The sequence below is a fragment of the Anomaloglossus baeobatrachus genome, chromosome 4 (assembly GCF_048569485.1).
Source record: "Anomaloglossus baeobatrachus isolate aAnoBae1 chromosome 4, aAnoBae1.hap1, whole genome shotgun sequence".
In the NCBI taxonomy this organism is placed as follows: domain Eukaryota; kingdom Metazoa; phylum Chordata; class Amphibia; order Anura; family Aromobatidae; genus Anomaloglossus; species Anomaloglossus baeobatrachus.
Genome location: NC_134356.1, coordinates 146,182,774 through 146,254,862, shown reverse-complemented (window position 1 = coordinate 146,254,862; position 72,089 = coordinate 146,182,774).

Here is a 72,089-nt window from a genome sequence, read left to right as displayed (position 1 = left end):
CTGATCAAAATAATTAAACCATTAAAGATGGTCGTGTAGGAGTTTAAAAACAAAAAAATAAAAAAGTATAACTGTTTAAATGCATCATTTTCACAGTTTTAAATAGTATTCCCATTTTACTATAAACCATTAGGAATTAAATTTAGTATTCATTATCATAGAATGTTAGAGTTGGAAGGGACCTCCACTGTCATCGTGTCCAATCCCTGCTCAATGCAGGATTCACTAAACCATACTCAAACAGATGTCTGTCCAGACTCTGTTTGAAGACTTCCATTGAAGGAGAATTCACCACCTCTCGTGACAGCCTGTTCCACTCATTGATCACCCTCATTGTCAAAAAGTTTTTTCTAATATCTAATCTGTATCTTCTCCCTTTCAGTTTTATTCCACTGCTTCTCTTGTTTCCATGTGCAAATGAAATAAGGATTATCCCTCTGCACTGACATCACTTCAGATATTTGTACACAGCTATTAAATCTCCCCTTAGATTTCCTTTTTGCAAATTAAACGTTCCCAGATCCTTTAACCATCTAGAGTAGGATATAGTTTGCTCACCAATTTGCTCACCATCCTAGTAGCTTTACTCTGAAATTGCTCCAGTTTTTCTGTTGTCTTTTTTACATTGGGGTAACCAGAATTGGGCACAGTAGAGGTCTGAACAAAGAGTAGTAGAGGAGAATTACTTCAAGTGATCTAGACTCTATGCTTCACTTAATACAGAACTGTATTTCCTTTTTTGCTGTTGCATTACACCTTTGACTAATGCGCAGTCTGTGATCTATTAAAAAACCTAAGTCTTTTTCACAGGTACTGTTATTTAGTTCTATTCCTCCCATTTTGTAGATGTTGTTTTGTTTTTGTTGCCCAGATGTAGAATTTTGCATTCTCTCCCTGTTAAATACCATTCTATTAGTCACTGCTCATTGTTACAGATTATCTAGATTCATCTGAATCCTTTCTTTGTCTTCTCTTAGATATCCCTCATAGCTTTGCATCGTCTGCAAAATCGATTAGTTTACCTACCCTTATCTAAATCATTTATAAAAATGTTGAACAACACTGGAGCCAAAGTTGAGCCATGTGGAACCCCACTTTAAACACTCTTCCAATTGGATGTACAATCATTCATTACCAATCTTTAAATACAATTACTGAACAAATTATGAATCCACCTAATTGTCGCCTTTTCAATCCCACACTTGGTCATTTTTCAAAAAGGATAGTATGAGATACTTTATCAAATGCCTTGCTGAAATAGCGATATACTATATCTATCGCATTTACCTGGTCCACCCAGGTAGTAATTCCAGAATAGAAGGAAATTAGATTAGTCTGGCATGACTTGTTTGCTATAAACCCATGCTGGCTCTGGTTAATTACTGTAGTCTTATCAAAGTACTTACATACTGTCATGCAATGTTTGGTTAGAAACTCATTGGGTGCCATGGCTGCATCAAGTTCTGTTCACACTGCAGAGTCTGACAAGAAACCTGATGTCTCCTAGTTGTTCAGCCAGAGTTGGACGTTGGCTGTTTCATGTGCACTGTTCCTCAGTCATGCAGGAATTAATTCCTGCTGACCTGGGGAACTCTGCTACGAGTTCAGGTTGCTAATTACCAATCTCGGCCATCTCCTTCCTATATAACATCCCGTAACCTTATAGTCAGTGCCGATAGTAATTCAGCTTTACTGCAGCAAATACCGTCCCATTGTAGTGATCCAAAGCCTGTTGATCTGTTGTTTGTTTCTGTGTTGTGTGGAAATATTCCTGTTGTTAGTTTATTTTCTGCCTGTGTTTTATTTCCCCCTGGGTTCGTATTGTCTCTCCCCTGTGTCTGATTGCAGTGTGCATGTGTTTTGTTTTTTCTCCTTTCTGTTGTATTTGTGGGGTTTGCTTCTCCAGTCCTGGCCTTCTCCTGGGATGGGGGAGAAGGGTGTGTTAATTCAGGGTTCAGACAGGAGATAGGGTCATGCTGGCCGTCCAGCACATGGTACCTAGTCTGAGGGCCAGTTTAGAGGTCCTTGCTCCAGTTTCCTCTACACTACCGTGATATTATAATCGGCCCATTCCTATTTGGCCCATAGATTTGGCCACCGACCTTGTGAAGCAGCTGCAGGTTTAGACACTCCAGTTTGTGGAGCTGAGAGGGGCGGTTCAGCTACAAGACTAGTCACCTCCTGCGGTGCAGACCGGGATGGTGTACGGTGCTCCAGAACCCAAACTGCCTCTTCTGGTGTGTTTTACGAGGTTTCATAGTCCTTTTGTCTCCTTTTGTGAGGCGTGTAAGCTGCACTTCTGACTGGACCTTTTCTTTGTCCTATGATTCCTCCGTGTTCGGTTCTGTGGACATTTTCTTTTCTGTGCTTGGCCTCATTTATGACAACGTTGACAAGCTGTCATTGGCCAAGGCCAAGATCCATTCACTGAAAGAAGGGAATTGACTGGCGGAGGATTACTGAGCTGAATTCCAGAACTGGTTGCTTTACATGCAGTGGAATGACCCTGCTCTTAAGAGCCAGTTTTTTCAGGGCACTTCAGAGAGGGTAAAAAAGGCCTTAGTGATGTATGAGACCCCTCAGTCTCAAGAGTCAGTGACGGCAATAGCAATCCGTATAGATCAACGATTCTGACAGAGGTCTCACGATACAACATCTATCTGGTAGGGGGCAGCAGCCCCAGAGGTGTCTCTAGACACCTCGGTCGAGCCTGTGCAGCTCGGAGGGTTGTCTCTGGTTTATAGAAAGTCCTGTACTCACAAGTCTGGTAGGGCATGTTTCTTTCATGGTAAAAAAGAGTATGTCATCAAGTAATGTCCCTTGGTACCTAAGAAAAAAGTCGGCCAGGGGAAAACTGTAGGGCTTCGGGGGTTTGGGGGATTCCTACCTGAACCGACGCATCTCCTCCCTGATGGTCACTGAGTGTTTTTTTTTTTTTTAATTGCCAAGGTAAAGTTTGGCGGTCATAAGGTCGCCAATAACGCCTTTCTGGAAATAGTGAAGTAATGAGCACTTTGATTGCTCCTCTGGGCTAAGGTGGGCTTTGCACGCTGCGACATCGGTAACAATGTGTTACCGACGCTGCAGCGATAGACCCCGCCCCATCGCAGGTGCGATATCATGGTGATAGCTGGCGTAGCGAACATTATCGCTACGGCAGCTTCACATGCACGTCGCTCTGGCCGGCGAACCGCCTCCTTCCTAAGGGGGCGGGTCGTGCGGCGTCATAGCGACGTCACACGGCAGGCGTCCAATAGAAGCGGAGGGGCGGAGATGAGCGGGACGTAAACATCCCGCCCACCGCCTTCCTTCCGCATAGCCGGCATGAGACGCGGTGACGCAGGTAGGAGATGTTCCTCGCTCCTGCGGCTTCTCACACAGCGATGTGTGCTGCCGCAGGAACGAGGAACAATATCGTACCTGTCACTGCTGCCAAATAATGGAAATGTCGAACCCTATACCGATGATACGATAACGACGCTTTTGCGCTTGTTAATCGTATAAAAAAGGATTTACACACTACGATATCGACTGCGACGCCAAATGTGCGTCACTTTCAATTTGACACCACCGATATCGCACCTGCGATGTCGTAGTGTGCAAAGCTCGCCTAAGTGTATATGTGCTACCCAATCCTATACAGATTGTAGCCATTAGCTTGTTGCCTCTACCCCAGGAGTTCTTCAAAGAGTTTGTCCACGATTTGGAACCTTGCGTTGGGGTCTTCCATAATGAGCGGGTCACCTGCCAAGTGTTCAAAGGCCTACCAACACCACTTGTGTTGGGGTTCCCATGGCTTACCTTACACCACCCTGTAATGGACTGGAAGACTCAAGATATAGTACTGTGGATCTCATACTGTTGGGCTTAATGTATGGGTGATGGTGTTTCTGCAGTTACCCCTAGAGTTTTGTCTGAGTTCAAGGACATGTTCTCAGAGAAGGGTTGTCAGGAGTTATCACCGCACAGACCATACAATTGTTCCCTTAGGTTGAAGCCAGGGATTAGGTTGCCCAAATGCAGAATGTACAATTTGTCCGGTCCAGAGAGACTTGCGCTCAAGGAATATGTTTCTAAGAGCTTAGCCAATGGTCACATTAGGCCTTTGTCCTTCTCGGACGCGGCTGGGTTTTTCTTTGTCAAAAAGAAAGATGCTGGATTATGACCGTGTTTGTATTTCCGGGAGCTGAACAACTTACGGTTCGTGATCCATATTATTATTATTATTATTATTTATTATTATAGCGCCATTTATTCCATGGCGCTTTACAAGTGAAAGAGGGAACAAGGACAACAATCATTAACAGTACAAAACAGACTGGTAAAGGAGGAGAGAGGACCCTGCCCATGAGGGCTCACAGTCTACAGGGAATGTGTGATGGTACAATAGGTGAGGACAGAGCTGGTTGCACAGTGGTGTACTGGACTGAGGGTTATTGTAGGTTGTAGGCTTGTTGGAAGAAAGGGGTCTTGAGGTTCCTCTAAACCTTTCTTGAAGTAGGTGAGAGTCTGATATGCTGAGGTAGAGCGTTCCAGAGTATAGGAGAGACACGGGAGAAATCTTGTACGCGATTGTTGGAAGAGGGGATAAGAGAGGAGTAGAGAAGGAGATCTTGTGAGGATCTGAGGTTGCGTGCAGGTAGCTACCGGGAGACTAGGTCACAGATGTAAGGAGGAGGCAGGTTGTGGATGGCTTTGTATGTCATGGTTATTGTTTTGAACTGGAGTCGTTGGGCGATGGAAAGCCAGTGAAGGGATTGGCAGAGTGGCGAGGATGGGGAATAGCGAGGGGAGAGGTGGATTAAGCGGGCCGCAGAGTTTAGGATAGATTGAAGGGGTGCAAGAGTGTTGTAAGGAAGGCCAGAGAGCACAAGGTTGCAGTAGTCGAGGCGGGAGATGATGAGGGCATGCACTAATGTTTTTGCTGATCCTTGGTTAAGGAAAGCACGGATCCGGGAGATATTTTTGAGTTGTAGTCTGCATGAGGTGAAGAGGGCTTGGATGTGTGGCTTGAAGGATATTATTATTATTTATTATTATAGCGCCATTTATTCCATGGCGCTTTACAAGTGAAAGAGGGTATACGTACAACAATCATTAACAGTACAAAACAGACTGGTGTAGGAGGAGAGAGGACCCTGCCTGCGAGGGCTCACAGTCTATAGGGAATGGGGGATGGAACGATAGGTGAGGACAGAGCTGGTTGCGCAGTGGTGTACTGGACTGAGGGCTATTGTAGGTTGTAGGCTTGTTGGAAGAGGTGGGTCTTAAGGTTTCTCTTGAAGCTTTCCACGGTAGGGGAGAGTCTGATATGCTGAGGTAGAGCGTTGCAGAGTATGGGCGAGGCACGGGAGAAATCTTGTACGCGATTGTGGGAAGAGGAGATAAGCGAGGAGTAGAGAAGGAGATCTTGTGAGGATCTGAGGTTGCGTGTAGGTAGGTACCAGGAGACTAAGTCACAGATGTAAGGAGGAGATAGGTTGTGGATGGCTTTGTATGTCATGGTTAATGTTTTGAACTGGAGTCATTGGGCGTTGGGAAGCCAGTGAAGGGATTGGCAGAGTGGCGAGGATGGGGAATAGCGAGGGGAGAGGTGGATTAAGCGGACCACAGAGTTTAGGATAGATTGGAGGGGTGCAGGAGTGTTGGAAGGGAGGCCAGAGAGCAGGAGGTTGCAGTAGTCGAGGCGGGAGAGGATGAGGGCACGCACTAATGTTTTTGCTGATTCTTGGTTAAGGAAAGCACAGATCCGGGAGAAATTTTTGAGTTGTAGTCTGCATGAGGTGAAGAGGGCTTGGATGTGTGGCTTGAAGGATAGAGCAGAGTTGAGGGTTACTCAAAGGCAACGAGCTTGTGAGACTGGGGAGAGTGAGCAACCATCAAGTTTGATGGAAAGGCTTGTTGGAGGAGATGAGTGAGGAGGAGGAAAGACAATGAACTCTGTTTTGTCCATGTTAAGCTTTAGGAATCGCGCAGAGAAGAAGGATGAAATAGCAGACAGACATTGTGGGATTCTGGTTAGTAGAGAGGTAATGTCAGGTCCAGAGAGGTAGATCTGTGTGTCATCGGCATAGAGATGATACTCAAAGCCATGGGACTCTATGAGCTGTCCCAGGCCGATGGTGTAGATGGAGAACAGCAGGGGTCCAAGAACTGAGCCTTGGGGGACACCGACAGATAGGGGGCGAGATGAGGAAGTGGTGTGAGAATGGGAGACGCTGAAAGTTTTGTCGGTTAGGTATGAGGAGATCCAAGATAGGGCCAAGTCTGTGATGCCCAGAGATGAGAGAATCTGTAGTAGGAGGGAATAGTCTACTGTGTCGAAGACAGAGGACAGGTCCAGGAGGAGGAGGATAGAGTAGTGTCGCTTGGCTTTGGCGGTTAGTAGATCATTGGTGAAAAGTATACAAGGCACTCCAAAGATGATTTGAAGAAAAATTTATTCATGTGCGTAACAAAAACGTTTTCGGTCCTATGTGGACCTTCCTCAGTAGCACATGTGTGAGGGAACACGCTGTGTGGGCTGTCAGACGCGAAATCCACCACTGTATGGGGGCAGCCCCCATACAGCGGTGGATTCCACGTCTTCAAATCATCTTGGGAGTGCCTTGTATACTTCTCACTGTTTGGCTTTGGAACCTGAAGTGCACCCCAGTATCTCCTTGATGCATATATAGGAAGTGCCATTCTCTTCTTGCTATAGTAGATCACTGGTGACTTTGGTTAGGGAAGTTTCAGTAGAGTGATGTGGTCGGAAGACAGATTGTAGCTGGTCAAAGAGGGAGCAGGAGGAGAGGTATGAGGACAGTTCAAGATGGACATGCTGTTCCAGTAGTTTTGAGGCATACGGGAGAAGGGACATATCCCATGTCTCTTATTCTTGACCTTTTTAACTAGATTTCTGATGGTAAGGGGTTCTCTAAGCTTCACCTCAGGTGGTGTATAACCTGATCAGGGGCCATGAGGGGGATGATTAGAAAATGGTGCTAAATACACCAGAGGGTCAATATGGAAATATGGTAATTCCTTTGGGCCTAACCAACGTGCCTCCTGTATTCCAACACTTTATTAATGATGTGATTGCTCACCTTTTTTGGTAGCTTTGTGGTGATTTACCTAGATGACATCCTCATTTATTTCCAAGATCTTAGGTCACACGATTAACACATTAAACAAGTGTTACAATTACTTAGGGCAAACAAGCTTTGCGGCAAGCCATAGAAGTATGTATTTCCGGTTCAGGAGTTACCTTTGCGAAGGTACATCATTTCCATGTCTGGGTTCAGTATGGATCCCTTCAAGGTGCAGGCAGTTTTAAATTGTTACCATACTGAAAACCTTAAAGTGCTACAGCGGTTCTTAGGTTTTGCAGACTTTTACAGAAAATTTATGAGGAATTTTTCTGCCATAGCCAGACCTCTGACCGATATAATGAATAAAGTGATAGACTTCTCTGACTGGTCTGTAAGTGCTTTATACACTTTGAAGCATTTAAAAGAGTGTTTTATGTCAGATCCGGTGGTTATATAGCCTTATATGTCTTTTCCTTTTAGGTTGGAGGTGTTGGTTAAGTTTCACCCATGTGCCTTCTTTTCCAGTAAGTTGTCGCCTGCCGGATACAATTATGACATTGGTAAAATGGAATTGCATGCCATCAAGTTGACATTTAAGGAATGGTGACACTTCCTGGAGGGGGCCACCCACCTGGTTGCTGTTATCAGTGACCATAATAATCTGTTGTATCTTGAGACTGCTGAGCATCTTTCTCCGAGACAAGCTCGGTGGTCCTTGTTCTTTAACAGGTTCCCTTTTTTCATCACCAATGCCCTGGATCAAAGAACACTAAGACGGGTGCCTTGTCTAGGTGTTTTCCTGGGGTATAACCTCAGGAAGAACCTGTACCCTTCTTGCTAAAAGGGGTGGTTGTGTCAGCACTCAGTACTGAGGTGGAGTCTGAGATTGCTGAGGCCCAGGATGAGACAACATCGGATTTTCCAGCAAACAAGTAATTTGTTCACCTGAATCTTGGCCTTAAGGTTTTGAGGGAGCAGAACAATTTGGTTCTGACTGATCACCTTGGGGTGAAGGGTACATTAGATCTCTTATTGTGTTGCTTTTGGTGGCCCAAGATCTGAAAGGATATGGTTGCTTTCGTGTTTGCATGTACTGTCTGTGTGTGATCCAAACTATCGCATGCTCATCCTTCTAGGTGTTTGCTACCTCTAGCAAACCCTGGATGGATATATCTATGGATTTCATCACAGATCTACTCCCCTCGGTTGGCATCACAGTTGTTTTTTTGGTGGTTGATAGGTTCTCTAAAATGACCTACTTTGTTGCCTTACCATCTCTGCCGAATGCTAAAACATTAGCCCAGATTTTTATACGAGAGATTGTCAGATTCAATGGAGTCCCTTCTGACATTCTATCTGATACGGGTACTTAGTTCATTGCGAACTTTTGGATAGCATTCTGCTCTTGGTTGAGGATCAAATTGTTTCATTTGTTGGCTTTCCATCCGCAGTCCAATGGCCAGACAGAGCGCAAAGAGCAAAATCTAGAACGATATTTGCGCTGTTTTGTGTCCGACAAACAGGAGAAGTGGTCGGCGTTCCTTCCTCTGGTTGAATTTGCTATTAACAACCACTGTCATGAGTCCTCAGTTTTGTACATTGCATATGGGTAATTCCTCCAGAGTGCTGGAGGAGGACCAGGCAGGGTCTATATTGTCATCTACTTGGAAGGATGTTCAGCGGCATTTGCATAGCATGGTCTCTAGATATAAACGTGTGGCTGACTGTGGACTTGTGCCTGGTCCAGAGATTACGTTGCTAACTAATTACCAATCTCAGTCATCTCCTTCCTACAAAAGAACCTTATATTCAGTGCCAATAATAGTTCAGCTTGGCTGCAGTACATACTGTTTGCATTGTAGTGATCCAGAGCCTGGTGATCTGTTGTTTGCTTCTGTGTTGTGTGAAAATATTCCTGTTGTTAGTCTATTTGCTCCCTGTGTTTTATTTCCTCTTGGGTTTGTATTGTCTCTGTCCTGTGTCTGATTGCAGTGTGCATGAGTATTGTTTTTTTCTCTGTTTGTGGTATTTGGGGGGTTTGCTTCTATGGCCCCGGTAGGGGAGAGGAAGTATTAGTTCAAGGTTCAGACAGGAATTAGGGTCACACTGGCGGTCCATACCTGGCTACAATCAAGCCTATATCTGGGATAAGGGGCAGCGCAGGGTCCCTAGTCTGAGGTTAGAAAGAGAAAAAACTTTCAGCTCACCCGAGTAGATGCATTCCATGATTTTGTGGAGTGCCCGCGGTACACCGGACAGGCAAGTCTGGACTCAGAAGCCAAAGGAAGGAGGGGGGAGGACCCAGCACCAATTCCAGTTAGATAAAATCCAAAAAACTTTATTAAGTCATATTAAAAGTTATTAAAATTATATCCAAATAGATAGAATTTTAATCATCCTTATACAGAGAGTCCTTATATAGAGTCCATTTGTTATATTGTGAATATATACATTGGGGTTTTCTATTCTATTTTTTGACTAATCACATATACAAAAAACCTCATGTTCATGTTCATGTTTTTTTTTATATATATATGTATATATATATATATATACATATATATATATATATATATATATATATACAGTACAGACCAAAAGTTTGGACACACCTTCTCATCTCTAGAACAACTGTTAAGAGGAGACTTTGTGCAGCAGGCCTTCATGGTAAAATAGCTGATAGGAAACCACTGCTAAGGACAGGCAACAAGCAGAAGAGACTTGTTTTGGCTAAAGAACACAAGGAATGGACATCAGACCAGTGGAAATCTGTGCTTTGGTCTGATGAGTCCAAATTTGAGATCTTTGGATCCAACCACCGTGTCTTTGTAGAAAAGGTGAACGGATGGACTGTACATGGCTGGTTCCCACCGGGAAGCATGGAGGAGGAGGTGTGATGGTGCGGAGGTGCTTTGCTGGTGACACTGTTGAGGATTAATTCAATATTGAAGGCATACAGAACCAACATGCCTACCACTGCATCTTGCAGTGGCGTGCTATTTCATCCGGTTTGCGTTTAGTTGGACCATCATTTATTTTTCAACAAGACAATGACCCCAAACACACCTCCAGGCTGTGAAAGGGCTATTTGACTAAAAAGGAGAGTGATGGGGTGCTACGCCAGATGACCTGGTCTCCACAGTAACCAGACCTGAACCCAATCGAGATGGTTTGGGGTGAGATGGACTGCAGCGTGAAGGCAAGAGGGCCAAAAAGTGCTAAGCATCTCTGGGAAGACTGTTGGAAAACCATTTTGGGTGACTATCTCTTGAAGCTCATCAAGAGAATGCCAAGAGTGTGCAAAGTAGTAATGAAAGCAAAAGGTGGCTACTTTGAAGAACCTAGAATATAAGACATATTTTCAGTTGTTTCACACTTTCTTAAGTATTTCATTCCACATGTTTTAATTTAAAGGTTTGATGCCTTCAATGTGAATCTACAATTTTCAGAGTTATGGAAATTAAGAAAACTCATTGAATGAGGAGGTGTGTCCAAACTTTTGGTCTGTATATATATATATATATATATATATACATTTATATATATATATTATATATATTATTATATTATATTATATAGTATATAATATTATATTATTATTATATAAATAATTATTTATTATATATATATATATTATGTATATATATTATATATATATATTATATTTATTTTATTATATATATTTATATATATATACATATTTGGTCTGTATATATATATCTTGCATGCAGACCCCTTCATTTTAACACCCATATAACATTTGAGGATTTTTTTTCGATTTGGCCTCACAGCTGTATTCCCTTTTGATTGCAGTCTGACACGCTGCATCCCCCTCTAATTTGCATGTTCTGCACACACCCTTTCCTCCTTACCGGCTTGCAAATCTTCAGTACTATATATGTTCGGTTCTGTGAACGTATTATTACTTATGATTAAGGACTGTGTTTTTATTTCTTGAGTCCGAAACACACCAAGTATCCATTCTTTGGCGTTATCATGGAACTTTTTGTACCTTTATAACTTTTAATATGACTTAATAAAGTTTTTTGGATTTCATCTTACTTGAATCGGTGCTGGGTCCTCCCCCCTCCTTCCTTTGGCTCCCTAGTCTGAATGCCAGTTTAGAGGCCCCTGTTCCACTAACCCTTACACTCCTGTGACACATACATGCTATTTAATAATTTGTTCAAAGATCTTTATTGGTATAGAAGCAGGGCATACTGGCCTGTAATTTCTTGGATCCATCTTCTTTCCTCTTTTGAAGATCAGACATTTGCTCTTCTCCAATTTTCTGTGACTTTTCCTGTTTTCCAGGAAATTTTAAAGATTCTGGCCACTGATTCTGAAATTTCCTCTGCTATCTCTTTCCGTACCTTATGATGTTATTCATCGGGACCAGGAGACTTAAATTCATTTAAATTAGCTAAGTGTTAGCTAACCATTTCTCTGTTTATGGATAGTGTGGATTCATTTATTCCTTCGATAGATCAGTGAAGATCGGTTGATGTTACATTTTCTTTCTTAGAGGACACAGATGCAAAATAAAAATTTAAAAGTTTGGCCTTCTCAACATCATTTTTGACCACTTTACCCTTTTCATCCTGTAAAAATCCTATAGCATCTTTGACTTTTCGTTTGCATTTGACATATCCCCCCAAAATCTTTTTTATTGCTTTTAGTCTCACTTGCAAGTCTCACTGCATTACTGGCTTTAGCTCTTCTAACACTCGCCCTGCAGTCCCTGCAGAGAGCATTATATTCTTCTTTGGATATGCCCCCCTCTTTCTATTTGATATGCATTTATGCATTTCTTTTTTCCTTTTTGTTTAAGTTTTGTGTTCATCCATCTTGATCTCTTTAAATGCTTCCGAATCTTCCTTCTTTTACTGATTGTTAATGGTTGTGCAATGGTAATTGCATTTAGCAAAATCTCCCACCCTTCTTGGACATTTCTGTCCTTTAGAACAGAGGTCCCCAACTCCAGTCCTCAAGGTACTAAGATCATTTATTCTTTTTTATGTATTTTCTTCAGCAATAGTTTCTTGTTTGGCCTTCGCCCATAAAGCTCTGCTTGGTTTAGTGTGTGGCATACGGTACCTATTGAAACCATTACCCAAGACTGTTCAAGGTTGGTCTTCAGGTCTTCAGATATTTGACGGGGTGTTTTTTGTCCACCATTTGCCCCAACATTGAAAGACTTCTCGTCAATTTTCCTCTTTCCCCCACGTCTAGGGAGGTTCTTGATGGTTCCATGCTTGGCAAACTTCTTAATAACATTGAGCACTGTTGAAACTGGGAAAGCAAGGTCTTTTGAAAAGGCCTAATACTAGAGTTGAGCAATGTTCGATGTTTGAGGTTCGCCAATTTCATGTTCGAGTGATTTTGGGGGGTGTTCGAGCTCGAACGCAAGCTTTTTGCTAAAAGCTCGTCAGTTCGAGTTAGGTTCGAAAATGGTTCGATCAACAAAAACGTGGCTTTTCACAGTAAGGCTATGTGCACACGTTTCTATCTGCATGCGTCCTGCGTCCCCAGCACAATCCCTCTCTCTTTCCTACTCACCGATCACGGGCGCCTCACTGTATGGCTGTCAGAAATCTGCGGCGTCTTTTCCTCTTTATAAAATGGCTGCCGCTTCATTATTCAATCAGGTATTCTGTGCTTTCCCCGACCACAGGCGCCCATGATTGGTAGCAGTCAGACATGCCCCCACGATGAGTGACAGCTGTCTCACTGCAACCAATCACAGCCGCCGGTGGGCAGGTCGATATCGTGCAGTAAAATAAATAAATAATTAAAAAAAAATGCGGTTCCCACATATTTGATACCAGCCAGGATAAAGCCACACAGCTGGAGGCTGGTATTGTCAGGATGGAGAGCACCACATTATGGGGAGCCCACCACCCTAACAATATCACCCTGCAGCCGCCCGGAATTGCCGCATCCATTAGATGCGACAGTCCTGGGACTCCACCCAGCTCAAAACGAATTGCCCTGGTGCGGTGGCAATCGGGGTAATAATGAGTTTAATCATGCCAGGTGTCTCCCCGAGATACCTTCCATGATTAAACTGTAAGTGAAAGTAAATAAACACACACAACGAAAAATCCTTTATTTGGAATAAAAGACAAAAAAACATCCTTTTTCACCATTTTATTAAAATCCCCAAATACCCATCCAGATCCGACATAATCTACACGACACTGTCAGCTCTGCAAGCTCTGCTACATGAAGATGACAGGGAGCGTTCTGTGTACTCTCCACGTAGCACATGAAGAGAATTGCGCTGTAATCTGAGACTTCAGTCTGTAATGCAGAAGTCAAGATTACCAAATCTGCCCATGTTTTTCATTAGACCCAGTAGCTCAATGGTTAGAGCGCTCGACTCAGAAACATTGGTTCACGAGTTCTAGCCCCCCAGCTGTCCTGGTAAAATATTTCATTTATTTTTAATTTTAAAATAGATTTATTTATTTATAATTCTAATTTAATTTAATTATGCACTGAGGGGAGGAGCCGGACATCAGCTGTGAGCCACACCTCTAAAATCGCAGCAGTTCAAGGAATGAGGCTGCATTGCTCTAGCTCTTTCTCTCAGTCAGTCAGTCTCAGTCAGTCAGTCAGTCTCAGTCAGTCAGTCAGTCTCAGTCAGTCAGTCAGTCTCAGTCAGTCAGTTAGTCAGTCTCAGTCAGTCTCAGTCAGTGAGTCAGTCTCAGTCAGTCGTCAGTCAATCTCAGTCAGTCAGTCTCAGTCAGTCAGTCAGTCAGTCTCAGTCAGTCACTCACTCAGTCTCAGTCAGTCAGTCAGTCAGTTAGTCTCAGTCAGTCAGTCTCAGTCAGTCACTCAGTCTCAGTCACTCAGTCTCAGTCACTCAGTCTCAGTCACTCAGTCTCAGTCAGGCTCAGTCAGTGAGTCAGTCTCAGTCAGTCAGTCAGTCAATCTCAGTCAGTCAGTCTCAGTCAGTCAGTCAGTCAGTCAGTCTCAGTCAGTCACTCACTCAGTCTCAGTCAGTCAGTCAGTCAGTTAGTCTCAGTCAGTCAGTCTCAGTCAGTCAGTCTCAGTCAGTCACTCAGTCTCAGTCAGTCAGTCTCAGTCAGTCAGTCTCAGTCAGAAGGTCTCAGTCAGTTAGTCACTCTCAGTCAGTCAGTCAGTCTCAGTCAGTCACTCTTAGTCAGTCAGTCAGTCTCAGTCAGTCAGTCAGTCTCAGTCAGTCAGTCTCAGTCAGTCAGTCTCTCTCTTTCTCTCTCCTCTCTCTTCTCTCTCTCTCCTCTTCTCTCCTCTTCTCTCCTCTTCGCTCCCCTCTCTCTTCTCTCTCTCTTCTCACTCTTCTCTCTCTTCTTTCTCGCTCTCTTCTCTTCTCTCTCTCTCTTCTCTCTCTCTTCTCTCCTCTCTACTTCTCTCTCTCTTCTCTCTCTCCTCTCTCTCTTCTCTCCTCTTCTCTCTCTTCTCTCTCTCTCTCCCTCTCTCTCTTCCATTTCTCTCTCTATTCTCTCTCTTTTCTCTCTCTTTTTTCTCTCTCTCTTTCTATCTCTTTTCTCTCTCTCTCTCTTCTTTCTCTCTCTCTCTCAGACCTGGCGATGATCAGCTGATGCGGTCACCTGACGGAATCAGCTGGCACTATAAGTCGAGCGGTGAGGCCGGCTTTTTACCGCCCGGCCGGCTAAACTGTCAGCTGATGTTGTCGGACAGGAGTCTGCACAGAAGTGAGTAGTTTTTTTTTGTTTTTTTTTGCACTGACGCATCATCTGATTATATAAAAGCCGTTTATACAATCAGATGCTGTGTCATGTGATTCAGGCCCTTGAACCTGACACATCATCTGATCGCTTTGCCTTCCAGCAAACCGATCAGATGATATTGGATCCAGATTGGACGGCGTGAGACCCTTGACCCAGGATTACTGCGGAGGGGGGGTTCTTTATTTCAATAAAGATGGAGTCACTAATTGTGTTGTGTTTTATTTCTAATAAAAATATTTTCTGTTAGTTGTGTTTTTTTTATCTGTACTAGAAGTTCATGGGAGCCATGTCTAATATTGATGTGACACCATGAATTTCGGGCTTAGGACGAGTTGATAATATACAGCTAGCCCTAACCCCATTCTTACCCAGCGAGCCACCTGTCACCAGGGCAGCTGAAAGAGATGGATACAGCACCAGAAGATGGCGCTTCTATGAAAGTGCCCTTTTCAGGGGTGGCTGCAGACTGCATATCGCAGCAGGGGTGCCCAGAAAGCTTAGGCACCCTGAGCTGCGGATTCCAATCCCCAGCTGCCTAGTTGTACCTGGCTGGACTTAAAAATTGGGCGAAGCCCACGTCATTTTATTTTTTAAATTATTTAATGAAATTCATGAAATAATTAAAAAAAAAAAAGGGCTTCCATATATTTTTTGTTCCCATCTGGGTACAAATAGGCAGCTGGGGGTTGGGGGCAGCCCGTAGCTGCCTGCTGTACCTGGCTAGCATACAAAAACATGGTGAAGTCCATGTAATTTTTTGGGGGGGGCAAAAACTCCTGCATACAGTCCTGGATGGAGTATGCTGAGCCTTGTAGTTCTGTAGCTGATATCTGTCTGTATGGAGGAGAGCAGACAGAAGCTGCAGAACTACAAGGCTCAGCATGCTCCATTCACTAGTGTATGCAGGAGAGCAGACAGCAGCTGCAGAACTAGAAGACTCAGCATACTCCATCCAGGACTGTATGCAGGAGTTTTTTGCCCACCAAAATAATGACATGGGCTTCGCCATATTTTTGTATGCTAGCCAGGTACAGCAGGCAGGTATGGCTGTCCCCAACCCCCAGCTGCCTATTTGTACCCGGCTAGGAACAAAAAATATAGGTAAGACCTTTTTTTAATTATTTCATAAATTTCATGAAATAATTAAAAAAAAAATCGACATGAGCTTTGCCACATTTTTGTGTCTAGCCAGGTACAACTAGGCAGCTGGGGATTGGAATTTTCAGCACAGGTTAGCCCGGGCTTTCTGGGCCCCTCTGCTGCGAGTTGCAGTCCGCAGCCGCCCCAGAAAATGGCGCTTTCATAGAAGCGCCATTATCTGGCACTGTATCCAACTCTTACAGCTGCCCTGGTGACGGGTGGCTTGCTGGGTAATAATGAGTTAATACTAGCTGTGTTTTACCAGCTAGTATTAAGTCAGAGATTCTTAATGTCAGGCAAGCTTGACCCGGCCATTAAGAATCTCCAATAAAGGTTAAAAAAAAAAGACACCACACAGAGAAAAAATACTTTAATTGAAATAAATACACAGACACATTAGAGACTCCATGTTTATTAATCCCTCTCATCCCTCCACGATCCATGGTTTTCTGTCGTCTTTCTCCTTCAACCCATGCAGCTCTGCTACATCAGACAGCGCTGCATGGAAGGAAGGACGCTGCTGCTCCCCGTGCACTGCAGTCTATTCACTCAGTCAGTGAGCAGAGGCTGCAGGCTGTAAGCGGTGACGTCACCTCTGACAGGTGGGTTGCTATAGCAATGGTGATCTCCGTTATTGACTGGCTGTGGCAGCCGGTAAATAACGGAATGGGGAAGCAAAACGGGGAGTCGACCATGTGCCAGAGCATTTAGCCGGTATACAGAGATGCTGCAACGATGACCGCGTACCGGAGAGTGCAATGACAGGACCTAGCATGACGTCATAGCCATGTCACCAGTCTGTAGCCAATGAGATAATAGACACGTGACTGGTCACATGCTTTTTTTGACGTCACAGAAGGTCCTATCATCAGTGCTGGTTACCGGGAGGACGCAGCAATTATCGGAAGGAAAAGCGTTGGGAAACAGAGTGCAGTACGCATCGCGGGGACGTGTAAGTGTAATGGCAATGTTTATTAACTGTATGTGTACATTTATGTGTTTTTATGTGTTTGTGTTTGCGTCCCATTGTTTTCAATAGGGTTCGATAAATTCGTCGAACGGTTCGCCGAACCTAACTCGAATGCGGCCTCCGTTCGACGAACCGAACCGCAATTGAGCCTTTAGAGGCTGGCTCATCTCTACCTAATACCCTTTGGAAGTGTTATCTTTGCTAATAATAACTCTTCTGATGTCCTCAGACAGCTCCTTTTTCTTCACCGTTGTTACAAAGGAACAGGGCCTACCATGTGATTTTTTTTTAAAACACTGAATTCATCATTCATTGACTAATTCATGTTACATGGGCACGGAAATTGTGTTTCCATACTAATTTAATGGAAAAGGGGTGCCAATACCAGTGTCACAGGAAGCTTTAAGTTATTAAATTTTTCCTCCCATTGCTTTTTGTTTTAAATTGTTGTTTATCATTTGCTGTTTTGTAGTTAACATGAGTACATACAAAAAAATCTGTTCCACTTGACTCATTTTTTTCAGGAGATATTCCACATTAAGTACTAAAAGTTCATGGATGCCAATAACAATGAGCAGGACTGTACCCAGTTGTTCACGTGTAGAATCCTGTTCAATCTCCATGGTCCATGTCCATTCACTGGTAAGATGGATGAGAAGACAACCTGTGTTACCAGTTCCTTCCCTTTCCAGCCTAGGTCTTAAAAGTCTCTGCATTTAGTTTTCAGGTTTTTTCTTGCTGTGTCATTTGTGCCTACATATATTAGTAGTGATAGGGGGCACTGAAGAGCATTGTTTACCTATCAGACACATCTTTGAATTGGGCACCTGGAAGACAGCACAGTTCTCATGAGGAGATGTCCAGTCAGCAGATAGCGGCTTCTGTGCCTCTCAGTACAGAATCCCCCATGACCACTACTCCCCTTTTCTTCTACTCCACAGCACTTCTTTTTCTCTCTGTTCAAAAGCATTTAACCCGACTTCTTCCTTACATTTAACCCGACTTCTTCTTTCTTGGAGCACTTAACTTGACTTCTTCCTCCTTGAAGCATTTAACTCGACTTCTTCCTTGGATACTTATGTGTGTGGCGCCCCAGGACCTGGTCGCCACAACAGCATTGCCCTTCCAAAGGGTTAATGCTGAGCCTGGAGGTAATTGGGAGATCTATTGGCCAGTAAGTGTAACACCCAACGCAGTTCTCCCTCCGGCCAGCAGGGGGAGCTCTGAACCTGGAACTTCAGGGAGCATTCCTTAAATCTGGCTGGAGGGAGGAAGTAGTGTTAGTCTGTAGACAGGAGTGAAAGAGGACAGACGGAGAGTAGTGCTGCCTTGTAGAACTGGGGCCTAGAGCTGGGATAGCTTGGCCCAGTAAAGCAAGGGGTGCAGAGAGGCACAGCAGAGACTCAGACATCGGAGTCTGTAGTTGCCAGGGTATAAAATCCATCCCTGGTAGCTGAATCCGGAGGGCAGGAGAGCTGCAAGCCCCTGGCCCAGAAGTAATCTGAAGGTACAGCTGCATTCCAAGGGCCCGGTGTGGACTCCAGCAGAGGAGCACCAGAGAGGGCCTGCACAGTCTACCACACAGAAAAAGGGACGAACCACCAGTCCCAGCAGCAAGAGGGCAATTGCGAACCCAAAGTGCAGTGTCCTAAAACAGCAAAGAAAGATTAGGGAGTAGGCCTCATACTCAACTGGCCAAAGATCACCCCAGGCACTTCCAGGCCGGCCAGACCATCTTTACCCTCTGTGACGGTCTCCCTGGACTAAACTTCTGCCGAGTAAAAGAGGAGAAGGTAAAGAGACTACTGTTTGTGCCTGTTTCTTTCATTGCTTGTCGGCCCTGCACCGTGTTAGTCACACAACACCATAGACTTCCACAAGCACCAACTGTGTCCCGGGGCACCGCTCCACCTGTGGGGAGCAGTACCACCATTGCTGCCACTTCATCACCCCGGAGGCCTTACACAGCAGCGGCGGCTTAATAGCCGCATACCACAGGTGGCGTCACGAATACAAACTTTAAGTCATCAGCCACATATTCTACTGACACCCACCAGGGCCACGGAGCCGGGCCCAGCCACCACTGACTACCACTGGACTAGTCCGGCCCGGCACCGGGTGTCCCATAGCCCTGGGGTGGGCGAGTCAACTTTTGGCGTCACGAACAGGATTTCGTGCCCGGTCACACCGGGTACTGTGCGCCTGCAGGAATTGTGCTTAAAAGACTGTGTACTGTCTGCAAACCGCCGCCGCCATTAGCCTCGCCGAGCGCAGGAAGAAGGGGGGCGTGCCTGACAAAGAGCGCGAAGGGAGCGCGCCATCAGAGCAGAGCGCTGTTAACCCCGCGCGACCCGGAAGGAAATTTGAAAAGTGAACAGAGCCTGGTAAGGTTCACTAAGGGGGAGGAAGATGTCCGACTCAGAGGGAGAGCAGGTGGCTGCCATAGCCCGAGACGCCGCAGCACCAGCCGAAGCAATCCCAGTCGCCGTCGCCCCAGCCCCCGCTGCAGCGCCGGTAATGCCGATCACAATGCCGTACATCCCGGGAGCAGAACGGCTACCGCAGTAGTCCGGGGAGTCCCATACCTTGAGCGACTTCAGGGAAAGCCTGCACAGCTTGTTCCGGGTGTATCCTCTGACTGAGAGCCAGAAGGTGGGCATATTAATGGGACAGCTAGCCGGCGCAGCCCAGCGTGAAGTGAAGTCCTGGCCTGATACAGATAAAGGGACAGTAACCCAGATATTGGCCAAGCTAAAGAGTACTTTTGACACCCGCACCGCAGCAGAGATAAAGATGAGATTCTTTGGGTGCAAGCAACGGGCCACAGACAGCATCAGGGACTATGCCTTAAACTTGCAGGAGGCCCTGAAAGCAGTTAAACAGGTGGACCCAGAGAATGTACGTGAAGAACACAAACTCCTAACTGAGCAGTTCATAGAGGGGCTCCTGTCAGATGCCCACAGGACACAGCTGCGTATCATGGTCCTGCAGAACCCTGCTCTGGACTTTGCAAAGTTTAAGGACCAGGCCATCCGGGTACTGAGAGAATCTACACCGAATGACCCAGTATCCCTCCGGCCTCTTGCTATCACGTACCCCGGGGTGGTGCCTGCAACACGAGCCGCTGCAGGGGCTGAGGCGCAGTCCCTGGATAAGGACCCCACTGCAGAGCTCAGACAGCAGGTCCAGGAGCTGACCAAGACTGTAGCTGCCCTGGCCAAGACCGTGCAGTCTCTACAAGTGACCCCATCGCCTGCAAGACTCGAGTTGGCCTCCAGCCCAGATGACGTCCCCTGGATGCGACAGAGGAGGATCCCGCCGACCCGAGGCAGAGACACAGACCGGTATGATTCAACGGGACAACCGATCTGCCGCCGCTGCAGCCAGGCGGGCCACATTGCACGACGCTGTCCTTTAAATGGGCTGAGCCTGGGGCCAGGAGCCAACCCCCAGGTGTGAGGAAGCCCGGCTCAACCCCCAGCCGCAGCAAGTATGTGGGAGGACACCCGGTCCTTCCTATTGTGCTGGACGGGATCCCTTTGAATGCCCTCCTGGATACGGGGTCCCAGGTAACAACCATCCCCTACAAACTGTACAAAAGATATTGGGCTGATTCAGACATTGACCATGGCCCAGATGATGATTTAACAATTGTGGCCAGTAATGGTCAGCCCTTACCCCAAATTGGGTACAAAGAAGTAACCATTAAAGTGGGGCGGGTAGAATTGCCATGTCAGGGGATGATAATTGTAGATATAGATCGCAAAGAATCTGAACCACTGCTAACCATTGGTACAAATGTGATAGAAAATTGTATTGCCGAAGTGATAATTTTGTTGCAACAGGCATCTGAAACCGCCAGCTCCGGGCAGCAGCGTGCCCTACAGAGGGAGATCAGAGCCCTGATGAGGAGGCAGCAGGTAGAGCTGGCCGGAGGAGAAATTGGCAGTGTGAGGGTAAGTGACCCCCTCCCCATTGCAATACCCCCAAGAAGTGAAATGTTGATATGGTGTCGGGCAGCAATAGGCCTCAAGGGTCAGGATTACCATGCCTTGGTAGAACCGGTGTATTCAGACAGTAGGCCGGGAGTCCTGGTAGCCAGAGGGGTAGCAGACGTCCGCAAGGGGAGAGTGCCCGTCCGTGTCCTGAATTGTGGGGAGGAGGAGGCCAAATTGCCCCGGTACGCCACTGTAGCAAAACTGTACACTGTCAGCAACAATACCATCAAAGCAGTGGAACCCTTGATCCCGTCCGACCAGGCGGAAGACAATGGCTCCAAGGGGCAGCTGGAAGACTGGTGCCAAAAATTACATGTGGGCACCGACTCCACCCCTTCACACCAAAAGCATGTGGTTTACCGGGTGGTACAGTAGTACGAGCGGGTCTTCAGCAAACACCCCCTAGATTTTGGGCAGGTGAAAGGGGTTAAACATCAAATCCCCACGGGTGATCATCATCCCATTAAAGAGAGATACCGCCCTGTGCCCCCCGCACAGTATCAGCGTGCCAAAGAAATGTTGCGGGAAATGAAGGAGGCTGGGGTTATCAGAGATAGTTGTAGTACCTGGGCAGCTCCCCTAGTGCTCGTAAAGAAAAAAGATGGTACAATGAGAATGTGCGTAGATTACAGGCAAATTAACCGCATTATACATAAAGATGCTTATCCACTGCCCAGAATAGAGGAGTCACTAACAGCCTTAAAGTCAGCTAACTATTTCTCCACCTTGGATCTCACCAGTGGGTATTGGCAGGTTCCCGTGGCAGAGGCGGACAAGGAGAAGACTGCATTCACGACACCAATGGGCCTCTGTGAGTTCAACTGTATGCCATTCGGGCTCTGCAACGCTCCAGGGACATTCCAAAGGCTGATGGAGTGCTGCTTGGGCCACCACAACTTTGAAACCGTGCTGTTGTACCTGGATGACGTCATAGTCTACTCCAAGACTTATGAAGACCACCTGAGGCACTTAGCAGAGGTGTTTGAGTCCTTGTCGAAATATGGCCTGAAGATAAAGCCGTCCAAATGTCACTTCTTGAAGCCAAAGGTACAGTACCTGGGTCATGTGGTCAGCGCGGAAGGTGTGGCACCTGATCCAGAGAAAGTCGCCGTAATCAAGGACTGGCCAAGACCCACCACGGTAAAGGAGGTGCGGCAGTTCCTTGGGCTGGTGGGCTACTACCGAAGGTTCATTGATGGTTTCACCAAGATAGCAGCGCCCCTTCAAGATCTCCTGGTGGGCCAGCCAAAGCAGGCTAAGAAGCAGAGCCCTCCATTTGAATGGAGCAGCCAACTAGAAACATCCTTTGTCCGGCTGAAAGGGGCTCTCACGGGAGAAGAGAATCTGGCCTACCCTGACTACAGCCAGCCGTTTGTACTGTATACAGACGCCAGCAACGTGGGACTGGGAGCAGTTCTGTCCCAGGTCCAGGGAGGTAGAGAGAGGGTGATAGCGTATGCCAGTAGGAAGCTACGGCCCACAGAAAGGAATCCAGAAAACTATAGTTCCTTCAAGCTGGAGTTCCTCGCTATTGTTTGGGCAGTGACTGAACGCTTCAAGCACTATCTGGCATCGGCTAAGTTCACCATCTTCACGGACAACAATCCGTTGACACACCTGGCAACAGCCAAGTTAGGTGCGTTGGAACAGCGATGGATGGCCCGGCTGTCTAACTTTGACTTTACCATCAAGTATCGGGCTGGCAAGAAGAATAGCAATGCTGATGCGCTGTCCAGAATGCCTCACTTACCCGAGTCTGGAGAAGACCTGGATGAACTCGAAGAGATAGAGTTACCGGCTTTCCATCACCAAGGTGTGTCCCAGTGTGAGCATGCTGTAGGAGTGAAGCGCTCGAGCCAGCACGAAGTCTCGGTCAACCCATTACTCCACCATAACTGGGAAGAGACGCTGAACGGTGACCCGGCCGTGCGATTGGTCAAAGAAAAGCTAGCACAAGCTGAGACTCATCTTGGCCCAGATGCTCCAGAAGAAGCCCAGCAGTTGTGGAAGGAGAGGGGACGGCTGTTCACCTATCAAGGCAAGCTCTGTAAGAGATATGTCAACTGGCGAACGAATGAACTCGTCTGGCAGATAGTGGTTCCGCAGAGGGATGCTCCAATGGTCCTAGCAGCTTATCATGATAATGCAGGACACTTCGGGTGGAAGAAGTTTGAGACCCTACTCCGTGATCGGTTCTACTGGGTGCACATGAGAAAGACAGTCGAGAAGTGGTGCCGAGACTGTGGTCCGTGTAACCTGAGGCGGAAAGATGATGCTAGCCAGAGGTCTCCCCTACAGCCAATTGTCACGAAGCAGCCCCTAGAGTTGGTGGCTCTGGACCACGTGAAGTTAACACCAAGCCGGTCAGGTTATGTGTACGCCCTCACCATTGTGGACCATTACTCTCGTTTCCTGGTAGTAGTGCCCGTGAAGGACCAGACAGCCAGAACAGCAGCAAGAGCATTTCAGGCCTACTTTTGTCGACCTCACGGTTACCCTGAAAGGGTACTGACTGATCAGGGTCCTGCATTCGAGGCAGAAGTGTTCCAAGAGTTCTGTAACCTGTACGGTTGTAAGAAAATCAGAACCACACCGTACCACCCCCAAACCAATGGATTGTGCGAGAAGATGAACCATGTGGTTATTGACATGCTCAAGACTCTACCTTTGGAAGAAAGAAACCAATGGCCAGAAAAGTTACCAGATCTGGTAGACTTGTACAACCATATCCCGGTAAATTCGACCAACTGCAGCCCTGCTTACCTGATGTGAGCCAGACCTGGCAAGTTACCTGTAGACTTTGAGATGGGGACTGTGTCACCTGAGGTGGTTCAGGAAATGGAAGATTGGGATACAGAGCGGCAGCAGCGGTACCGTAAGGTCCAGGAATGCGTAGAGAGGGCCCTGTCTCAAGCAAGAACGAGACAAGAGCAGCATTACAATCAAACAGCCCCAGCAACTCCCTTAGCACCTGGAGAACAAGTCCTCAAGAAGAAGCGGAGGACGCATAAATTGGATGATCAGTGGGAAAACGAGCCCTACACCATTATCCCCTCCAACTTTGACAACAGTAAGGTATGCCTCATAAGCAAGGATGTAGGCAAGACCTATCAAGCAGTCTTTCGAGACCGCCTGAAAGCGTGCCCTGAATGGTGCAAAATCCAAAGAGAAATGGAAGAAGTACAAGGAAGTCCCCAAAGTCAAGAGAAAGAGGGGGAGATGATCCAAACAATCCTTGGAAAATTCCCCAAAACTTGGACCCGAATAAACAATGCCATAGTGGTACCAGTTTTGACGTTTCCGCAGTTGGTCGAGCCAGAAACAGAAGAGGTTCCGGATCCACCTAAAGAACCGTCCGCTCCAACACGAGATGACACGCCAGCAGTGGAACAGGAGGATCAACCCCCTGTCAGTGGTGAACCTGTCATACCCTTGGCGACTCTTAGACCACATAGGCAATCATCACGCTTACCTATCGGGGTTAGGCCTACCTGTAGTGCTGAAGTAGAAGACACACCAAGTAGTCAGGGGCAAACACCAGAGCTACGCAGGTCTCAACGCAGCACTCGGGGACAACCCCCTCCAAGGTATAGAGAGTCAACTGTATAAGGGAAAAAGAAAGAGTACTTATTAGAATGTAAATAGTTATGCGAAATGTCTGTAATGTTGTGTACAAAATGTTTTTCCTTTTCTTGATTGTGAAAATGGACCATTGGGCCACTGGACTATGGGTGGTCAACACCTAAATTGTTCATAGTTAGCACCAGTGTGCTCAACACACCTGAAGAAAAACCCGCCCGGCGTGCATAGAGTGGGGTCATCAATGTTCTGACGCACGCCCAGAGCCTAAGTTGGGGGTTTGATCGCGGCGGGTCCCCCAGGGAGCAGTGTAATGGACACCCGGCAGGGAGCCACACTGGACTCTTATAGTAATGCTTAAGTTTGTAACGTTCAAGTAATGCGCCTCCCATAATGGGATGAAATGTTCTAACATGTCATGTTTGTTTCTACAGTCCGGGAGTACTGAATTTAACTAAGGGGGAGTGTGGCGCCCCAGGACCTGGTCGCCACAACAGCATTGCCCTTTCAAAGGGTTAATGCTGAGCCTGGAGGTAATTGGGAGATCTATTGGCCAGTAAGTGTAACACCCAACGCAGTTCTCCCTCCAGCCAGCAGGGGGAGCTCTGAACCTGGAACTTCAGGGAGCATTCCTTAAATCTGGCTGGAGGGAGACAGTAGTGTTAGTCTGTAGACAGGAGTGAAAGAGGACAGACGGAGAGTAGTGCTGCCTTGTAGAACTGGGGCCTAGAGCTGGGATAGCTTGGCCCAGTGAAGCAAGGGGTGCAGAGAGGCACAGCAGAGACTCAGACATCAGAGTCTGTAGTTGCCAGGGTATAAAATCCATCCCTGGTAGCTGAATCCGGAGGGCAGGAGAGCTGCAAGCCCTTGGCCCAGAAGTAATCTGAAGGTACAGCTGCATTCCAAGGGCCCGGTGTGGACTCCAGCAGAGGAGCACCAGAGAGGGCCTGCGCAGTCTACCACACAGAAAAAGGGACGAACCACCAGTCCCAGCAGCAAGAGGGCAATTGCGAACCCAAAGTGCAGTGTCCTAAAACAGCAAAGAAAGATTAGGGAGTAGGCCTCATACTCAACTGGCCAAAGATCACCCCAGGCACTTCAAGGCCGGCCGGACCATCTTTACCCTCTGTGACGGTCTCCCTGGACTAAACTTCTGCCGAGTAAAAGAGGAGAAGGTAAAGAAACTACTGTTTGTGCCTGTTTCTTTCATTGCTTGTCGGCCCTGCACCGTGTTAGTCACACAACACCATAGACTTCCACAAGCACCAACTGTGTCCCGGGGCACCGCTCCACCTGTGGGGAGCAGTACCACCATTGCTGCCACTTCATCACCCCGGAGGCCTTACACAGCAGCGGCGGCTTAATAGCCGCATACCACAGGTGGTGTCACGAATACAAACTTTAAGTCATCAGCCACATATTCTACTGACACCCACCAGGGCCACGGAGCCGGGCCCAGCCACCACTGACTACCACTGGACTAGTCCGGCCCGGCACCGGGTGTCCCATAGCCCTGGGGTGGGCGAGTCATGTGCACATCTCGGGGTCTGCGGCTGATCACCACCATTACAAGTGCATCAAGGAGTTGTGACTTTCACAACCCAAAAAGGTGAGTGTACTACCTTGAAAATTTTCGATCTCCCTACCAGGTAAAGGCTGTTTTACACGCTGCGACATCACTAGCGATGTCGCTAGCGATCGCACCCGCCCTCGTCATTTGTGCATCACGGGCAAATCGCTGCCCGTGGCGAATAATATCGCTAGGGCGCGTCAAATGGACTTAGCTTCCTAGCGACATCGCTGTGGCCGGCAAACAACCTCTTTTTTAAGGGGGCGGTTCGTGCGGCGTCACAGCGACGTCAATCAGCGGGCCACCAGTAGAAGCGGAGGGGCAGAGAGCAGCCGCATTCACATCACTCCTACCTCGTTGCCGGAGGACGCAGGAACGCTGTTGTTCGTCATTTACGGGGTGTCACACGTAGCGATGTGTGCTGCCTCAGGAACGACGAACAACCTGCGTCCAACACGAGCAACGATATTTTGAAAATGAACGACGTGTCAATGATCAACAATTTGGTGAGTATTTGTGATCATTAGCAGTCGCTCGCAGGTGTCACATGCAACGACGTCGCTAACGATGCCGGATGTGCGTCACGAATTCCGTGACCCCGACGACATATCGTTAGATACGTCGTTGCGTGTAAAGCAGCCTTTAGACCCTATTTGCGCTTCTTTTTTCCACAGTTTTTGTCTTTTCTCTGTTCAAAAGAGTACTGTTGCTTACTGGAGTTTTCTTTGTGGGCAAAGCACTTTTTAATGTACATCTTCGTAGTTGTTCTGCATGAGAGCCTGGCATTGGTTCTTCAGCAGTATTGTAGTTTATTGCCTCCTCATCCTACTGCTTATTTTGGTCACATGTTTCATTTCCTGTCTTCTGCAGGTAGATTGAAATGTGCTTCTCTTCGAACATTCTGAAGAGTTAAGGCCCCGTCACACGCAGTGATATCGTTAACGATATCGATAGCGAGCGTACCCGCCCCTGTCGTTTGTGAATCACGGGCAAATCGTTGCCCGTGGCGCACAAAATCATTTGGAGCTGTCACACAGACTTACCTGCTTAGTGACTTCGCTGTTGCCGGCGAACCGCCTCCTTTCTAAGGGGGCGGTTCGTGCGGCGTCACAGTGGTGTCACTAAGCGGCAGCCCAATAGAAGCGGAGAGGAGGAGATGAGCGGCCGTAACAGCCCGTCCACCTCCTTCCTTCCTCATTGCCGGCGGCCGCAGGTAAGCTGTAGTTCGTCATTGCCGCGGTATGACATGCAGCGATGTGTGCTGCCTCGGGAACGACAAACTACCTGCGATCTCAACAATCAACGATATTTTGAAAGTGAACGATGTGTCAACGATCAATGATAAGGTGAGTATTTTTGATCATTAACGGCCGTTCGTTGGTGTCACACGCAACAACGTCGCTAACGATGCCGGATGTGCGTCATTTAGTGACTTCCTCAAGGGCAGAAAATAATTCTTTATTTTCTGCCCTTGAGGAAGCCACTACATGACGATATGCGTGGGGCTTGGACCACCAGGAGCACTAAGTATTGATTTGGGTTTCTTTCTACCAGGACTAATATCCTAGGGCATTTTACCACATTGAGGAGATATTTCCTTCTGTTCCTCTGGACTCCTAGTGATAATTCCTCTATGTATTTGCAAAGCAATGTTCTTTGTTTGATTTACCAAACATGAGGTTGCTATAAACTGATTTATGGGGTCTGAGGGCATAATCTATTCACATTGGTAACATCAAATTGCTATTTTAAGCCCTAAATTTCCTGTGGGTAAATTTCTATTTTTGTCAACAGATATAATATTATTATCTGATTATATAATTGTTCTCTATGTATTATCTGTTCAAATCATAGTATCATAGTATCATAGTTTTTAAGGTTGAAGGGAGACTCTAAGGGGCACTTTGCACACTGCGACATTGCAGGTGCGATGTCGGTGGGGTCAAATTGAAAATGACGCACTTCCGGCATCGCATGCGACATCGCAGTGTGTAAAGCCTGGATGATACGATTAACGAGCGCAAAAGCGTCGTAATCGTATCATCGGTGCAGCGTCGGCGTAATCCATGATTACGCTGACGCGACGGTCCGATGTTGTTCCTCGCTCCTGCGGCAGCACACATCGCTGTGTGTGAAGTCGCAGGAGCGAGGAACGTCTCCTACCGGCCTCACTGCGGCTTCCGTAGGATATGCGGAAGGAAGGAGGTGGGCAGGATGTTTACATCCTGCTCATCTCCGCCCCTCCGCTCTGATTGGCCGGCTGCCGTGTGACGTCGCAGTGACGCCGCACGACCCGCCCCCTTAACAAGGAGGCGGGTCGCCGGCCACAGGGACGTCGCACGGCAGGTGAGTGTGTGTGTGAAGCTGGCGTAGCGATAACTTTCGCTACGCCAGCTATCACCACATATCGCTGCTGCGACGGGGGCGGGGACTATCGCACTCGGCATCGCAGCATCGGCCTGCGATGTCTTAGGGGCACTTTGCACACTGCGACATCGCAGGTGCGATGTCGGTGGGGTCAAATTGAAAATGACGCACTTCCGGCATCGCATGCGACATCGCAGTGTGTAAAGGCTGGATGATACGATTAACGAGCGCAAAAGCGTCGTAATCGTATCATCGGTGCAGCGTCGGCGTAATCCATGATTACGCTGACGCGACGGTCCGATGTTGTTCCTCGCTCCTGCGGCAGCACACATCGCTGTGTGTGAAGTCGCAGGAGCGAGGAACGTCTCCTACCGGCCTCACTGCGGCTTCCGTAGGATATGCGGAAGGAAGGAGGTGGGCAGGATGTTTACATCCTGCTCATCTCCGCCCCTCCGCTCTGATTGGCTGCCTGCCGTGTGACGTCGCAGTGACGCCGCACGACCCGCCCCCTTAACAAGGAGGCGGGTCGCCGGCCACAGGGACGTCGCACGGCAGGTGAGTGTGTGTGTGAAGCTGGCGTAGCGATAACTTTCGCTACGCCAGCTATCACCACATATCGCTGCTGCGACGGGGGCGGGGACTATCGCACTCGGCATCGCAGCATCGGCCTGCGATGTCTTAGGGGCACTTTGCACACTGCGACATCGCAGGTGCGATGTCGGTGGGGTCAAATTGAAAATGACGCACTTCCGGCATCGCATGCGACATCGCAGTGTGTAAAGGCTGGATGATACGATTAACGAGCGCAAAAGCGTCGTAATCGTATCATCGGTGCAGCGTCGGCGTAATCCATGATTACGCTGACGCGACGGTCCGATGTTGTTCCTCGCTCCTGCGGCAGCACACATCGCTGTGTGTGAAGTCGCAGGAGCGAGGAACGTCTCCTACCGGCCTCACTGCGGCTTCCGTAGGATATGCGGAAGGAAGGAGGTGGGCAGGATGTTTACATCCTGCTCATCTCCGCCCCTCCGCTCTGATTGGCTGCCTGCCGTGTGACGTCGCAGTGACGCCGCACGACCCGCCCCCTTAACAAGGAGGCGGGTCGCCGGCCACAGGGACGTCGCACGGCAGGTGAGTGTGTGTGTGAAGCTGGCGTAGCGATAACTTTCGCTACGCCAGCTATCACCACATATCGCTGCTGCGACGGGGGCGGGCACTATCGCACTCGGCATCGCAGCATCGGGCTGCGATGTCGTAGTGTGCAAAGCCCGCCTTAGTGTGCAAACCCCGCCTAAGTCCATCTAGTTCAACCCGTAGCCTAACATGTTGATCCAGAGGAAGGCAAAAAAAAAAACAATGTGGCAAACAAGTTCCAATGGGGAAAAATTTCCTTCCTGACTCCACATCCGGCAATCAGACTAGTTCCCTGGATCAATACCCTGTCATAAAATCTAATATACATAACTGGTAATATTAATTTTTTCAAGAAAGGCATCCAGGCTCTGCTTAAATGTTAGTAGTGAATCACTCATTACAACATCATGCGGCAGAGAGTTCCATAGTCTCACTGCTCGTACAGTAAAGAATCCTCGTCTGTGATTATGATTAAACCTTCTTTCCTCAAGACGTAGCGGATGCCCCCGTGTTCCAGTCGCAGGCCTAGGTGTAAAAAGATCTTTGGAAAGGTCTCTGTACTGTCCCCTCATATATTTATACATTGTGATTAGATCCCCCCTAAGCCTTCGTTTTTCCAAACTAAATAACCCCAAGTTTAATAACCTGTCTTGGTATTGCAGCCCACCCATTCCTCTAATAATCTTGGTGGCTCTTCTCTGCACCCTCTCCAGTTCAGCTATGTCCTTCTTATATATCGGTGACCAGAATTGTACACAGTATTCTAAGTGCGGTCGCACTAGGGACTTGTACAGAGGTAGAACTATATTTTTTTCATGAACACTTATACCTCTTTTAATACATCCCATTATTTTATTAGCCCTGGCAGCAGCTGCCTGACACTGTCCACTAAAGTGAAGTTTACCATCCACCCATACACCCAAGTCTTTTTCTGTGTCTGTTTTACCCAGTGTTCTACAATTAAGTACATAATCATAAATGTTATTTCCTCTACCCAAGTGCATGACCTTACATTTATCTACATTAAACTTCAATTGCCACTTCTCAGCCCAATCCTCCAATTTACATAAATCTCCCTGTAATATAAAATTATCCTCCTCTGTATTGATTACCCTGCAGAGTTTAGTATCATCTGCAAATATTGAAATTCTACTCCGCATGCCCCCAACAAGGTCATTTATAAATATGTTGAAAAGAAGCGGGCCCAATACTGACCCCTGTGGTACCCCACTATGAACTGAGACCCAGTCCGAGTACGTATCATTAATAACCACCCTTTGTTTCCTATCACTGAGCCAGTTTTTAACCCAGTTACACATATTTTCCCCTATCCCCATTATTCTCATTTTATGTACCAACCTTTTGTGTGGCACCGTATCAAAAGCTTTTGAAAAGTCCATATACACAACATCCACTGCATTTCCCTGGTCCAGACTTGAACTTACCTCTTCATAGAAGCTGATCAAATTAGTTTGACAGGATCGATCCCTCATAAACCCATGTTGATACTCTGTCATAAGGTTATTTTTCTTGAGATACTCCTGTATAGCATCTCTCAAGAAACCCTCAAGGATTTTACCAACCGTAGAGGTTAAACTTACCGGCCTATAATTTCCCGGCTCAGTTTTTGGCCCCTTTTTGAATATTGGCACCACATTTGCTATGCGCCAGTCCTGCGGTACCGACCCTGTTATTAAGGAATCTGAGAAGATTAAAAATAATGGTCTATCTATCACAGAACTCAATTCCTGTAGTACTCTGGGATAAATGGATATTTTGGATATGGATAAAATGGATATTTTGATTACCCAGCTCTGTATTATACTTAGTTGCTTATGCATTGACATTCTGGTGGTCCATACGTGTGTTTTTTTAATGTTTTTAATTGTATGTGTTCACTGTTTAAGGCCTTTTTTGACACTTTGTGTCTGCTTGTGTGCTTTTTGCAAACACCAATAATAAAAATCGCTTGATATATCTTTCTATATTGTACCTGGTCGATCCCTCATTTTTGGCTCTCTTTTTCTTGCTCTTCACATGTTATGTTTTTTGTGCCTGGCGTGATCCCAGAGGTTAGCTGTGCCCTCCGTGTGCCTCTTTTCCAATCGCTAGCGATTGCTAGCGATGTCGAACGCGATAGCACCCGCCCCTTTTGTTCGTGCAATATTTGGTGATCGCTGCCGTAGTGAACATTATCGCTACGGCAGTGTCACATGCACATACCTTGTCAGCGACGTCGTTGTGACCGCCGAACAATCCCTCCCTCAAGGGGGAGGTGCGTTCGGCGTTATAGCGATGTCACTGCTGCGTCACTAAGCAGCCGGCCAATAGAAGCGGAGGGGCGGAGATGAGCGGGAGGTAACATCCCGCCCACCTCTTTCCTTCTGCATTGCCGGTGGACGCAGGTAAGGAGATGTTCGTCGCTCCTGCGGTGTCACACATAGCGATGTGTGGTGCTGCAGGAACGAGGAACAACAGCGCTAATTACCTGACAACAAATTTTTGTAATTAAACGACCTCTCCAAAACAAAGGATTTTTGTCTTTTTTGCGATCGTTTTAGGTCACTCCAGCCTGTCACATGCTGCGACGTCGCCGGATGTGCGTCACAAACACCGTGACCCCGACGATATATCGTTAGCGATGTTTCAGCGTGTAAAGCACCCTTAACTCTCGCCTGTTCCCTTTTAAAATAATCAGAATGTGTTCTGTCAACATGTGGTAACTGCACATAGACAGATACTTGCTGATGACCTGATCATGCAGCTTTCATGAAAACCCATTTCAATTTTAATGATGGCTGGACTAGACATTACAAGCCCTTGTTACATATTGTGTCCCCCTAATTCCTTATAGATTGTAAGTTTGCAAGCAGGACCCTCACTCCTCCTTTATCTAATAAACTACCATATTTTTTTGTACTATACGACGCAAAAAATTGAAGCAAAAAATGTGGTTATGATGCACTGTTATGGGGGGAGTCTGTTGCTGACATTAGTATAAGGTTAGTGTCCTCGAATTCTGTACTAAAGTTGCTTCCAGTTATCTACTGTATGTATTCCCTCATGGTCTATATGTCCCCAATCTTCGTATATAGGTTCCTCATCCTCAGGCCCGGCGTCAGCACCCGGCAAACCCAGTCAAATGCCAGGGCCCCGGGCTGCGAGGAGGCCCACTCGCGGTGGCAGACGACGCAGTGCCCACGCTATCACCAGCCGAGGATTGCACTTTCAATTGTATCGGCATCGCAGTTGCCGATAAAATTGAAAGCAATGATGAAAGATGGAGCGGTGCACTCCCTCTATCACCATTCTCCCCTCTGTGTCTGTGACACTGTTGGCGTTCTGAGCCTCTGACAGCTCAGCAGCGGAGCGCGGTGACGTCATCACTGCGTGCCTGCTGAGAGGTCAGAGCGACAGCGGAGGACGGACGCGCCGAGGAGACCAGAGCAGCGGGGAAATGAGGAATAGTGAGTATTTATGTAATTGTGGTGGCCAGACGACCATGGAGGTGCATTAAATGATATAGGTGCTGTGTACTACATGAAGGTTTTTAATGCTATCAGGGTCTGCACTGTGCCATATAGGGGCTGTATACTACATGAAGGTGCTTAATGCTATCAGAGTCTGCACTGTGCTATATAGGTGCCGTGTACTACCTGAAGGTGCTTAATGCTATCAGGGTCTGCACTGTGCTATATAGGTGCCATGTACTACATGAAGGTGCTTAATGCTATCAGGGTCTGCATTGTGCTATATAGGTGCTGTGGACTACATGAAGGTGCTTATAGCTATCAGGGTCTGCACTGTGCTATATAGGTGCCGTGTACTACCTGAAGGTGCTTAATGCTATCAGGGTCTGCACTGTGCTATATAGGTGCTGTGTACTACATGGAGGTGCCTAATGCTATCAGAGTCTGCATTGTGCCATATAGGTGCTGTGTACTACATGGAGGTGCCTAATGCTATCAGGGTCTGCACTGTGCTATATAGATGCTGTGTACTACATGGAGGTGCCCAATGCTATCAGGGTCTGCAATGTGCTATATAGGTGCTGTGTACTACATGGAGATGCCTAATGCTATCAGAGTCAGCACTGTGCTATATAGGTGCTGTGTATTACATGGAGATGCTTAATGCTATCAGGGTCTGTGTGGCACCCTGGACTAGCCAGGTCATCACAGGTACTACAACACACACCCCCACCCAGAGACAGGCACATCAGCCAGACACAAAATCCTTGTTGCCTCCCTCCAGGGGCTGATGTCCACACCAGGTGGGGTGGAGCCAGGCAGTTGGCCCCACCCACTGAGGAGTTCACAGTCCTGGAGGCGGGAAAAGGAAGTCAGATGAGTTAGGGAAGTGCAAGTGAAAGGAGTGAAGGAGTAGTGGAGGAGTAAACTGACACTGCACCTTGCCAGCCCTGCCTCCCCGTCACCTCACCGGGCCTAGGGACCACCAACCCCTACCCACGGAGGGAGAGAACAACATCCCAGCTGCTCCCTGCCATCGCTCCCGGGATCCCCGTCACCAGCAGCGGTGGTGCCCAACCTCACCACAACCCGTGGGTGGCGAGCGTTAGCGAGCGCAGCGGCGTCCTCCCCGCCCGCGACATCTGCACTGTGCCATATAGGGGCTTTGTATTACATGAAGATGCTTAATGCTATCAGGGTCTGCACTGTGCTATATAGGTGCCGTGTACTACATAGAGGTGCATAATGCTATCAGGGTCTGCACTTTGCTATATAGGTGCTGTATACTACATAAAGGTGCTTAATGCTATCGGGGTCTGCACTGTGCTATATAGGTGCCGTGTACTACATGAAGGTGTTTAATGCTATCAGGGTCTGCACTGTGCCATATAGGGGCTGCATACTACATGAAGGTGCTTAATGGTATCAGGGTCTGCACTGTGCTATATAGGTGCCGTGTACTACATGAAGATGCTTAATGCTATCAGGGTGTGCACTGTGCTATATAGGTGCCATGTACTACCTGAAGGTGCTTAATGCTATCAGGGTCTGCACTGTGTTATATAGGTGCCGTGCACTACATGAAGATGCTTAATGCTATCAGGGTCTGCACTGTGCTATATAGGTGCCATGTACTACCTGAAGGTGCTTAATGCTATCAGGGTCTGCACTGTGCTATATAGGTGCCGTGTACTACATGAAGGTGCTTAATGCTATCAGTGTCTGCATTGTGCTATATAGGTGCCGTGTACTACATGAAGGTGTTTAATGCTATCAGGGTCTGCACTGTGCCATATAGGGGCTGTATACTACATGAAGGTGCTTAATGATATCAGGGTCTGCACTGTGCTATATAGGTGCCGTGTACTACATGAAGATGCTTAATGCTATCAGGGTGTGCACTGTGCTATATGGTGGCTGTGTACTATGAGGATGCCTAATGCTATCAGAGTCTGCACTGTGCTATATAAGTGCCGTGTACTACCTGAAGGTGCTTAATGCTATCAGGGTCTGCATTGTGCTATATAGGTGCCGTGTACTACATGAAGGTGCTTAATACTATCTTGGTCTGCACTGTGCTATATAAGGCTGTATACTACATGGAGGTGCCTAATGCTATCAGGGTCTGCACTGTGCTATATAGGTGCCGTGTACTACATGAAGGTGCTTAATGCTATCAGGGTCTGCACTGTGCTATATAGGTGCCGTGTACTACATGAAGGTGCTTAATGCTATCAGGGTCTGCACTGTGCTATATAGGTGCTGTGTACTACATGAAGGTGTTTAATGCTATCAGGGTCTGCACTGTGCTATATAGGTGCTGTGTACTACATGGAGGTGCCTAATGCAATCAGAGTCTGTATTGTGCCATATAGGTGCTGTGTACTACATGGAGGTGCCTAATGCTATCAGGGTCTGCACTGTGCTATATAGATGCTGTATACTACATGGAGATGCCTAATGCTATCAGAGTCAGCACTGTGCTATATAGATGCTGTATACTACATGGAGATGCCTAATGCTATCAGAGTCAGCACTGTGCTATATAGATGCTGTGTACTACATGGAGGTGCTTAATGCTATCAGGGTCTGCACTGTGCTATATAGGTGCTGTGTACTACATGGAGATGCTTAATGCTATCAGGGTCTGCACTGTGCTATATAGGTGCTGTGTATTACATGGAGATGCTTAATGCTATCAGGGTCTGTGTGGCACCCTGGACTAGCCAGGTCATCACAGGTACTACAACACACACCCCCACCCAGAGACAGGCACATCAGCCAGACACAAAATCCTTGTTGCCTCCCTCCAGGGGCTGATGTCCACACCAGGTGGGGTGGAGCCAGGCAGTTGGCCCCACCCACTGAGGAGTTCACAGTCCTGGAGGCGGGAAAAGGAAGTCAGATGAGTTAGGGAAGTGCAAGTGAAAGGAGTGAAGGAGTAGTGGAGGAGTAAACTGACACTGCACCTTCCCAGCCCTGCCTCCCTGTCACCTCACCGGGCCTAGGGACCACCAACCCCTACCCACGGAGGGAGAGAACAACATCCCAGCTGCTCCCTGCCATCGCTCCCGGGATCCCCGTCACCAGCAGCGGTGGTGCCCAACCTCACCACAACCCGTGGGTGGCGAGCGTTAGCGAGCGCAGCGGCGTCCTCCCCGCCCGCAACATCTGCACTGTGCTATATAGGTGCTGTGTACCACATGATGGTGTTTAATGCTATCAGGGTCTGCACTGTGCTATATAGGTGCTGTGTAGTACATGGAGGTGCCTAATGCTATCAGAGTCTGCACTGTGCCATATAGGGGCTTTGTATTACATGAAGATGCTTAATGCTATCAGGGTCTGCACTGTGCTATATAGGTGCCGTGTACTACATAGAGGTGCATAATGCTATCAGGGTCTGCACTGTGCTATATAGGTGCTGTATACTACATGAAGGTGCTTAATGCTATCGGGGTCTGCACTGTGCTATATAGGTGCCGTGTACTACATGAAGGTGTTTAATGCTATCAGGGTCTGCACTGTGCCATATAGGGGCTGTATACTACATGAAGGTGCTTAATGGTATCAGGGTCTGCACTGTGCTATATAGGTGCCGTGTACTACATGAAGATGCTTAATGCTATCAGGGTGTGAACTGTGCTATATGGTGGCTGTGTACTATATGAGGATGACTAATGCTATCAGAGTCTGCACTGTGCTATATAGGTGCCGTATACTACCTGAAGGTGCTTAATGCTATCAGGGTCTGCACTGTGCTATATAGGTGCCGTGTACTACATGAAGGTGCTTAATGCTATCTGGGTCTGCATGGTGCTATATAGGTGCTGTGTACTACATGAAGGTGCTTAATGCTATCAGGGTCTGCACGTGCTATATAGGTGCCGTGTACTACATGAAGGTGTTTAATGCTATCAGGGTCTGCAATGTGCTATATAGGTGCTGTGTACTACATGGAGGTGCCTAATGCAATCAGAGTCTGTATTGTGCCATATAGGTGCTGTGTACTACATGGAGGTGCCTAATGCTATCAGGGTCTGCACTGTGCTATATAGATGCTGTGTACTACATGGAGATGCCTAATGCTATCAGAGTCAGCACTGTGCTATATAGATGCTGTGTACTACATGGAGGTGCTTAATGCTATCAGGGTCTGCACTGTGCTATATAGGTGCTGTGTACTACATGGAGATGCTTAATGCTATCAGGGTCTGTGTGGCGCCCTGGACTAGCCAGGTCGTCACAGGTACTACAACACACACCCCCAACCCGAGACAGGCACATCAGCCAGACACAAAATCCTTGTTGCCTCCCTCCAGGTGCTGATGTCCACACCAGGTGGGGTGGAGCCAGGCGGTTGGCCCCACTCACTGAGGAGTTCACAGTCCTGGAGGCGGGAAGAGGAAGTCAGATCAGTTAGGGAAGTGCAAGTGAAAGGAGTGAAGGAGTAGTGGAGGAGTAAACTGACGGTGTCCGGGTGTGTGGCCCGGGCACTAAGAGCAAGGTTGGCAGACGGTGGTGGCCGTCTGCAGGAGAGGCAGATCAACGCGGAACCGTAGGACCGGGGTTGGGCGGTGGCCCGCCGGTACCGAAACGGGGAGTGAAGTGAAGCCAGCACACACCGGCAGGGCCTGGGGACCCCAACCAGGCTTGGAGTCGCCGTTAAGAGGTCAAATCCGTCAGTGACCGGAACCCCAAGGGTTTCCTAACAGCCAAGACCCGATAGAAGGCAACCGTCGGACCAGTAGAAGGAAATACAGCTACCGCCACAGCTAGAGTTCTAAGGGCCAGAGCCTGCGGGCAAAAGGGCTCCTCCGGCACATATACACGCTGGGGAGTGGGTTACCGTTGGGAGGAAGTTGGAAGTTTCGCCCCCAGCAGTTCGCCGCCAGATTTTCGCCCCCAGCATTTCGCCCCCAGAATGTTTCGCCCCCGCACATTTCGCCCTCGCACATTTCGCCCCCATCAGTTTGCCCCCGAATGTTTCGCCCCCGGATGTTTCACCCCCAGCAGTCCACCCCTGGACGTTTTGCCCCCGGATGTTTCGCCCCCGGATGTTATGCCCCCAGCAGTTCGCCCCCGGATGTTTCGCCCCCGGATGTTTCACCCCCAGCAGTTCGCCCCCGGATGTTTCGCCCCCAGCATTTCACCCCCGGACGTTTCGCCCCCGGATGTTTCGCCCCCAGCAGTTCGCCCCCGGATGTTTCGCCCCCGGACATTTTGCCCCCGGATGTTTCGCCCCCAGCAGTTTGCCCCCGGATGTTTCGCCCCCAGATGTTTTGCCCCCGGCAGTTCGCCCCCGGATGTTTCGCCCCCGGACGTTTTGCCCTCGGATGTTTCGCCCCCAGCAGTTCCCCCCAAATGTTTCGCCCCCAGCAGTTCGCCCCCAGATATTTCGCCCCCAGCAGTTCGCCCCCGGATGTTTCGCCCCCAGCAGTTCGCCCCCGGATCTTTTGCCCCCAGCAGTTCGCCCCCGGATGTTTCGCCCCCAGCAGTTCACCCCCGGATGTTTCGCCCCCGGACGTTTTGCCCCTGGATTTTTCGCCCCCAGCAGTTCGCCCCCAGATGTTTCGCCCCCGGATGTTTCGCCCCCAGCAGTTCGCCCCCGGATAATTCGCCCCAGCAGTTCGCCCCCGGATGTTTCGCCCCCAGCAGTTCGCCCCGGATGTTTCGCCCCCCATGTTTCGCCCCCGGCAGTTCTCCCCCGGATGTTTCGCCCCCGGATGTTTTGCCCCCAGCAGTTCGCCCCCAGATATTTCGCCCCCAGCAGTTCGCCCCCGGATGTTTCGGCCCCAGCAGTTCGCCCCCGGATCTTTCGCCCCCAGCAGTTCGCCCTCGGACGTTTCACCCCCGGTTGTTTTGCCCCCAGCAGTTCGCCCCCAGGATTTTTCGCCCCCGCACATTTCGCCAACAGCAGTTCGCCCACAGATATTTCGCCCCCAGCTTTTTGCCCCCAGATGTTTCGGCCCCAAATTAGGCAGGGAATTTCAACCTTGTGTTTTAGCCCTAAGACCTCTTTCACAGTAGGCACTTACCCAAGTGCTAAGCACTGGAAAATCGCTAAGAAGATTGCCAATTTTGAATATATAAGTCAATGGCTGGAAAAGCGAGGTGTTGTTTCGGCCAGCTCTTTTTATTTTATTACAGGAGCTATTTTTGAGCACTTAGCGTTCATCAATAGCCTGTATCTTATGGGTCATTACCGAGAGCGCTCACAAAAGCGCTCTCAAAAATGCCAGTAAAGCACGTGCTTTGGAGTTCTAAAACAGTGTCAGCATAAGGGTGCTTTCACACTTCCGCTACATATGCACTACAGGCTGCCCGTTCGCTTCTGTAATGCCGCTGTTCCGCTAACCTGCAGCGGAACGAAAAGAAGAAAATGCTCTTCTTTTTGTTCTGACACTGATAGTGGAATGCGGTATTAGGAAAGCGAACGGGCGGCTGCAGATCGCGGAACCCAGCCGTTCACTTCTATGGGCAATGCAAGCGGAATGCCAGCATTCCGCCAGCATTGCCCCGGGGTCAGCTGGATGTCAGATCCAGAGCGGATTGACCTCTGGCGGCCCCAACACAAGTGTGAAACCACTCTAAAATTAAAGTGTGCAAGAGGCCTAAAATCAAAACAATTTTCAACTTTTACCTGACTCAGCACTGACCTGCTTTGTTGCAAGTTTTGTTGCAGATGTAACAAGTAGCAGGTCAGATGTCCTGCAAGGTACATTAGACTAGCTTTTATTCCATCTGTACATCAGAATATAGCAGTGTCTGAATCTCCACAAAGAGAGAGGTGTTCTGCCACAAAAAATCAGTCAGCTTCCACAGCAATTCACTTTCTACAGCTATGAATTCAGTTCTATCCAAACGTGGAAGGAGGAAGTTGGTCCATGAGAATCACATTTACTTATTTTCCAAAAGAACCGCTGATGATGTCCATTCCATCTGGGTATGTGAAAAACGGTCGACTTGCAAGGGACGTGTTTGGACCAATGAAGAATCTGGCGAAGTTGTGAAAGTAGTCAATCTTCACAGTCACGCAGCACAAGCTGCAAGACCTGAAGCAATCCGACTTGTTAATGAGGCAGTCACCAGGGCAAGGACAACACAGGAGACACCACAACAGATTCTCACAGACTTCATTTCAGGAGCCCATTCTAATGTAGCACTTCTTCCAAGGAAAGCATCACTGAAGAGAACAATACGATTAGCAAGGCAACTTGGCAATATCCCAAGGTTACCTCAAACCCTTGATCAACTTGTTATCCCCCTGGAGTTCCAGGAGATCAGCATTGATGGTGTCCAGCAGCAGTTCCTTCTGCATGACTCTGGTAAGCTACTTAACCATTTAACATTGTATTAATACAATTCCATTATGCATAATTATTGCAAAGTTTCTTTTGCACAAATGTGAAAAATGCTACACTATAAGGTGCTGATATAAAATACTATGTGATTTTTGCCTTCAAGGGAAACTTTTGAGGGTAATATAATGTAGTGAGGCCTACTGATTCCAACTAGTGTTGGCGATCACTGGAAAGATAGGATCAGATCGGGCCGATCATACCGAAAGGTTGGAATTTATTTCGATCCAATCTCCAGAGCTAGATATATATATATATATATATATATATATATAAAACAATATATATATGCACACTGTACGCCCGAACAGTGTGTGTATGTATATATATGTATATATGTGGGTGGGTGATGGTGCTCTGGCACTTTTGGAACTTTGTAATGCAATAAAGGATTTGTATAGGACTTCAGCAGCGCGGAGCTCTTTCTTTATGGATGTGTACCGCCCCGGGGCCCGGCTCCGGTTTTCGCCGAGCCGCTCGGATCCGTGCTCGTTGGTGGGTGGCTCGAGAAGCTCACGGACTCGGGGGTCCCGTCACCTCTCTGTAAAGGGGTGGGGGGTTGGTGGTTGTTTGGGTTTTGTTTAGAGTTCGTGATGCCACCCACGGGGCTGTGGTGAATGAGATGGACACCACCGCTGCCGTTGACTAGGCTCCCGGGGATGGTGTTGCGCAGCTTTGGTGGTAACCCCTCCGTGGGTAGGGGGTGGTGGTCCCAGGGCCCGAGGTGTAGCTGTTTTTGCTATGATGCTGGCGCAGGGCAGTGTCGGTGCTGTGCGGTGCTCGGCCCAAGGGCACTGGTGTACTCACTCTTACAGATGCACTGGAGTCTCTGGTAAACCAAACAAGATGGTGGACGGTGCCCGCAGCTGGCTGCGCTTCTCCCCTTACTTCGGGTTGGTTGTTTCCGCCTTTCTCCTGCACCTTTTTTGTGTGAATGTAACTGCCTATGCTTCAGCGACGGTAGTTCGCTCCCCAGCGGTGTGTGTGCTGAGGAACCCGTTTGCCTGCGGACGCTGGCCCTTTGGATCTCTATCTGTGGCGGTAGCTCTTTATCCCTAATCGTGGGGCTGTTGTCTTCAGTCAGGCCTTGTGTGGGAAAGGACCTTGGGTCCAGGCCGCAATCAGTTGATTTGACTCGGTCCAGTGGCTTCTGGACTTCGTCTGGGTCCCTCCTGGTGCTCCAGTTTCCAATCGACTCCCCGGTTCGGTACCGGCGGGCCACCGCCCGACCCCGGTCCTTATGGTTCCACCGGCCGTAATCCCAGCTCCTGCAGGCAGCCACCACCGTCTGCCTCCTGGCCACAGGGTGTCCGGGCTCCGACTCAAACCCCTGACAGGTCTGTCACTCCTCACTGTCACTCTTACTACTCCTCTGCTTCCTCTCCCTTTCACTCTCCAAACTGATCTGCTGTGTTTTCCCGCCTCAGGCCATCCAAACTCCTTGGTGGTCAGGGCCAACCGCCTGGCTCCGCCTCCACCTGGTGTGAACATCAGAACCTGAGGGGGGGACTCAGGGTTTTAGGGTGGCTGCTGTGACCCTTTTTAGGGGAAGGTGTAGTGTTTGGGACTACCTGTGACCCCTGGCTAGTCCAGGGTGTCACAGATGCATGTTAAGTACGGTCGGAAGCCAAACCCTGCTCTAGCAGCACACTGAGTATTCAGTAGAGTTGAGCGATGTTCGAGGTGTGAGGTTCACCAATATCATGTTCGAGTGATTTTTGGGAGTGCTCGAGATCGAACTCGAACGCAAGCTTTTTGCTAAAAGCTCGACAGCTCGAGTTATGTTCGAGAACGGTTCAATCAGCAAAAAGCCTAGCTAGTTACTAGCTGGCTTTTCACTGTAATAGTGTGAGTCACTGTGATTCACACTATTATCAAATTTCAGCAAATAGTGTGCGGGGGGGGGACACGGTTTAGATCTGTGCTGCTGAGAGAATGTCGATTGCCATTTTTTTCTCTAAGCGCGCGTGCAGTGTGGCAGGCCAGGATGTCAGCCAATCACAGACACACACACAGGTAAGGGGATTTTTGCCAGACAAGCAAGGGCATGTGTCATAGGTTGTGAATGTCACATGTCCTTGCCTTATAAATACGGCCATTTTCCCTCATGCCACCATTATCTGCCTTCTGCGTGTGGGTGCCAGTCAGCGCTCACGCTGCTGCTGCCGCCGCCGATCCTGCTGTGTGCAAAAATAGACATAGTGCAAGCTACACAGCACTGTAGGGATTAGGGAGGGACTGCAGGCTATTTCAGCCCTTTTCAGGGCTGATTTTCAGGCGTTCCTAGCCAAAGCTGCTAGGCAGGTCCGTGCAAACGCTGTGTACAGCTTTAGATAACAGCGTCTGTGTACCTCAGCTCAGGGAATTCCTTGCTACATTTCATCATTAGGAGGGATAGAAAGTGAGGCTTCCTTTCCTGTCCTGGTAGCCACAGAACCCGGGCACTGCACCCACCTGCCCACTTTTGGCACGCTATTTTATTTGCCCAAAGGGCTGACACTTTTTCTGCCATCCTAAAAGTGTCTGTTAGTGTTCCTTTCCTGTCCACTGACCCACAAAACCCAGGCAGTGTACCCTCCTGCCCAATTTTGCTACGCTATTTTTATAGCAAACAGTGCTGAAATTTAGTGGCATCCAAAAAGTGTCTGCCATAGTAACTTAGTGTCCCACTGGTGCCAAGCAAGATCCACCACCTCTGCATTCTACCCTGCCAATTTTTGCTAAGCTATTTTTATAGCAAACAGTGCTGAAACTTAGTGGCATCCAAAAAGTGTCTGCCATAGTAACTTAGTGTCCCACTGGTGCCAAGCAAGTTCCACCACCTCTGCATTCTACCCTCCTGCCCATTTTTGCTACACTATTTTTATAGCAAACAGTGCTGCCAGTTTTAGGGCCATAGTTGCATTGTCAGGGATAGTCAGTGTTGTTTCTTCAGCTGTCAATAAAGCTAGACCACCTCTGCAATCTACACCACCTCTCAATTTTTGCTACCACATTTTAAGTGGCCAATCTTGTCGCTAACAAAATGAGTGGCAAAAGGCAGATGCTGGTGCAAAGGGGAACAGGCGTGTTGGAAAAGGAAAAAAAGTTTTTGTCCGTGGGGAAGGTGGGAAAGCTACATTAACATCTGCTGAAGATAGGCCATCTTCCAGAAAAAGTAAGATGTCTACTACTTTCCATGGACAATCGGATGTGCTACCTTTATTACAGAAAAAAACAACTGTAACAAAGGTAGATGATGCCAAAAAAAGCACATGCTTAAATTGATATCAAGTGCTCCAACAAGTGGCCTCTCCTCCACCTCAACTTCAACATCAAAAAAACAACAGTCCTCTGAGTTGTCATCCCAATTGCACTTGCTTTCTCCCAGCTCTCAAGTCTCCACCCGCCCTGCAGAGTATGGTGTAGCAGAGATGGCTGAGTCTGCAGAGCTGTTCAGTCACACTATAGGCTTGGAATCAGAGCTCTGCTCCCAAGCTACAGTGAGTACAGACCAGGAAATGGTCTGCAGTGATGCCCAGAAGCTTTGTGAGTCAGATTCAGGCCCTGATGACCACGTTTCTGAGCATAATGTAGACCCTCGTTCTCAAACTGTAACACCTGTTGGTGGAGACAATGAGGAACATACTGATGACGATAAGATGCGGATACCAGATTGGAATGACAACTTAACAATTCAGTCAGGACAGGAAGAGGTTAGGTCTGAGGGCGAGCGGAGTGCAAACACAATGCTTGATAATGAAGTTCTAGATCCCACATACTGTCAACCCACAGTCAGGCACTCGAGGAGGTCACCAGAGGCAGTGGAGGAGGATGCAACTGACGACGAAGTTACCTTGCGCCTTCCTGGACAGAGTCGGAGTACTGGAAGCACGTCAACAAGTGCATCCTCAGCCACCACTCTGCCTCTGAGCACAAGTCGGGGTGGCTCTGCAGGTCGCATGGCCTCTAAGCCTTGCCTAGCCTGGTACTTTTTTGACCTGCAAAGGATCTCCCAAATCATGTGATCTGTAAAATTTGTCGGAAATCTATAAGTAGGGGCCAAAACCTCACCAGTTTGCCAACTGCTTCCATGAATCGTCACATGAATAACAAGCATAAGTCCCAGTGGGAAGCTCACTATGCTACAATGCGGCCTAGCGGAGCGGGCCAACCACCGGCTGCCCCTTCCAGTGCATCCGCGCGCTCTTCATCTTCTATGACTGTGGGGACAGCTGTCACACCTGGTTTTCCACGCAGACCTTCCACCACTTTAATTACAACAGGCAGTTTGCTTGGCAGGTCTTCAGTTGGTTTGGAAGGGGAAACAAGTGCTGGTGTACCTCTCTCTCAGACATCGAGAGCACCAATTTTGGATGAAGGCAACATCATGTCTCCGCCTGCACTTTCCTCACAGACCTGCATTTTTCCAGGGACACCCTACACACCACGGTCTCCGCACAGCAGCCCGATCTCTGTCCCTCAGATGTGGACAATAAAAGGCCATTTCCTCCGAGCCATGACAAAGCTAAGAGGTTGACTTTATCCCTCTGTAAGCTCTTGGCTACGGAAATGCTGCCTTTCCGCCTGGTGGACACAGAGGATTTTCGAGACCTTATGTCCGTCACAGTGCCCCAGTACCAGATGCCCAGTCGCCACTACTTCTCCAAGAAAGGTGTGCCTGCGCTACACCAGCATGTCGCACACAACATCACCGCCTCCTTGAGAAACTCTGTGTGTGACCGGGTGCATTTCACCACCGATACTTGGACCAGTAACATGGACAGGGGCGTTACATGTCGCTGACAGGGCACTGGGTAACTATGGTGATAGATGGAGAAGGGTCTGCTGAACAAGTCTTGCCGTCCCCAAGACTTGTGCGTCAATCCTCTGTATGGCGAAGTTCCTGCACTGCTTCTGCCTCCTCAACCTCATCTGGGTCCTGCACCTCTGCCCCAAGCCTGTCTGATCAGGCCACCCGTGTTGTTACTGCGCACAAAGAATCCCACACACCTCCTTACTATGCTGGCAGCAGAGCTCAACAGCATCAGGCAGTCTTTACCTTGAAATGTCTTGGAAATAAGAGTCACACAGCGGATGAGTTGTGGTCAGCTCTGCGGTCCGAGATTCGTAAATGGTTGTCTCCACTGAACCTGCAGCCAGGTAAGGCCGTGTGCGACAATGCTGCAAACCTGGGTGCGGCCCTTCGCCGGGGCAAGTTGACACACGTGCCTTGTATGGCTCACGTGTTGAAACTTGTTGTCCAGCAATTTTTAACCCACTACCCCGGCCTAGATGGGCTTCTGCACAGGGCACTGTCACTCTCTGCTCACTTCCGCCGTTCAGCCGCCGAGCTGAGCCGTACCGCAGACGGCACTAGCAGAGCGCTGAGCCGACACACTGACGCTGGTAGGAGGAGGGGGGCAGTACGGAGCCGCACGAAGCAGCGATCGGGGTCAGAGGAGCCCGCCAGCTACCGGGCATGTGTGAGTTACATGCATGCCCCTGTCAACCCCGCCGTAGCGCTCCCTGTGAGCGCTCCAGAGGGGAGAGAGCTGCGATTTCAATTCCGTTTTTCAAATCTCTGCAAAATCGTGGGCAAAATCGGAATTGAATTTAGTCGCTGGCGGTATCTTTTCGGCCGTTTGATTGACAGGTTTGTGCGTCCTGCACAATCCTCTCAATGAGACAGCATAGGCAGGGCGGACGTCAAGAACGTCCGCGCCCTCCACCCGACGACTAGCGCGCCCATCCGCCTCAATGTAATGCCCAATCAGGCGGGGGGCCCGCCCAGTTGTTCATTCAGACGTCCAGCCGCACACTGCGTCTGGATGCGGCTGTCAACTAGACGGCCGTTCAGCATGGCGGCGATCGGCCGTGCTGAACGGCCGTCTAGATGACGGGTCTAAAGTTACCCTAAAAATGTGACCTATTTCAAGTTTGGAAGTAATTTTAATTTTAAACAAAAATATATCATTTTCCACTTGGACAATACATGTTGTAAAAAACTATTGTTTGGCCCCTTCATACTAGATTTTGCTTCAGTTTTTTTATTATGAAATCAGAAAATCTGGAGCAAAATGTGAGTTTTTAATGTGAGATATGAACAGAGGCTTCTAATTAAGATATTTTTTTTGTGAATTCATCCCAAAATTCTCTGTCTGCTGCTTGTTACACTTTTTCTGTTATTTCCTCTACTAATACTTTCATTTTAAATTAGGAAATGGACACAGCCGTATGTTGATATTTGGAACAAGAAACAATCTCCATCTACTGGCACAAAGTAAAGAGTGGTTTGCTGATGGCATGTTTTTCACTACACCAGCCTTGTTTAAGCAACTACACAATCCATGTAGTCCATAGCGGCCTTGTTGTTCCGCTAGTGTACGCCTTGCTGACATACAAGAGCCGTTCTACATACCAGAGATTGCTGCAAGAGCTGAAGAACTTGCAGCCCGGACTGCAGCCAGACAACTTGATGTTGGATTTTGAACTAGCTGCAATACAGGCATTTGAAAGTGAATTCCCCAACCTTGAGAAGACTGGTTGCTTTTTCCACCTGTCACGGTCGGTTTGGCGTAAAGTTCAAAATGAAGGACTCAAGATGCAATACCAAGGTGAGCATGAATTTGCCCGTTGCACACGCATGATACCTGCCCTGGCCTTTGTACCACCACAGAATGTTGTGCAATCATTTGAAGAATTGGTGGAAGATCCTGACTTTCCACAAGAAGCAATACCTATTGCCAACTATTTTGAAGACAGCTATATCGGTCGAATGAATCGCAGAGGACGTCAAGCACCTTTGTTTCCAGTTCAACTCTGGAATGTGTATGAACAAACATTGAATGATCAACAGCGAACAAATAATGATGTCGAAGGATGGCACCGTAGCTTTCGAGAAACATGTGGTACTCTTTTCCAAAATATATACCGGTTCATTAACTGTCTGAAACATCAGTAAGAGCTCCATAGTTTTGATATTATTCAGATAATAGCAGGAAATCCCATTGCTGCAAGAAACAAAACGTATGCTGCAATTTCAGCAAGGGTTAAATGTATCGTGCAAGACTTCAATAATAGAAGCTTGATGGATTATCTGAGAGGCATTGCCTACAGCTTTGAATTGTAGTTCATGGTCACATATTGTATGTTTTGAGAGCAGTGTTTTTAGCTGTAAAATAATTCAAGCATTATAACCTGTAATTTGTCTTTTCTTTTTTTCTCTAATCCTTCCCCTCTATACCTTTTTATGTTTCTTGTTTTAACAGTTTTGATATATACAGTTAAAGCATAACTCTACAAAAAACATAAGTTATGTTGTAGAACCTGTGCCCATGATATTCATTTCCAAAGGAGACCTTCCAGCAGCTTCACTTCTGTGTGAAAAGTCTCATCCAAGTTAAAGCTCCATGTGCTGCAGGATTTCAGTGGGTTGTTTCTCCTTAGGCTAAGTTCACATTTCCGCTAAAATGTATCAGTCGAAATCCGCCGCTATGGTAAACAACGGAATCCGTGTAGCAGATTCCGTTGTGTCCCATAGACTTGCATTAGTGGCGGATTGCGACTGATGACCCTGAGTTGCGTCCGCTGCGTCGCGGTCCGTCGTTTTTTGACTGACCGCCGGGCGGGGAGCAACGCAGAATGTAACGTTTTTCGGGCCGACGAAAACAACGCACCACGCAGGAATCCGTCGCCATCGTCACACTTGCAATGTATGTCTATGGTGCTGGATTCCATCGTAATCCGTCTTACGACGGAATCCAGCGCTGGATTCCGTCATGCTCTACTGAGCATGCCCAGCATGTTTGGCACGCCCACTGGGCTGTCCCAAACACAAACGGATCATGACTGATCCGTCAAAAAACGGACGCACAGCGGATGTAACGGACGCAACTGATCCGTTTTTTCACAGGATTCCTGTGAAAGGAATCCTGTGAAAAATACATCAGTTGCATCAGTTGACATCTAAAAAACAACTGATCCGTTGCTGACGGACCTGACGGATTGAAAACAACGGAAGTGTGAACTTAGCCTTAGTAGCAGCACTTGTGGATGGATTCTAGAGAGCGTGGCTGCAAAGGAGCATGCGACTAACAATTAAAGCCCTATGATGTATAAAGGGCTACTGGTTTACAGCCCTTCTGCAAAGCCCCCCCTATGTGTTCCGTCCTGTAACGGCTTTACACAGGCGGGGGGAGCCCTCCTCTTGTCCAGGACAGAGCACATGAGTGGAGGGTGAAGGGGAGCTTTGCAGAGGGCTGTGAACAAGAAGCCCTGAATGTATCACAGGGAGCCAGAATCCGTTCTGCTACCAAGGGGGCACGACCTCCTTAGTAAGCAATGAAATCCTACTATTTTCCTGTCTGTAAAATTACTTATCTAGAAAACAAAGTTTTAGAATGAAAAAAAACTAATTTGATCAGAATTCTATATTTTAGACTCATATGGTGTATTATTAGTTATAAGCGAACCTGCCAAAGTTCAGTTCAGGAAGGTCTTTCTCGAATGCGAAAGATCCAGGAGCAAAATTGCTAGAGGCAAAACATCCAGGGATGAAATGCTGGGGTCGAAACATCCGGGGGCGAAACATCCGGGGGCGAAACATCCGGGGGCGAACTGCTGGGGGGAAAACGTCCGGGGGCGAACTGCCGGGGGCGAAAAATCCAGGGGCGAACTGCTGGGGGCGAAACATCCGGGGGCGAACTGCTGGGGGCGAAACATCCAGGGGCGAAACGTCCGGGGGCGAACTGCTGGGGGCAAAACATCTGGGGGCGAAACATCCGGGGGCGAACTACTGGGGGCGAAACACTCGGGGGCGAAACATCCAGGGACGAACTGCTGGTGGCGAAACGTCCAGGGGCAAAACATCCGGGGGCGAACTACTGGGGGCGAAACATCCGGAGGCGAAACGTCTGGGGGCGAAACATCCGGGGGCGAAACATCCGAGGGCTAAACATCCGGGGGCGAAACGTCCGGGGGCGAAACATCCGGGGGCGAAACATCCGGGGGCGAAACATCCGGGGGCGAACTGCTGGGGGCAAAACATCCGGGGGCGAAACATCCGGGGGCGACCTGCTGGGGGCGAAACATCCGGGGGCGAACTGCTGGGGGTGAAATGTGAAGGGGCGAAATGTGCGGGGGCGAAACATCCTAGGGGCGAAATGCTGGGGGCGAAATGTTCGGGGGCGAAGTGTACCTGGGGGCGAAATGCTGGGTGCGAACTGCTGGGGGCGAAACTTCCTAGAACCCCGTTGGGAAGCCATCGGGACCGAACATACACAAAGGTGCAGGGAAAGGCAGCCACCACCAACCGTCCGGGAGAAACCACAGCAGGCGGCTGCGGGACCCGTCCATCCAGCCGTTTGGTTTACCAGAGACTTTGCATCCATTTGTGGCTGAGTGAGTACAACCGTGCCAGCCGACACCGCGCTGCGCAGTCCAGGCGACCCTGCACCTTGCCAGCCCTGCCTCCCCGTCACCTAAAACGGCCCCGGGACCACCAACCCCTACCCACAAAGGGGGAGAACAACATCCCAGCTGCTCCCTGCCATCGCTCCCGGGATCCCCGTCACCAGCAGCGGTGGTGCCCAACCTCACCACAACCCGTGGGTGGCGTCACAAACCCAAATCCCCAAACCAAACTACCCCCTTTCACTCACGGGCGAGGAGCGCTGCTCGAGTCCCCGGATCCGGCCCACCGCTCGAGCCACCGAGCAGCCGTCGCAGCAGCGCCGGAAACGAGCATTAGCGAGCGCAGCGCAGCGGCGTCCTCCCCGCCCGAAACATCTGCACTGTGCTATATAGGTGCTGTGTACTACATGATGGCATTTAATGCTATCAGGGTCTGCACTGTGCTATATAGGTGCTGTGTACTACATGGAGGTGCCTAATGCTATCAGAGTCTGCACTGTGCCATATAGGGGCTTTGCACTACATGAAGATGCTTAATGCTATCAGGGTCTGCACTGTGCTATATAGGTGCCGTGTACTACATAGAGGTGCTTAATGCTATCAGGGTCTGCAGTGTGCTATATAGGTGCTGTATACTACATGAAGGTGCCTAATGCTATCAGGGTCTGCACTGTGCTATATAGCTGCTGTGTACTACATGAAGGTGATTAATGCTATCAGGGTCTGCACTGTGCTATATACAGTAGGTGCCGTGTACTACATGAAGGTGCTTAATGCTATCAGAGTCTGCACTGTGCTATATAGGTGCTGTGTACTACATGGAGGTGCTTAATGCTATCAGGGTCTGCACTGTGCTATATAGGTGCCATGTACTACATGAAGATGCTTAATGCTATCAGGGTGTGCACTGTGCTATATGGTGGCTGTGTACTATATGAGGATGCCTTATGCGATCAGAGTCAGCACTGTGCTACATAGGTGCCGCGTACTACCTGAAGGTGCTTAATGCTATCAGGGTCTGCACTGTGCTATATAGGTGCAGTGAACTACATGGAGGTGCCTAATGCTATCAGTGTCTGCACTGTGCTATATAGATGCTGTGTACTACATGGAGATGCCTAATGCTATCAGAGTCAGCAATGTGCTATATAGGTGCTGTGTACTACATGGAGATGCTTAATGCTATCAGGGTCTGCACTGTGCTATATAGGTGCTGTGTACTACATGGAGATGCTTAATGCTATCAGGGTCTGTGTGGCGCCCTGGACTAGCCAGGTCGTCACAGGTACAACAACACACACCCCCACCCCGAGACAGGCACATCAGCCAGACACAAAATCCTTGTTGCCTCCCTCCAGGGGCTGATGTCCACACCAGGTGGGGTGGAGCCAGGCAGTTGGCCCCACCCACTGAGGAGTTCACAGTCCTGGAGGCGGGAAAAGGAAGTCAGATCAGTTAGGGAAGTGCAAGTGAAAGGAGTGAAGGAGTAGTGGAGGAGTAAACTGATGGTGTTCGGGTGTGTGGCCCGGGCACTAAGAGCAAGGTTGGCAGACGGTGGTGGCCGTCTGCAGGAGAGGCAGATCAACGCAGAACCGTAGGATGGGGTTGGGCAGTGGCCCGCCGGTACCGAACCGGGGAGCGAAGTGAAGCCAGCACACACCGGCAGGGCCTGCGGACCCCGACCAGGCTTGGAGTCGCCGTTAAGAGGTCAAATCCGTCAGAGACCGGAACCCCAGGGGTTTCCTAACAGCCGAGACCCGATGGAAGGCAACCATCTGACCAGTAGAAGGAAATACAGCTACCGCCACAGCTAGAGTTCTAAGGGCCAGAGGCTGCGGGCAAAAGGGCTCCTCCGGCACATATACACGCTGGGGAGTGGGTTACCGTTGGGAAGCCATCGGGACTGAACATACAAAAAGGTGCAGGGAAAGGCAGCCACCACCAACCATCCGGGAGAAACCACAGCAGCCGGCTGCGGGACCCGTCCATCCAGCCATTTGGTTTACCAGAGACTTTGCGTACATTTGTGGCTGAGTGAGTACAACCGTGCCAGCCGGCACCGCGTTGCGCAGTCCAGGCGACCCTGCACCTTGCCAGCCCTGCCTCCTCGTCACCTCACCGGGCCCCGGGACCACCAACCCCTACCCACAGAGGGGGAGAACAACATCCCAGCTGCTCCCTGCCATCGCTCCCGGGATCCCCGTCACCAGCAGCGGTGGTGCCCAACCTCACCACAACCCATGGGTGGCGTCACAGACACAAATCCCCAAACCAAACTACCCCCTTTCACTCGCGGGCGAGGAGCACCGCTCGAGTCCCCGGATCCGGCCCACCGCTCGAGCCACCGAGCAGCCGGACCCGAGCATTAGCGAGCGCAGCGGCGTCCTCCCCGCCCGCGATATCTGCACTGTGCTATATAGGTGCTGTGTACTACATGATGGTGTTTAATGCTATCAGGGTCTGCACTGTGCTATATAGGTGCTGTGTACTACATGGAGATGCCTAATGCTATCAGGGTCTGCACTGTGCTATATAGGTGCCGTCTACTACATAGAGGTGCCTAATGCTATCAGGGTCTACACTGTGCTATATAGGTGCTGTATAATACATGAAGATGCCTAATGCTATCAGGGTCTGCACTGTGCTATATAGGTGCTGTGTACTACATGGAGATGCCTAATGCTATCAGGGTCTGCACTGTGCTATATAGCTGCTGTGTACTACATGAAGGTGCTTAATGCTATCAGGGTCTGCACTGCGCTATATAGGTCCTGTGTACTACATGAAGGTGTTTAATGCTATCAGGGTCTGCACTGTGCCATATAGGGGCTGTGTACTACATGGAGGAGCTTAATGCTATCAGGGTCTGCACTGTGCAATATAGGTGCCGTGTACTACATGAAGATGCTTAATGCTATCAGGGTCTGCACTGCGCTATATAGGTCCTGTGTACTACATGAAGGTGCTTAATGCTATCAGGACCTGCACTGTGCTATATAGGTGCTGTGTACTACATGGAGGTGCCTAATGCTATCAGGGTCTCACTGTGCTATATAGGTGCTGTGTACTACATGAAGGTGTTTCATGCTATCAGGGTCTTCACTGTGCTATATAGGTGCTGTGTACTACATGGCGGTGCCTAATGTTATCAGAGTCTGCACTGTGCCATATAGGGGATTGGACTACATGAAGATGCTTAATGCTATCAGGGTCTGCACTGTGCTATATAGGTGTCGTGTACTACATAGAGGTGCCTAATGCTATCAGGGTCTGCACGTGCTATATAGGTGCTGCATACTACATGAAGGTGCCTAATGCTATCAGGGTCTGCATTATGCTATATAGGTGCTGTGTACTACATAGAGATGCCTAATGCTATGTTGGTCTGCACTGTTCTATATGGCGGCTGTATACTACATGGAGGTGCCTAATGCTATGCGGGTCTGCATTGTGCTATATGCAGCCTGTATACTACATGGAGGTGCCTAATGCTATCTGGCTCTGCTCTGTGCTATATGTTGGCTGTATACCACATGAGGGTGCCTAATGTTATCTGGGTCTGCACTGTGCTATATGGCGGCTATATACTACATGAGGATGCCTAATGCTATCTGGGTCTGCACTGTGCTATATGGCTGCTGTATACTACATGAAGGTGCCCAATGCTGTTGGTCTGCACTGTGCTTTATGGCTGCTGTATACTACATGAGGGTGCCTAATGCTATCTAGGTCTGCATTGTGATGTATGGTGGCTGTATACTAAATGAGGGTGCCTAATTCTATGTTGGTCTGCATTGTGCTATATGCAGCCTGTATACTACATGAAGGTGCCCAATGCTATGTGGGTTTTTCTGCACTGTGCTATATGGCGGCTTTATACTACATGAGGGTGCCTAATGCTATCTAGGTCTGCATTGTGCTGTATGGCAGCCAGTATCTATATATATAATTGCCTTATTCTGTCTGTCTGTCTGTCTGTCTGTCTATCTGTCTGTCTATCTGTCTGTCTATCTGTCTGTCTGTCATGCTCCGAAATTGTGTCCTTACGGTGACACAAAGCTGATTGGCCGCTGGGCTCGCCATGGCCCCGCCCCCCCACACGGATTGGCCTCTCGCCCCGGCTCTCTGCAGGCCCCGCCCCCCTCACGCAATGCACGCTTGCTCTGGCCCAACTGACACGGAGCCCCGATTCCCAGGTGAGTACACACACACACATCAGATCACACTCACTCTCACACTCACTCTCACACACACCTCACACATCACAACATGCTGGGATATCTCTTGCTTCTACACCGGCTCCGTCAGGATCCCAGCAGCGCCACACATAACCTTGCGATGCTGGGATCTTCACGGAGGCCGTGAAAGCTGGTAACCATTATACACATCGGGTAACTAAGGTCCCTTAGTTACCCGATGTGTATCATAGTTACCAGTGTACACCGGCTCACACTCACTCTCATACACACCTCACACACACATCACATCGCATCCACACATCAAGGTCCTGCAGCGGCGGAAAATACAGACACATAACAGCACACACATAACAGCACACACATAACAGCACACACATAACAGCACACACATACACACACACAAATCAGATCACACTCACTCACACACACACATCACATCGCATCCACATACTCACAACATCCTGGGATATCGCTTGCTTCTCGGCGGCGATACTGTGCTGTTGTGATCTTCCAGGACCTGCCGGAGGATCACATGGCCAGAAGCATGTGATATCCCCGGATGTTGTGATTATAAGCGCGTATGTGCGATATCGTCAGTGTCTGTGTGTGTGAGTGTATGCGATCGGGTGTGTGTGAGTGTATGCGATCGGGTGTGTGTGAGTGGATGCGATCGGGTGTGTGTGAGTGGATGCGATCGGGTGTGTGTGAGTGGATGCGATCAGGTGTGTGTGAGTGGATGCGATCGGGTGTGTGTGAGTGGATGCGATCGGGTGTGTGTGAGTGGATGCGATCGGGTGTGTGAGTGTCGGCAGAGGAGCACGGCGTGCTGGAGGAGGCTGGGAGCAGAGAGGCTGATCATGGGGAAGGCTGGGAGGAGAGAGGCTGATGCTGGGGGAGGCTGGGAGGGGGAGGCTGGGACGAGGGAGGCTGATGCTGGTGGAGGCTGATGCTTGGGGAGGCTGATGCTGGGGGAGGCTGGAAGGAGAGAGGCTAATGCTGGTGGAGGCTGATGCTTGGGGAGGCTGATGCTGGGGGAGACTGGGAGGGGAAGGCTGATGCTGAGGGAGGCTGGGAGGAAGGAGGCTGGGAGGAGAGAGGCTGATCCTGGGGAAGGCTGGGAACGGGAGGCTGATGCTGAGGGAGGCTGGAAGGAGAGAGGCTGATGCTGGGGGAGGCTGGAAGGAGAGAGGCTGATGCTGGTGGAGGCTAATGCTTGGGGAGGCTGATGCTGGGGGAGACTGGGAGCGGAAGGCTGATGCTGAGGGAGGCTGGGAGAGGGAGGCTGGGAGGAAGGAGGCTGGGAGGAGAGAGGCTGATCCTGGGGAAGGCTGGGAAGGGGAGGCTGATGCTGGGGAAGGCTGGAAGGAGAGAGGCTGGAAGGAGAGAGGCTGATGCTGGTGGAGGCTGATGCATGGGGAGGCTGATGCTGGGGGAGACTGGGAGCAGAAGGCTGATGCTGAGGGAGGCTGGGAGGAAGGAGGCTGGGAGGAAGGAGGCTGGGAGGAGAGAGGCTGATCCTGGGGAAGGCTGGGAAGGGGAGGCTGATGCTGAGGGAAGCTGGAAGGAGAGAGGCTGATGCTGGGGAGGCTGGAAGGAGAGAGGCTGAGGCTGGGAGGAGAGAGGCTGATGCTGGGGAAGGCTGATGCTGAGGGAGGCTGGGAGGGGAAAGCTGATGCTGGGGAAGGCTGGGAGGATGGAGGCTGGGAGGAGAGAGGCTGATCCTGGGGAAGGCTGGGAGAGGGAGGCTGATGCTGGAGGAGGCTGGAAGGAGAGAGGCTGATGCTGGCGGAGGCTGATGCTGGGGAGGCTGGGAGAGGGAGGCTGATGCTGAGGGAGGCTGGGAGGAGGGAGGCTGGGAGAGGTAGGCTGAGAGAAGAGAGGCTGATGCACACACACACACACACGCGCGCGCACTGCACAACACACCACACACACACACACACACACTGGGAACCACAAACAACTGCCCTACACAGACACCCAACACACAAACACCGCGGCACACACAAATATACGCACATACCGCACAACACACACATTGCACAAAACATACCTCCCCCAAAACACACCACACACACACAAACCGCGCAACACACACACAACGCTACAGACACACAGCGCTCCACAAACAACGCAACACACGCAACACACATACAACACCGCTCTCACCCCCCGTCACACCCAGACAACACCCAGAACATGTACAGCGCCTACACAAACACTTGGTAACTACAGACAACAACATCTCTCTCTATATATATATAACAAAAATCATACATGAACTACACAATACGTAAATTCTAGAATACCCGATGCGTAGAATCGGGCCACCTTCTAGTCTATATATATAATTGCCTTATTCTGTCTGTCTGTCTGTCTGTCTGTCATGCTTCAAAATTGGGTCCTTCCGGTGACATTGTGTCCTTACGGTGACACAAAGCTGATTGGCCGCTGGGCTCGCCATAGCCCCGCCCCCCACACCGATTGGCCGCTCGCCCAGGCTGTGCCCCCGTGCCAGCCGCTCGCCCAGGCTCCGCCCCCCCCACAGATTGGCCTCTCGCCCCGGCACCCTGCAGGCATTGGCAATTCGGCCACGCCACGCCCCGCCCCCCTCACGCAACGCACGCTAGCTCTGGCCCCGCCCACCTCCCCCCGCGCATTCCCCGAACTGACACTGCTGTCACGGAGGTGAATACTGTACTCCCCACCCCCCTCCCCCCCGCGCATTCCCCGAACTGACACGGCTGTCACGGAGGTGAGTACTGTACTCCCCCCCCCCCCTCTCCCCCCCGCGCATTCCCCGAACTGACACGGCTGTCACGGAGGTGAGTACTGTACTCCCCCCCCCCCCGTCCCCCATCCCCCGCTCGCACGGGAGTGGTGTGGGCTCCCGTGCGAGCGGGGGACGGGATACGTTGGCATGGTTACAAGCGCATCGAGGTCCTGCAGCGGCGGAAGATCCACACGCACACACATAACAGCACACACACACACATACACACACATCAGATCACACTCACTCTCACACACGCACCTCATACACACATCACACACACATCACATCGCATCCACACACTCACAGCATCCGGCGATATCGCTTGCTTCTCGGCCTCGATACTGTGCTGTTGTGACCTTCCAGGACCTGACGGAGGATCACATGGCCAGAAGCATGTGGTATCTCCGGATGTTGTGACTGTGAGCGCGTATGTGCGATATTGTCAGTGTCTGTGTGTGTGAGTGTATGCGATCGGGTGTGTGTGAGTGTCGGGATCGGGTGTGTGTGAGTGTCGGGATCGGGTGTGTGTGAGTGTATGCGATCGTGTGTGTGAGTGTCGGCAGAGGAGCACGGCGTGCTGGAGGAGGCTGGGAGCAGAGAGGCTGATCTTGGGCAGGGCTGGGAGGGGGAGGCTGATGCTGGGGGAGACTGGGAGGGGAAGGCTGATGCTGAAGGAGGCTGGGAGGAGGAGGCTGGGAGGAAGGAGGCTGGGAGGAGAGAGGCTGATCCTGGGGAAGGCTGGGAAGGGGAGGCTGATGCTGAGGGAGGCTGGAAGGAGAGAGGCTGATGCTGGGGGAGGCTGGAAGGAGAGAGGCTGAGGCTGGGAGGAGAGAGGCTGATGCTGGGGAAGGCTGATGCTGAGGGAGGCTGGGAGGGGAAAGCTGATGCTGGGGAAGGCTGGGAGAGGGAGGCTGATGCTGGGGGAGGCTGGAAGGAGAGAGGCTGATGCTGGGGGAGGCTGGAAGAAGAGAGGCTGATGCTGGGGAGGCTGATGCTGAGGGAGGCTGGGAGGAGAGAGGCTGATGCTGGGGAAGGCTGGGAGGAGAGAGGCTGATGCTGGGGACAGAGAGGAGAGGCTGATGCTGGGGACAGAGAGGCTGATGCTGGGGACAGAGAGGCTGATGCTGGGGACAGAGAGGCTGATGCTGGGATGAGAGTGGCTGATGCTGGGATGAGAGAGGCTGATGCTGGGAGAAGAGAGGCTGATGCTGGGGACAGAGAGGCTGATGCTGGGGACAGAGAGGCTGATGCTGGGGACAGAGAGGCTGATGCTGGGGACAGAGAGGCTGATGCTGGAGACAGAGAGGCTGATGCTGCGGGCAGAGAGGCTGATGCTGCGGGTAGAGAGGCTGATGCTGGCGCAGCATGGCGGATGGAGCACGTTTGGGAGTGCGCAGCATGGCGGATGGAGCACGTTTGGAAGTGCGCAGCATGGCGGATGGAGCACGTTTGGGAGTGCGCAGCATGGCGGATGGAGCACGTTTGGGAGTGCGCAGCATGGCAGATGGAGCACGTTTGGGAGTGCGCAGCATGGCGGATGGAGCACGTTTGGGAGTGCGCAGCATGGCGGATGGAGCACGTTTGGGAGTGCGCAGCATGGGGGATTCAGCACGATGGGGAGTGCGGAGTATGGCGGATGGAGCACGTTTGGGAGTGCGCAGCATGGCGGATGGACCACGTTTGGGAGTGCGCAGCATGGCGGATGGAGCACGTTTGGGAGTGCGCAGCATGGGAGATGGAGCACGATGGGGGGTGCGCAGCATAGGGGATGGAGCACGATGGGGAGTACGCTGCATGGGGGATGGAGCACGATGGGGAGTGCGGAGTATGGCGGATGAAGCACGTTTGGGAGTGCGCAGCATGGCGGATGGAGCACGTTTGGGAGTACGCAGCATGGGAGATGGAGCACGATGGAGGGTGCGCAGCATAGGGGATGGAGCACGTTTGGGAGTGCGCAGCATGGCGGATGGAGCACGTTTGGGAGTGCGCAGCATGGGAGATGGAGCACGATGGGGAGTGCGCAGTATGGCGGATGGAGCACGTTTGGGAGTGCGCAGCATGGGGGATGGAGCACGATGGGGAGTGCGCAGCATGGCGGATGGAGCACGTTTGGGAGTGCGCAGCATGGCGGATGGAGCACATTTGGGAGTGCGCAGCATGGCGGATGGAGCACGTTTCGGAGTGCGCAGCATGGCGGATGGAGCACGTTTCGGAGTGCGCAGGATGGGAGATGGAGCATGATGGGGGGTGCGCAGCATAGGGGATGGAGCACAATAGGGATTGCGCTGCATGAGGGATGGAGCACGATGGGGAGTGCGCTGCATGGGGGATGGAGCACGATGGGAAGTGCACACCTCCCCCCAACACACACACACACGCGCGCGCGCACTGCACAACACACCACACACACACACTGGGAACCACAAACAACTGCCCTACACAGACACCCACACACAGACAACGCTGCACACACAAATATACGCACATACCGCACAACACACACATTGCACAAAACATACCTCCCCCCAAAACACACCACACACACACAAACCGCGCAACACACACACACAACGCTACACACACAGCGCTCCACAAACAACGCAACACACAAACAACACTGCTCTCACCCCCCATCACACCCAGACAACACCCAGAACATGTACAGCGCCCCACACAAACACTTGGTAACTACACACAACAACATCTATATATATATATATATATATATATATATATATATATATATATATATAACAAAAATCATACATGAACTACACAATACGTAAATTCTAGAATACCCGATGCGTAGAATCGGGCCACCTTCTAGTACTACATAAAGGTGCCTATGCTATCTGGGTCTCCATTGTGCTATATGGGGGCTGTATACCACATGAGGATGCCTAATGCTATATAATGCTATATGGGTCTGCATTGTGCTATATGGGGGCTACTTAATGTTATATGGGGGTTGCATAGTGCCATATGGGGGCTGCATAGAGAACTATGGGGGCTTCATAATACTATATGGAGGAATATGGGGGCTGCATACTGCTATACCCCAGAGTTGTATGTCACCTCCACCCCAGTGCTGTATACCCCCTCAGAGCTGTGTATACTCCCAGAGCTGCATGCCACCCCCCCACCTCAGAGCTGTTTGTCCCCCCATCCCAGAGCCACTGCCCCCTTCTAGAGCTGTATGGCCCCCATTGCTGTATATCCCTTTCCTCAGTAATATGTATGCTCCCCAGCAATGTGTATGTCCTTAGCCTCTCTTGTGATGCATATACCGCAGTGTTAGTGTTCTCTATGTGCGACCATGTCTGTTAGTGATGGCCACCAATCAGCATGGCACAGACACATGCCCAGGAGGAGCTGGATGGACACAAGCGGGGAGGTGAATGAGGCTGTTGCAGGTTTCCCAATATTAGAAATATCTCTAATGTGTCAGTGTGTGCATGTATTATCTGTATCTTTGTATGTCAGTGTATATGACAGTGTTTAGATGTTTGTCTATTTGTATGTGTTTTTGTGAATTTCCCTTTAAATAGGTATGTGTACGTATGCCTGTTTGTGTATGTATCTGTGTATGTCTATGTGTGGATGGGGCCCACTGAGACTCTTTTGCCCAAGGCCCACAAAAACCTGGAGCCGGCCCTGCTCATCCTGGTATATACTGTATGATCCCCATCTTGGTGCATATGTGTCCCCCCCCATCCTGTAATATGATCCTTATCCTGGTACATATGTCCCTCATCCTGGTATATACTGTATGATCTCCATCCTGGTATATATGATCCTTATCCTGGTACATATGTCCCCCATCCTGATATATATGTTCCCCATCATGGGCCCATCCTGGTATATACGGCAAGCCTCTCGTTATGCCATATGTATAAAAAATAAACCATTATACTCACCCTTTCTTTCCCCAGTGAGTGGCATCCCCTTTTGATGCTGGCAACTAATTTCACTGTATAAGCGATGGGCAACACATGACATAACTGCCATGCAACCCCAATCACCCACTGACATGCTGATGTCCCTTAGCTCAGAGGTGTAACTCCTCTCCCCCTCTTTCACCCAAGGGGTGAGCCACACCATAGTCATGAACCCCACAAATAAACACGGATAGGGGAAAACCCAAAATTTGTACACACTGCAATGAAACACAAAGGAGTGACAATATGTGCATAGGGGAAAATAACATAAAAGGGAGGAATTAAACTGACAATCGGGAAACTTCCACACTGCACAGAAACACACCACAGATCACCAATAGATTGGATCACCACAAAAAGAACGGAATCGCTGCACAAGCTGGAGATATCAACACTGAGTAGCAGGATCCAGTACCTTATATAGGAAGGTGATTGATGTGATTAGCAATTAGCAACCTGAGCTTCTAGCACAGTTTCCCAGGTCAGCAGGAATTAACTCCTGCAGTACTGAAGAATAGTGCTCATGAAAAAGCCGACGCCCATTTGTGGCTGAACAACTAGGTGACATCAGGTTGCCTGTCAGACTCTGCAGTTTGAAGAAAACCCCAACGCCACCTTGACACCTAACGAGTATGGAACTGAGCATCACATAACAGCTAGCTTCTAATCCAAAGTTAATTTTCACTGCTCCCAATGCCCAGCATTATGGGCATGGGGGAGCAGTGAATATTCATTATCTTTAATAGTGAACACACGATCGCCCCAGCTGCTGCAGGAAGACAGTGACTTGGGCGAACATGTGTGCCCGCTATTAAACAAAATAAATATTAACTGTTCCCCAAGAAGCCCATAATCCTACCCACGATTCAGCGCTGGCTTCTGTGCAGAAAGGTAGAGGGTTATGGTGATGAGGAGCATTAAGTATTCATTCTCTAATACCAGGCAGGCACATCACATATGCTATCCCCAGCTGCTGCTACATCCTGCTCCTGCGTCCTGTGACCCCATTACCGCTACCTACCCACTAGTAAGCCAGGTATATCCGGACTATTAGACGCAGTCCAACTTTCCCTCCAATTTTGGGGAAAAAGTGCGTCTTATAGTCTGAAAAATATGGTATGCATTTATTTATATTGTCTTTATTGTCTGTACATCTCCCCTCTTAATTGTAAAGTGTTACATGTAAGTGCCATACAAATAAAAATATTATTATTATTATTATTATTATTATTATTAATTAACCCTTTCCTCTTTCTAATGTTTCTGTAAGATTAAATTATGTAATTATATTGCAAAATATTTTTTGGTATATTTTTACTTGGATTACTTAAAATATTTCTTGATTTAGTATTTTTCACCTACTGAATTGGGGAAAAAGCAGTAAAGTTTTCTATAGTCTGCTTTATTTTATACACACTATATCCAAACTACCGGTATGTTAGTTAAGTAAATGTTGGTTAAAAACATATACTTAACAGGTAAATAAGTAAATATTTCTTGTCTCGGACCAATTTTAGTGTGGACGTTGCTCAATGAAAATTTAAATGTTTGTTTCAAGATTCTCGTGTAACATTTGCATGAGAAAGTTAAAAATATCACTTTTGCTGAAAAGTGTCAGACAGTTTAGCTGCATTGTTTTTATACCTGGACAGTTCCAAATAAATGGGTCCTGGACTGGTAATTGTGCAACCAGCATGCCCTTGACATTGGTTTTGATAGAATAATAAATGGCTGGCACAAACCAACCAGCAAACATGTAAGCAATAGCAAATGCGGGCATCATAAAGCAATTTGTCTGCTGTCCTGTGACCAAAGTGTAATTTGATGAAGGTATTTTGTATACAGTTTTGCTACTACTACTTTAACTCTAGCTCTTCGTATGTGTTATATCGATGCCCAAAGTAAGATTTTGATTCTATTCTACATCTATACTTTGAATCATTGCTGTTTAGATTTTTCAATAAGTAAAATCTAAACGGAAAACAATTATTTTCTTAAATATGATGGATGTGTTTATTCCATTGCAGCATTAAATAGACAAAAACTGTTAATAGGTGTCATGTAAAACTGTTGAAGGTTCTTCACCCCCCTCGTTTCCACCATCAGCTACAGATCGTCATGACGATTATCTGATCGGCCTGGAAGCTTGAGGTATTTACGACATGGGGGATGGAAGATCTACAGAAAAAGTAGATGCAGAGAAAGACAATCCTTTGTGCTAATTGGTGGGAAAACTTCCAAAGCAGGTTTTAAGTGCTGCTTTAATGCTAGAAAAATGAAAAACATATTGCCAGAATCCCTGTGTCGTGCGGAACCCAGCGCACCGTCTCACCCGACGGGGAGATCGTCGGAATCATGACCAATTAGTATTGGCTAGTAAAATTGTACTAGAGGCGTTGTGTTTGGTATCAATGTAACTGTAAAATCGAGATATAAAATATGACGCTAATATATTTCACCTGTGTGGCCCAGGGGCCAAGATATGAAAAAAACTAGAATTATGGAACTTTGTGACCATCTCAAGCCCAGCCCACAAGTGACTGTAAAATGATGTCACAGGCAAGGGGGGCTAGCAAGAGCATAAGAGACAATTCCTGTCTGGGGGGCTCAGTCAGTACATGGAGGGCATCATGAAGGGTGATGCTGGCCGTTCTTCTACCATCTTGGAGTTCCTTCCACTCCCTAAGTAGACACCACTTCTATGGCACAAGCTTAGTAAGTTTCACTTTTATACCTTTTATTTTAATGTAACTGTCTATGCCGTAATGTGTATTGTTCCCTTTTGTAAATTCTTGTATATTCTTTAAACACTGCCTATTTTCGGATTAAATATATAAAAATTTAATAGTTTCTTCCTCATGCTTTATATACGAATCCAATAAACCCAAAGGGCCTTATGCTATCTGAAACGGGTCCCCAGCTACCTGTAGAAAGTCTGGGTGGTGGCAGCGTAATTGTTATTGCATAGAATTATTGGAGTGCTATCATTAAGGGTACGGAGGTATATATATATTCCATTAGCGGGAATCGGTGATATATACATTTACCCTTGCTGTGAGACCTCCAATATTTGGCATTATTAGCTCAGCAGCCTCATCTTATGCATTGTCCTGCAGTACCAAAAGTGGCCTGCAGACAAGGGGGGTGCTAGAGAGTAGTCGTGTGTAACAATTCAGTGGACAGCTGCGGATTTCTGAGCGACTTCCCTGCCTGTTCATGACAAATTGGTGGCAGCGGTGGGATATAGAGCATTAGTGATCAATCATCCCTTTCACTAAAAACTTGCAAAAGTTTTGAGGATCGAACTCAGTGTTTAAATATACCAGGAATAATACTGTACGTGTAGCAGTTACCCCTTCCCCTCTCTCTCGTTATTCTATCCTATCTTTTATTTGGCAATAATGGATTCTGTGACAGAAGCCTGGTACAATCAGCAGAAGAAGGAGGTTCTTGCTGCACTCTGCAGATCCAAGTTGATTGATGGTCATGGCAAAACGAAGCAAGACCTCATTAAAGAACTTTTACAATGGGACGCAGAGCATGTCCGTTCCCCCAGTGCTGAAGAAGGGGAGGCAAGCCAAGCCCAGGATGGGACTACTGCAGAGTCCCCACCATCAACTGCAAGCCAAAGCAGCGGCCAGGGCAGCATGGACTCCTACCTGCAGATGGCCCTACAACAATTCGCTGCAGATAACCGGCAGGGACGGCTAAACCTTATTCAGCAATTTCATGAGAGAGCCGAGTGCCAGGCCCAGGCCGAGCGAGAGGCTGAGAGAGCCGAGCGTCAAACCCTAAGAGACCATGAAATGAACATCCTCAAAGCCCAGCAGCAGACATCTTCCTCACTGAACGGTGAGTCCAATAATGCCAGCAGCTTTAAGCCCGGACCGGAGCACTTTCCTGTGATGGAAAAGGACGGGGATTTGGACACCTTTCTGAGGGGATTTGAAAAGACTTGCTTGCAGTACCAGTTGCCCTCAGCACAATGGGCACGATACTTAACCCCAGGGCTGCGAGGCAAGGCCCTGGACGCGTTTGCCAGTCTCCCTCAAGAGCAGAGTGGAGACTATGGGGCCATAAAGCAGGCCCTAATATGGAAGTATCAGCTGACTCCAGAGGTGTACCGAAAAAAATTCCGGACCCTCCAGCGCGGACCTCGTGACAGCTACAGCGATTTGGAGGGTGTGCTCCAGACCACCTTTGACCAGTGGATCCAAGGACTGTCCGTTACAACCTTTGAGGGGCTAAAGGACCTCATGGTGAAGGACCAACTCCTACATGTCTGTCCTGTGGAGGTTCGACAGTTTGTTATGGACCGAGAGCCCAAGGAGGCCTCAAAAGCAGCCCACATTGCCGACGCCTATGTGGCCAACCATGCATCGGAGGTGCGGAAGCCGTCCACCACCAGCTGGAAAGGGGGTAAGATGACAACTATGACTACCCCTGCCCCTACCAGCCGACCTCCCGTAGGTCCTGTGTCATCCACCAGTGCCCGGCTCACCTCTGACACTCGCAGGTGTTTTTCCTGCAACCAGCCTGGACACCTCAGCTCCGCTTGTCCAGAGAGGCAGAAGAGGAACCCCACATCCAAGGCCCAAGGGCCTGGTGAAACTGTCCTTTTGGCCAGGGAGGCGGGTGGTTGGGCCTGCGAAAACCTACACCCGGTCACCGTGAGCTGAACCCTCACTGTGGGGCTCAAGGACACTGGGGTCCGCCCCAAACTAGTACCCCTGAAAACTTTATCCCGGGAAAACTCCTGACTGTCGCCTTGGCGGGGGGTGTCCACTAATCCTTCCCAATGGCCCTTGTTCCCCTCGACTGGGGTGCTGGGAGAGGGAGGAGGGAAGTGGTGGGTGGACGAACATCTATCAACCAATGTTTTATTGGGGACTGATCTTGGGGCGATTGGTTGCACAATTTCTTCCTGATGATCCTCCTGAATTCAATAAGTCATGTGATACAAATGTTGTTGATAAGTCATGTGATGCAAATGTCGTTAAATCATGTGATGCAAATGTTGTTGATAAGTCATGCGACTTGAATGCGGATATCCAGAACGTAATTACAAATGTTGTGCATGGTAATAAAGTGGAGGTTTGTACAGGGGAACTCAGCCATGCCACGCTGCAGGGTGACGTGGCTGAGGACGAACCCAAGGTAGCAAGTGTCTGTGCTGACAGAGATGGAGGCAGACATGAGAACCACGAGGACAGTGGTCAAATGCAGCTGAGTAGTGTCACAGCGGACAGTGACACAGCCCGTAGTACCGGTCATGCTGATGGGGAAGAGTGGTTATTCCCCGGGGAGACAGCCTTCATCGGTGCTGTCACCCGCAGTCAGAGTGCCCAGAACGCAAATGAAACCTTGCCTTCTGACACCTCTTCACCCAGAGGGATAACGGAACTGGTTACGGACCCAGAGCAGGTCCCAGAGGGTCCCGATGAGGTTGAAACCTTAACGTCACTTTTGGCTGCCTCTAGCCAAGAGTTCCAGGTGGCTCTATGAACTGATGCCAGTCTAGAGACTTTAAGGGACCTCGCAGAGAAGCCCTCCTCCGAGACCGATAAGGAGAGGGTATTCTGGGACCAGGGGAGGTTGTACCGGGAGACTGTTCCCTGTAACCCCCAACAGGAGTGGCTAAAGGAAAGACAGCTGGTGGTGCCTCACCGCTTTAGGGGTGAGTTGCTGCGGATTGCCCATGAGATCCCACTCGCCGGACACTTGGGGGTCAGCAAAACCAAGGCCCGGCTGTCTCACCACTTCTAATGTCCCAATGGGGACAGATGTTGCCAATTACTGCCGCTCCTGTATCACATGTCAAACAGTGGGTAAGTCAGGTCCTGCTCGCAAAGCTCCCCTGATCTCTTTGCCGGTGATAGAGGAGCCTTTCCAGAGGGTCGCTGTGGACATCGTCGGGCCTCTGGCCGTCCCCAGCAGCTCTGGAAAATGTTTCATCCTTACTGTGGTAGACTTTGCTACCCGGTTATCCGGAGGCAGTGGCTCTGTTCTCAGTTAGGGCCGATAAGGTGGCAGATGCCCTCCTGGCCATATTCTCCCAAGTAGGATTTCCCAGGGAGATGCTTACCGACCAGGGGACTCAGTTCATGTCTCGTCTAATGGAGGCTCTCTGTAAGAAAATGCAGGTGCGACATCTGATATCAAACGCTTATCACCCACAGACCAATGGTTTGTGTGAGCAATTTAATGGTACCCTTAAGTAGATGCTTAAGATGCTGGTGGAGTCACATGGACGTGACTGGGAGTGGTATCTCTCACACCTGCTGTTTGCTTACAGGGAGGTACCACAGGCCTCAACGGGGTTTTCCCCCTTCGAGCTCCTGTATGGCAGACGAGTCCAGGGGCCTCTTGATCTGGTAAGGGAATCCTGGGAAGAGGAACTGAACTCCCCAGAAGTGTCCGTTGTGGAGTATGTCATTCGGCTCCGTGACAAAATGCAGTCAATGACGCAGATGGTGCATGAGAATATGGTGCAAGCCCAGGCCAGCCAGAAGCGATGGTACGACCAACACGCTCGAGAGCGGGTGTACGAAGTGGGTCAGAAGGTGTGGGTCCTAGTCCCAATGACCCAGAACAAGCTTCAGGCGGCCTGGGAGGGTCCATACCTGGTGCATCAGCGCCTCAATGACGTAAACTACGTGGTTACCATCGACCATGCCAGGAAGAGGCAAAAGGTCTTCCATGTCAACATGATGAAGGCTCATCATGACAGGGAAGCCTTTGCCCTTCTTGTGTGTAGGCTTCCCGAGGAAGGCGAAAGTGAAGTCTTGGTGGACTTACTCGCCTTGGCCCGGGATGAAGGGTCTATCGAGGAGGCGGCATTCAACCCACAGCTATCCCTGGACCAAAGGTCCCAGCTGCGGGAGGTATTCCGGCCCTACCTGATGACCTTCACGAATGTCCCAGGGAAGATATCCCTAGCCACCCACCAGGTGGACACAGGGAGTCATTCCCCAGTCCGTCAACCCCCATACCGTGTCTCCCTAGAGGTACAAGAAGACATAAAAAGGGAGATTGATGAAATGCTAGTCCTCGGAGTGATCCAGAGGTCCAAAAGTGCATGGGCCTCGCCTGTAGTTTTGGTTCCAAAAAAGGACCGGACAACCCGGTTTTGTGTGGACTACAGGAGGCTAAATGCAATTACAGCACCCGATGCGTTCCCAATGCCATGCATCGATGAGCTACTGGATTGCTTAGCCGCGGCCCGGTACCTGACAATCATGGACCTGAGTCGAGGGTACTGGCAGATTCCTATGTCCGAGGAAGCACAAGAAAGGTCCACCTTCATCACCCCATTCGGGCTGTATGAATCCCTCGTCATGCCCTTTGGCATGAGAAATGCTCCTGCCACTTTCCAGCGATTGGTCGACAAGCTGCTTGAGGGACTAGGAGAGTTTGCAGTCGCTTACCTGACTGACATTGCCATTTTTAGTCCCACTTGGAAGGAACACCTGGGGCACCTGGAGCAGGTGCTCAGGCGGATCCAAAGCGCTGGTCTGACTATAAAGCCAGGGAAGTGTCAAATTGGCATGACGGAGGAACAGTACCTCGGACACAGAGTGGGTGGTGGGACCCTGAAACCAGAGCCAGGGAAGGTTGGTGCCATCACCTCCTGGCCTACCCCCAATTCAAAGAAGCAGGTGATGTCCTTCTTGGGTACCGCAGGGTACTGTAGGAAGTTTATTTCTAACTATAGTGCTCTCGCTAAGCCATTGACGGACCTCACCAAAAAGAAGCTACCGCAAGTAGTCACCTGGACAGATGACTGTGAACGGTCCTTCGGGGCACTGAAAGCTGCCCTCGCCAATTCCCCAATCCTACAAGCCCCAGACTTCAACCTACGGTTCATAGTTCAGACAGATGCCAGTGCATTTGGCCTGGGTGCAGTACTCAGCCAGGTAAATGGGAAGGGAGAAGAGCATGTTTGTGTGGTGTTTCTCAGCCGTAAGCTCTTATCCCGGGAAGTGGCCTATGCCACTGTGGAGAAGGGGTGCCTTGCTATAGTGTGGGCCCTGCGGAAGCTGCAGCCCTATCTATATGGACGCAACTTCACCATAGTAACAGACCACAACCCTCTCAGCTGGCTACACCGGGTGGCCGGTGATAATGGTAAGCTACTGCGGTGGAGCTTGGTACTACAGCAGTATGATTTTACCATTCAACACAGGAAGGGTGTTGAGCATGGCAACGCTGACGGGTTGTCCCGGCAGGCGGATGCCAGCGAGGTAGGCTTAGGAGACGATTGGCAAATCAATCTCACATGCTACCTCAAAAAGGGGGAGGTGTCATGTAAAACTGTTGAAGGTTCTTCACCCCCCTCGTTTCCACCATCAGCTACAGATCGTCATGACGATTATCTGATCGGCCTGGAAGCTTGAGGTATTTACGACATGGGGGATGGAAGATCTACAGGAAAAGTAGATGGAGAGAAAGACAATCCTTTGTGCTATTTGGCGGGAAAACTTCCAAAGCAGGTTTTAAGTGCTGCTTTAATGCTAGAAAAATGAAAAACATGTTGCCAGAATCCCTGTGTCGTGCGGAACCCAGCGCACAGTCTCACCCTATGGGGAGATCGTCGGAATCACGACCAATTAGTATTGGCCAGCAAAATTGTACTAGAGGCGTTGTGTTTGGTATCAATGTAACAGTAAAATCGAGATATAAAATATGACGCTAATATCTTTCACCTGTGTGACCCAAGGGCCAAGATATGAAAAAACCTAGAATTATGGAACTTTGTGACCATCTCAAGCCCAGCCCACAAGTGACTGTAAAATGATGTCACAGGCAAGGGGGGCTAGCAAGAGCATAAGAGACAGTTCCTGTCTGGGAGGCTCAGTCAGTACTTGGAGGGCATCATGAAGGGTGATGCTGGCCGTTCTTCTACCATCTTGGAGTTCCCTCCACTCCCTAAGTAGACACCACTTCTATGGCACAAGCTTAGTAAGTTTCACTTTTATACCTTTTATTTTAATGTAACTGTCTATGCCGTAATGTGTATTGTTCCCTTTTGTAAATTCTTGTATATTCTTTAAACACTGCCTATTTTCAGATTAAATATATACAAATTTAATAGTTTCCTCCTCATGCTTTATATACGAATCCAATAAACCCGAAGGGCCTTATGCTATCTGAAACGGGTCCCCAGCTACCTGTAGAAAGTCTGGGTGGTGGCAGCGTAATTGTTATTGCATAGAATTATTGGAGTGCTATCATTAAGGGTAAGGAGGTATATATATATTCCATTAGCGGGAATCGGTGATATATACATTTACCCTTGCTGTGAGACCTCCAATGTTTGGCATTATTAGCTCAGCAGCCTCATCTTATGCATTGTCCTGCAGTACCAAAAGTGGCCTGCAGACAAGGGGGGCGCTAGAGAGTAGTCATGTGTAACAAATCAGTGGACAGCTGCGGATTTCTGAGCGACTTCCCCGCATGTTCATGACAATAGGAATATAATTAATAAGTGAACTAGAGAAAAATCAACATCTAATGACTTACACTCATCCATCACATACAAGTTAACAGTATGATTTATTCTGGATACACTGAGTCAATCATTTCTCCAGCTAAATCATTCTCGGTGTATTGCACTCTTATTAACTAGTAATAATGGAAAAAGGTTTTTTTTAATTACCTTAGGATTCAAATATGTAACTGGTGAGTCTGTATCAGTACCAAAGTTGTGCCAAAACATTGCTACCTATTCATTTAAAACCTCATCTTGCATGAATGACAAAACTCTTAAGGGGGCTTTACATGCTACGATATCGTTAATGTTTTATTGTCGGGGTCACGCCGTTAGTGACGCACATCCGGCGTCATGAATGATATCGCAGCGTGTGACACTTTTGTGTGACCTAAAACAATCGCAAAAGCGGCCAAAATCGTTTGCCGTGGAGAGGTCGTCCTAAAACCAAAAATCGTTAAACGCTCATTAGCGATGTTGTTCCTCGTTCCTGCGGCAGCACACATCGCTATGTGTGACACCGCAGGAGCGAGGAACATCTCCTTACCTGCCTCCACCGGCTATGCGGAAGGAAGGAGGTGGGCGGGATGTTTACGTCCTGCTCATCTCCGCCCCTCCGCTTCTATTGGACGCCTGCCATGTGACGTCACTGTGATGCCGCACAACCACCCCCCTTTAGGAAGGAGGCGGGTCACCGGCCAGAGCAACGTCGCAGGGCAGGTAAGTGCGTGTGACGGGTGTTAGCGAGGTTGTGCGACACGGGCAGCGATATGCCCGTGTCGCACAAACGATGGGGGCGGGTACGCACGCTGGCGATATCGGCAATGATATCGTAGCATGTAAAGCCCCCTTCATTTTACAAAGGTATCAACCCCTTCAACTCCCAGCAATTTTCCTTTCAATGTTATCATTTTTTCCTTCCCTTTTTCCAACAGCAAAAACTTTTTTTAATTTTTCCATTGATATAGCTGTATGAGGGCTTGTTTTTGGCTGGATGAGTTGTATTATTTGAAAGAAACCTTTATTTTCACCAGATAGTATACTGGAATATGGGAAAAAAAATCCAAGTGCGGTGAATTTGTCAAACAAAAATGCAATTCCACATTTTTTTTATTATTATTATTTAGCATGTTCACTTTATGGTATAACTGACTGGCAATATGATTACTCAGGTCAGCACAAGTTTGTAGATACCAAACATATATAGATAGAGGGTTTATTTTAGATTTAATTGGGGTAAAAATTCTGAAATTTGTTAAATGAAAAGCACTTTTGTCTCCATTTTATTAAACCTGTAATGTTCCTATTTTATGGGATGCGGGGCTGTATGGTGGCTTATTGTTTGCACCCTGAGCTGATGTTTATACAAATACCATTTTTGGGTAGATGCAGTGTTTGGATCGCCTCATTCCATTTTATTGCAATGTTGCAGCAGACAAAAAACTGTAATTCTGGATTTTTTTTTATGTTGCTTACCAATCAGATTATTTATTTTAAGTTTTGATAGATTGGACATTTCTTGAAGCATTAATACCAAATATTGTATTTTTAATTTATTTTAATGGGGCAAAAGGTAGGTGATTTGAACTTTTGTGTTTAGTTTTTTGTCATATTTTTTACCTTTTAACGTCTAATTTTTTAACTTTTTTCTCTTTTTATTGATTTTTCTTGGATCTCTGATTCTCTGATCACTTGTGGGCGTGCTAACATGCTAATGAATGTGCAGCATTAAAGGATGATTTCACTTACCTCTCCCCTGCCATCGCTGCCGGATGCTGGATTTCAGCTCCGTGTGCATGATCCCGTACTTCTGGTCATGCACACTACTTCATTTTGAATCCAGGAAGCGTACACTCCGCTTCATAGTGCGCATGACCAAAACTTCGGGGTCATGC